The 72,089-nt window shown below is 41.5% G+C and overlaps 1 protein-coding gene across 1 annotated transcript; it reads left to right on the forward strand.

The window, feature by feature from the left end:
• The first annotated feature begins 24,519 nt into the window (after positions 1-24,519).
• Positions 24,520-26,634, forward strand: USP51 (ubiquitin specific peptidase 51). Its single transcript, XM_059911186.1, is given in 3 exon segments — positions 24,520-24,835; positions 24,838-26,005; positions 26,007-26,634. Coding segments are annotated over 3 exon segments (2,112 nt in total).
• Positions 26,635-72,089: the final 45,455 nt, after the last annotated feature.

Here is a 72,089-nt window from a genome sequence, read left to right on the forward strand (position 1 = left end):
CTACTCATTGTTTCAGTTACATGAATTCTTTCAGCTTTGAGCAGTATCCAGATAGGACACAAGCTGAGAGCCTCTTGCTTTGTAAATCAGCAACCTAAGCTGGACCCACCCCAGCAGAGTCTCCACAAAGTGAGTGGAAAAGCTGCACTTTTAGTTGCCAAGATGCCGCTGAAGTGGATTGAGTTCCTGGGTTCTAGAAAACTCCAGCTGTTTAGGGAACTCAGGGGTAGAGAGCCCAAAAAGTCCTCAATGCATATCAAGAGGGGCAGCTGCCATTTCCTGAGTGCCTAAATTGTGCCAGGCACTTTGACTGCTGTTTTCATACATCGTCTCTAACTTTTGCAACAGTCTGGCAAGGTAGGCGCCACTAGGACAAGTTTACAGAGGAAGAAACTCAGGGTCAGATACCAGAAGCAAGTTGCTGGGGTTACCTGGTTGGTCAGTGACTGCCCTGGAAATGACCCAGGGTGGGCCAAGTCTAAAGCCCACACTGTTACATGAAAATGACGGGCAGACTGCATCATCACCAGGACACCTGGGGCTCCACCCAGCCTTGGGGAAGTCTTTTGTCTTCAAACTTCACCACAACCCAGGGTAAAAGTGAGAAGGAGCATGCTGGAGGGGGTGAGGAGGTGTGGGAAAGTAAGATTAAGAAGCCATTAAGCAGCTGTGGGCGTCTGTTTATTCTCATTTGTTGCGGCCCCAATTGCCAGGCATCCTTGAGGCGTTGCTATCTGTAGAATGACTATTTTCTTCCAAAACGAGGGTGTCTTCCCCATCACAACACGTTGCTCATAAACTTCGCCACCCTGAGCACTCCATCAATCCTCAAATCCTAGGTCCTGGCTGTCGCACAGTGGACCAACCAAACAGCAGCCTTTCTGGGCCTGCAACATTGCTCATTGATGATGTTTCCAACCCGGAAGGCAAAATGGCCCAGGAGGACTTCTTAACTTGAGCAGAATAGAGTTCCTGGGGTAGGACACAGGCAGCAAGCAGTGGGTATCTGCCCATGCAAAAAGACAGGCTGAAGGGTGTCCTCCTTGGGCCCAGTGTTGTGGCCCTGGCCTCATCGGCCAGGTGCACAGCAGGCCACGGTCATGGTGAAAGACAGATGTGGATTCCGCCTGGGCTCACATTCACCCCCGTGAGATGGGAAGCAGTCAGGATCCCTCTGTCTCCTTCCTTTGGCAGAAGCATAGAATTCCAGCTTTCTGAAGGAAATGATTTTGAAGTCGTGGTGGCGGTGGAGAAAGGTGATTGGTATGAAGATGTACTGAGACTGGTTTACAGGCTACTCCAGGGCTTGCGGGCCATGAAACAGTTAAACCTCAAAGAGCTAATGGAATTTCTTTGAAAATCTGTGTGAGGACCCTTGCACAAAGGAGAGTCTCAGCTCAGCCAAAGCTATATAAGAAGAACAACTCTGGAGCAATCCAGGGCTTGGAGAACAGGTTTTGGGAGGAAAAGTGGACTCTGGGCTTGTACTGCTCACCACCCAACAGGCATAAAGCTCACACAGGGTGACTTGGAGGGGAAGGGAGAGCCCACCAACAGCTGCTGAAAATCAGGCCCACTTCTTGACTGGTCAACTTCTGCCTCAGTTCCTGTGACAAACGACACCCTTGCAAATGTTATCTCAAAATGGGCAACACATGAGAAGTGCCTGAAATCTCTCCTGTAACTCTGATCAAGGAGCCCCTTGATTCATTTTCGGCCCGTGAAGTCTCAAAAATAGCTGGGCCTACGTTATTTTGGATGCTGTGATTATCTAACAATTCATCCATTCACTCACTCTACACGTATTTACAAAGGTCTACTTGTGCCAGTCACCTGGGAAACATATATGAACAAATCACGAGCTCTCTTGTACAAAAACAGAAGATAGAAGGTAAACCTTTTAAATAACAAATTATACTGGACCTAGAAGGTGATAAGTTCTCTGGTTGGTGGGGGAAGGGGCAGTGGTAAGCTGACCAGAACAGGGTAAGGCAGATGGGAAATGCCAAGAAAGAAAGGGAGTACTAAATTCAATACTAATGGGTGGGCAGGGTGGTCCTCACTGGCGAGGTGACAGTTGACCAAAGAAATGAAGAAGGTGAGGGGGTTTGCCTTGCTGATATATCAAGGAAGCATTGTTCAGGCAGAAGGACCAGTCAGTGCAAAGGCTCAAAGGCCTGGGAGCGTCTAGCACATCTGGAGAAGGATGGAGAGGCCAGTGTGGCTGGCGTGGAGTGAGCAAAAAGGACAAGAACTGGAGATAAGGTCAGAGAGCTGAACAGAATCCCACATTATGTAAGGCCTAGTAGGTCATTGTAAGGAACTAGGCTCTTGTTTGCCGTGAATGTGAGGGGTGTGGGAGGACGGAGGCAGTAAGGGATTGAGCAGAGGAGTGGCACAATCTGAATTACCTTCTGAAAGGATCACTTTGATTACTTACTATGTTGAGAATACAGAGAAAACAGGCAAGGGTGGGAGCAGGAAGACCAGGTAGGAAGCTATTGCTGTAAGTCAGGCTAGAGATGGTGATGGTGGTTTGGATCATCCTGGTAACAGCAGATATGATGAGAACTGCTCAGTTTCTGGATACACTTTGTGGCTGACCTAACAGAATTCCTGATGGTTTAGATATGGAGTGTCAGAGAGGAGTCGAGCCTGACTCCAGATTTTTTTGCCCAAGCGACTAGTAGAGTGGGATAGCTGCCAATGGATACGGGGAATACCCTAGTTGCAACAGGTTTTATAGGTGAGGGAGGGTATCGAGTATTCAGTTCTGGACATATTGAATTAAGATGTCTCTTTGACACTCATATGAGTTGAGTAGGCAGTTGTACAGAATTCAGTTGCACAGAAGTCAGGAATGTGTCTGAAAGGTTGTGCCTAAGATGTAGAGATGGTATTAGAAGGCCATGAGACTATTTGAGATTGGCTAAGGAGTGAGTGTACGTAGAGAAGAGAAGAAGATCATGCACAGAGACCTGTGGCATAAAGGGATAAGGGAGAAGAGGAGGTGAGGAGGCACCAGTTGAGGAGACTGAGTGAGAAGTGGCCAGCAGCGCTATAGACCGAGAGTGTAGTGTCCTGGGAGCCATGTGAAGCAAAGTGTATCAAGGGAGAGCCAGTGGTCAACTATGCTCAAAGTGCTGATGCCAGGTGAAATAAGAGGAGGAGTGAGAACTGACCACTGGAATTAGCAATTCAGAGGTCCCTGGTGACCTTGATGAGGGCAGCTTCATTGGAGAAGTGGATGATAAAGCCTGCTTTGGACAGGCTTAAGAGAATGGAAGGTGGGGGAGTCAGTGAATACAGACAGGTCTTAAAAGGAGTTTTGCTGCAAAGCGGAGCAAAGAAATTGGGCAGCATCTGGTGGAGGAAGAGGGAGTCGTGAGAAGATTTACTTCAGATGGCAGAAATAACATTGTGCTGATGGGGAAGTACACAGCAGAGAGGAGTGAAATCAACAGCACAGGGAAGGCAGAGAGATTTGTTGGAGCAGTAACTGAGGAGGCAGGAGGTTACGTGGCCCTTGCATAAAGAGGAGGGCTAGAGCATGCACAAGGAGTTGCAAATCATATAGCTACTGGATGGGGTAGAGGTCAGCGTGGCTTTCTGGCCCCCCTGAACTCTTCTAGCTGAGCTCAGGCACTTGCCTTATTTGGTGAACCTCCCTGTGTGTTGAGCATCTATTATGTGCCAGGTGCACTTCAGAGCACCTTAGTAACTTTTAATACTCCAAACAACTCAGTGATGGAGGTTATATTGTGATCCCCATTTTACAAGTTAGAGATGTGCTACACAAGTTGGTCAGGTGGACTGGCCAAGGGCACTTAGCACGCAATTGGAGGAGTAAATTTTTGAGCCCAAACAGTCTGATTCTCAAGACAGTCTGATAACCATAGGCTCAGACCTGCTGGCAAGTCTCAGTGTGGAATTACTCTTGCTGCCCCCTACACTGGTAACAAGTCTCCCCACTGAACCACCGCTGCTTCAAATGACCACACAATAGCCACAGTCTGTATGTCAGAGCATCAGCCTCAATTTCCTGTATGACGCTGCTACTTCAGCGGTGGAGCTCTGTTCTGAGTCTGAGGCTGAGTGGCAGAACCCCTGTGATCTTGACTTGCTTAAAACAGACCCCTACTCTGAAGGCTGGTCCAGCTCCAAGTGGAACAGACATCCCAGAACCACAGAACTGCCCTCTCCTTGACTCTTAGAATATCCTTACTACCTGAAGGCTGTTGTCTGACCAAGCCAGGACAGTAACTCCCTGGGGACATTAACAACTCTGATCAAACTATAAAGCCACTGTGCCATTTGGGGCACTATACTTTAGACTCTTAGACAAGCACATGCACACATGCACGCACGCATGTGCGGGCTCACGGTCTCTTTGCTCTCTGTGGGGCTTCCTCCAGTCGGCTTCATTCTGGCGTCTTTCCACTCCCTACAAAACCTGTCTGGCAAAAGATCCCATCCGATATGACCCCAAGGAATGAGCTTCTCCCTGAGGTGGGGCCCCATCTGCAGGGTAAGCCTGAGGCTAGATAAAGCTTTCACAGGATTGGGTCTCAGGTCACAGGGTCCAGGCCTATCCCAGGAAAAGAATGATCTTATGGCTGATCTGACCCAGTGAGAATGAGTTCAGACTCCATGAGAAGAAAGGAACAGAGGAAGAAGAGAGGGCACTGGGGCCATAGGGGACACAGATGTGGAGGGAGGCCTATTTTATAGATGCACTCCTCTAAGGCACACACCCACTTCCTACCCTCTCCAGTAGCCCTGACCCAGAAACGGCAATCAAGGACAAATGGACATTTAGTATCATTTTACTCTGTTTTCCCTTCGAACAGTGCTCTAGTTTACATGCTTGAAACTATGTCCCTCTTTGCAGAGGCTAGCTCCTCCAAGATGCTCCCAGTCCTGCTGCAGCGACTGTACTAAAGGCCGACATCAAGCTGGTCCTGAGGCAGCATTGCCCATAAGATGCTGTGAGGTGAAGAGCAGCCGCCAGGATTGTGTAATCAGTATTTCTGAAGTTCTGATAAGATAAACAAGTGCTGGGCACCAATGGAGCAGCAGCAGTTGAGGTAAACTATGCAAGCCGAGTGGGAACATGCTGGTCCCAACCCCAAGGTGTCTACCACGATGGCTTGGGGACCTAGTCGAAGTCATCTAACTTGTGTCAGCCTCCGCATACACCTCCATAACAGTCATAATGCCTCCTGCTTTATAGACATGTTGTGGAAAATAAATCAGCTGATCTTCACAAAGTCCCCAGACTGCTGCTTCTCAAACTATCTGTGGTGAAGGACGAGTATTTGTCTTTTCCCAAGTCAGTCACTCTCGGATCAATACATTTGTATAACGCAAGGAAAATGAATTAATAGAAAGAAGGAAAGTGGCAAAGACACACAAAACACAAGCCCCGATTGTTTTAAATGTCATAGAGACTCTCGCCATATGCTATAGAACTTTCTAAACATGAACTGTCAAATTATGTACTTACCGCAGATCAGTAACACACTTTGGCGAAGCAGCAAGTGTCCACGGACTGCAGTTTCATGCTTCCTGCTCTGGCACAGTGCCTGGCCCATCAGAGACATTCAATCAGCGGTTTCTATTGCAAGGGAATTATTACAAAATACGGTTCTTATCATGAGAGAAATTAAATAACAAGAAATTGCAAGTAAAAAGAAGAGAAAAATACCAAATGATTCGATTGCTCATGGAAGTGTCCAGAGCGTTGTGTGTGCAAAAAACAGTACAGGAGTTCAAAATGAAGAATCACAGTGGTTAAGACTTCCCCTGGGCCTTGACAGTCAAGGAAAGATCGAACTTACTTTGTAGCTTTTTGTATTTTATGACTGTGGGAAAGCTTCACGCTCGTTGCACACATTTCTGCAAGCCCTGAAAGTATAAAGACCCGGGGAAATATTTAGCCTTAATCCCAACATCCAGAGTTTACCTGTGCTAACATTTGTGTGTATACTTTCAGTGCATAGTCAGGAAGGTGATAATGATGATAGTGAATATGATAAAAAATTATAATAACAACTATATATAGGTATTCATTCTTAATGCTACACACACACACACACACACACAAACACACACGCACAAACATTGACACCAGTTTTCTGTGTATCCATACAAACAAGTACTGTGACTCAGAGCCCCGTCTATTATCACTGGTGACCTCATCAGCCGCCTTGGCAAAGATTCCCACAGTTGCTGTGTCTGGGAGTCTCGAAAGGGTGACACAAAATGCTATCAAGACCTATCTGTTCACTATAGTCTCCAATGAGCAATCTTGAAGTCCACTGAGAGAACTTCAGTGCAGCCTCCAAATAAGATGATGATCCTCGTGATGTTGATATTGTCCTCAGCAGTTCACACAGCTGTCAGGACCCAAGTGCCAGGGCCGAGCTGCATTCTGCGCAGAGGTGCATGGCATGGCCTGATCCCCAACCCTGTACTTGAACGTGGACTCTGAACCAGTTCTGCCAAACCCACTCTGCCCCTCTCAGGATACTAGTCCCCCTCACTTCCTTCCCTCCAATCAAGGTTATCTGCAAACAAGTCCCCAATCTCTGAGACAATGCACCAGGCAGTTGGAAGCTCTAAAACCCTCATCTGGGCAGTTTACAGCACACACACACACACACACACACACACACACACACTCTTGTATTCTCATGCATACACATATTAATGCATTGCTGAAGAGGAACTACCTAGTTGGGGAGAGAACATTTATCACAGCTGCCCCTCACTGTGTGCACCCGGGGCAGTTCAGAGGATCTGGCTGTTCCTGAACTCTGGTCTCCTCACCCATGTTGTGGAGGAATCACCTTGCTCCTCAGGTCATATGGGACAAAATTATTATTTGCCTCAAGGGATGGTACTAAGGGGCAAAAGGAAAGACGAAACAACAAGCAAAATAAGACCCTGCAAACATCTGATAGATAGAACTGCTCTTTGTCTCAAGGCTGATCATCAAAGTCGATGCACGTATCACCATAGGCTGGTGAACCTCTCAGTGGCACAGACCCCAGGGCTTGGCTTGGGCTAGTCCATGAAAGTTTGACCCTCGGGTTGAGGTAAGTGGAAGGTGGCAGCACAGCACAGCCTATCAGGGGGTCTCCTTTTCCTCAGAAACTGTTTCCTTTTCTGCTCTCTGTTAGGGCCCACCCTCCCACCATATTCCTCTGCACCTTGGCTTCAGCATATCTTCCTGTTGCCCACGGCCCATGTCTGGTCTTTCAACTGGGCTGCCCCTCTCACCCCAGTCCCCAAGGCAGCTCTACAGAAGCTGGCGTACCATGGGCTGTTCTAGTACCCTCAAGTCTGCTCCTGACACAGTTGCTCTGTGCTCCCAGTACTGGAAGCCTGTCTGACTACTCCTATTTTTACATGCTCATCTGGCCCTCCTGACCTCTCTGCTATCTCTTCCTGTTTCAGCAGCCCCAGCTCTCATTCTCTGCTCCTTGACCAAGTTCTGACAGGCATGGTCTGGGCCCCAATAGTGATCAAGTAAGTGTCTCTTCTCCCCAGCAGGTGACAACTCCTCCTTGCCTCTCAAGTCATAGATAAGGACATCAACTGCTCCCCAAAAGTGTACATGCATCCCCTCATACCCACAGCCAGCCACCTCACACATGTCCAGACTCTCCCAGATGGGACGTCAGCCCAATCGTCACTTCTGAGAGTGTGCTTACAGGCTTACATTCCCAGGCAGGCAAACACACACCCAGGTGTACACACTGGTACACTTGGCCCACTCACCATATGTACAGCCCAGAAACACACCACATACACTTCGACACCCGCGAGTATATCTAAAAATACGTAGGCACCTTGTAGCCACACGTCCCCCCCACCACCACCACCCTGCATATATATATCCACAAAAAGAGAGAGAAAATCTTTGGGGGGGATGCGGCACCCAGAAATGCACACATGCACAGATACCTAGCAAATAACACACATTACAAAAAAGGTATACTCACTAAGACAAACACACACACACATGTGGGCGCACGCATACACACAAACACACACACACGAGAAGGAGAAGCAAGTTATGTCTACCAAAACTACCCAAATTTTGAGAAAGAAGGAAGGTTAACGATGCATTTCTGAGCCTCTGGTTCTTCAGTCTCCCCAGGCCTAGAGTACATAGATGTGAAGCTAGTGATCTGACAGGCTTTCTCTCTCTCTCTCTTTCTCTTTCACACACACACACACACTCACCCACACATCATCATCATCATCATCATCCACAAAAATGTTAAGGTGGGAAAGTTGTGGGTGGCCAACACGGTTCCAGGTCCTGAGCAGCCGTTACTGTGAGGAGGTGGCACTTACAGCCTCTCTGGAGCCCTGGGTCACAGAAGAACCCGGTTCCTGGTATCCAGCCTGGATAGCTCCAAAGGCCAGAGGCATGGCAGCTTGTTTCTCTGCTCCTTCTGTTCACTGTTTGCTGCTTCCTTCCTCTCCCTGCTGTGAGGCCTCCCTCCCCTCTGGCATGACCCTCTAGGAATGTAGCTGTGAAAAGAAAACAGGTATATCTGCTGTTCTCTCCAAACACTAGTCTCAAGAATCCCGCCCCCTGAACGAAGACAGAGTGCACGTGTGCAGGGAGTGCTGAAGGAGTACAAGCAACTTACATGTCAGGACAGGGAATGGGAGATCATCGTGCAAAGTAGCAGACAGTTATCTGGAAGGAAAAAGAAGTGTGACGAGGGAAGGCCGGGGAATCCTACCCTGTGACCCGGAGCCGCCAACACAGTGAAGATTTCCTCAGAACCCCCAAGGGGTCTCCCGGCAGCCCCTTCCTCCCTCCAGCTCTGTAAAATCAGACTGAGTCCCCAAGAAGACCTCAGTCCATGGCATGCTGACCTTTGATATGAGGCTTGGGACCTATAACTAAGAAACACATCGAGTGAAAACTTCTGAAGATCGTCAGCAGCAGAGGGCCTCAACACAGGGCCCTGGTCATCTAGCTCATACTGCCCGCGGAGGATAAATGGTTCCTCCTTCCCCTCACCGTGTAGCTGATGCCTCCAAAGCCCTCTGCCCTCTCTCAGAAGACTCCCATAGGGTAGGGTTCAGAACTCCAGCAACTGGGAGTGAGGCCATCTAGGCTAGACCCTAAGTCCCAAGCACCAGGAAAACCATCAGCCCAATATTCTTCAGCCACGCTTCTAATCAGGACCCGTGTGGCTCTCTAGTTCTGGCAAGAAGTGTGTGGATCAGTGAAGAGATTGTATGAGAATAAAACCAGGAAGTAGATTTTGAAAAATAAAATGCCTCTGACTTATCAGTTTTAAGAAAATTGTCGGAACTGGACATGCCAGGAGAGTGGAAGAAGCTGTACCTACAGCAGGGACCCAGTTAGACCTCTATGCTAGAGTTCTCCTCAACGTAGCCCAGTCTATCCATATCAGCATCCGTGTTCCCACATGTAGGCTGAACACAGTTCCATAAGTGCAGTTGGCACCAAAGTGGAGATGGGAAAGCCATGGGGGAAGTAGTGGGATGCATCATTTTTACCACCCCAGGTAGCTATCCCCTTTCACTGCACCCCACTGTGTACTGCTTTATTGGAAGGAGGAATCACTAGCCAGAAGTCATGTTTGCGGCTTTTGGACCCCAATGGTGGTAGCAAACCCAGCTTCTGGCCTGTCGTGTCTCTCTCCTAAGGCAGAGAAGTCAAGCCTGGACTGGCTGTGCCAGCTGAGCTCCTTCTCCATATCTACCCCTAGTCTCACCCCAGCTCCGGAAGACTATAGAGGGTGCTCATCTCTTAATAAGTATATGGGTAGGAAATGGCTATCTTTTCCAGTCCCACGTGATCAAGAGTGGGCACCTTGCTGCCACTGAGATCTCTGTACAGTGAGAGTAAGCCTCAGGTGGGTCAGACACTGTGGTGCTTGGGAAGGGAGGACATGCGAGTCAACCAGCAGGCCGTCGGGTTTGGTACTACTTGCTTGGCTGTGGCTAGAAGCCCACAGGGCTGCAGAAACATCACTAATTGCACTAAGGCAATTGTCTTTCATCCCTTGATAAACATTCTCTTTTGGTGAAAACACACACACACACTTTGCCCTGCACACTCCGGTTTATGATCATCCACTTTCTCAATCCGTATGGGTTGGGGCTGTTTGTACTACTTACAAGAATGGGATGTGGAATCAGAAGGACTGGCTTCCTCACTTTCACTGGGCTGTGTGACAGTGGACAAAGCCTTTCACTTCTCTGAGTCTCAACATCATCAACTGCATCAACTGTAAAGTGGATGTAACCAAAGTAATACCTACTCAACAAGATGAGGTACAGTAAATGAGGTTCAGTGCGTGCAACTGCTCTGTAAAGTGCAAGGGGGGCTAAGCAGATATTATGATTCTTATCATTGCTAAATATAAGAATAGATAAGAAAGTGTACTATGAAGCTGGTCACATTCCCACTAAGGTGGGGAAAAAAGCTTGTCTGTCCTGTCTGATTTCTCTGGAAATCACAGCAGAGTCTATGGCTGGAGGGTCCATCCATGGGTCAATCCTCTCATCATTATTTTACTGGGATGCTAGCTCTATAGGATCAAGGTTTTGTTTGTTTGTTTGCTTAGCTCACTGCTGTATCCCTGCTTCCTAGAACGGTACCTCGTGCATATTAAACAGTCAAAAATATTAGATGTGTGGGTGAATGGATCTTTTTGAGCATCTAGTGAAAAGGGTGTCAGTGACAGTGATGATACAGACTTTCAAGTTAGTGAGGTGCTGCCACAAGGAAATCAGCCGATAACAGAATATTGCCTCACTCATCTTTAAATGAAGGATACGGTATTATTTTAAAATATGAAGACCACCAAAGCTTAGGGGGCACGTGTGACAAAACATTACGCTAAGGGTAAATTGTGCAGTAGCACAGCCAGGAAAGTTGCTGGGATGCCCTGAAGGTGGTACAGGATTCACTCCCTGATCCTGGGGCAGATTCCTGAATGAGAAAGGAATGTAATCCATAGCCATAGCTTACATTAAGTGAGAACCTATTATGTTCTGGGCATGTATTTATATTTGTATTATATAATTTCACCCTCACAGCAACCCTATGTGATAGGGTTTATAATCCCCCATTTTCCAGATGAGATAACTGGGATTCAGAGAGGTTAGGTAGCTTGTGCAGGGACATGCAAGGTCCCTATTAAATGGCAGAACAAGGATTTGAAACCAAGTGTCTCCAAGTCCAAGCTATGTACTTTGCTCTTAAATATTAAATAGCACTGCCCTCCATTATCTGCGAGCTGGTTCAAAATGCATACAATATGGGAGATGCCAGTTTTTAGGTGAAGTTTGGAACCACTAGAGGGATATAAACACCATAAATTGAGAGGGAGGCCCATTTTCACAGACTATCTGTTAACAGAATCTCAAAATTTAATACAGTAGGCTCTGTTGTGCAAAGACAAAATGCCTTCTTTGTTTTCCACAGCTAATCCTGCTTTTCCAGTACACACGCCAATGGGTACTAATGGCGGACAGGGGATGACCACTTACATTTCATGATTAAAGATTCTTCAGGTTCTTCCAATTTGGCTGCTTCATTTCAGGCACTTATTGAGTCAAGACTAAGTTCTACTTATTTCTCCTTCTCCTCTATATAATTATGTCTGGGGATTGGTGGAAAGGATTCCACTTAAGCTATATCATGGTGGCAGTACAGAGGTGCCCACAGTCTGAGTGCTGTTTTGGGGTTCTGCTTATGTGCCTATGCAGTGTGAATACTGTTTCCTTATTGGACTGTTCTCTTGCTAGACTTATGGGTCCCCCTGAGATTTGGTTGCAACTCAAAGCTGACTCCAATGAGGGTGCCCAGTGTAATATTTACTACAACAATGGTCTCTGATCATTTTTCATTTCACACTGCACTCGGATGAATAGTGTGCCCCCAAAGATTTATGTCTACCCGGAACCTCAGAATGTGACTCTATTTGGAAATAAGGTCTTTGCAGATGTAATTAGTTAAGGTGAGGCCATACTGGATTAGGGTGGACCCTAAATCCAGTATGACTGTTGTCTTCATAAAAAATAGAGAACACATGGAGACACAGACTCACATGGAGGAACACGCCATGCGAAGAGGAAGGCAGAGATTGGAGTGAAACGTCTACAAGCCAAGGAACACCAAGGATTGCCGCAACCACCAGAGGCTAGAAAGAGGCAAGGAGGGATCCTGCCCTGGAGGCCTCAGAGGGAGCTTGGCTCTGCCAATACCTTGCTTCAGATGTCTAGCCTCCAGAAATGTGAGAAAATACATTCCTGATGTTCTCACCACCCAGTTTGTGGTCATTTGTTATAGTAGCCTGAGAATCTAATACATGCACCAGTAATAAAAGATTTTGAACACATACCTCCAATATATGTACATTAATTTACAAATTACATACTGTTGACACCGTATTAGTATGCAATAATCATCATAAAACATACAATAAAATTAGAAATGGGAAAAGATGTGATTTTTTTAAATTAAAAAAAAATTTTTTTTCATTTTTATATGCTTAGAATTTCTAATGTTTCCTTTTGACACCTCAATAGCTCTTCTTACCCACCTCATGTGTGTGTGCACACCACACTTTGTAGACCAATGTGCTCCAACATCCCTTCATCCCCATTAGAGGGACTCTGGTGTGCTCAGCAACAAACATGCAACTGCCTTCTGCACACTTCCATGATGCTGGTGAGATATTCTTGATCTCTTCTAAAGCAAATGGGAACTGAGGAAGGTTCAGGAGTGCAGACATAGGTCTGTTCTCTCCCTATCCACTCTGAGTGAAATGTCTTCACAAGCTGCAAAAAATCTTTCATCTGCCAACTGTCATAATGGCCCCAGTGTTGTTGCACATGCCGCCTCTATACCCAGCTTTCCCATCCATCTAATACCACTACTTACAGGATTTTTCAGAAGATGATATCAGGACACACACATCTAACTGATTTTCTCCTCTTTCTCTCTCTCTCTCTCTCTCTCTCTCTCTCTCTCTCTCTCTCTCCCCTTCCCACACTTCTGAGAAGGAAACACTTTCTTTTATTTCTTCTATTCAAGAGTCAGTGACCTAACACTCATATCATGCCATCCTTCTTCTCAAGGGGACATACACACTTTTCCCCATCCCAGGGCCATTGTGACTGTCGGAAGGTAAAATATTTATTGCAAAAATAATGACAAATACTTACGTTTATTATTTCAAATAGTATCCCCATATACAACTTTGCTTCTGGAAAGTACCCAATACTGAAAGCAACAGATGGTGAGACCATCACGAAGACTACCCTCGACCTCTGTCACCACTAGTGATCCTAGTTAGATGAGAAATGTCAAGGTAGGACTGCTCCTTTCTTGAATAGAAAACAAGAGGAGATGGCAGGGAGCCCCAGAGGTGAAGGTGGTAGTTGACACATGACTCTCCAATTTCTACTGATCTTCCCTGGAGAACCTAGTAAGATCTGAATGGAGTGGGTCCAAGGGGCCTTTGTTTCCTGGGAATATGAGGGGACGTGTTTCAGAATCTTTCCTCTTGGGTGGAGGAGAGCAACCTTTCCAAGGAATCCTGACAAGATTCACCACAGTTCACACTAAAGCTAAGGAGGGAATGTAACTGTTTGAGACAGTTCCCTGGACTGGAGTGTTGTAGGTGGGTCAAAAAGTGACGTGGAGAGGGCTTCCCTGATGGCGCAGTGGTTGAGAATCTGCCTGCCAGTGCAGGGGACACGGGTTCGAGCCCTGGTCTGGGAAGATCCCACATGCCGCGGAGCAACTAGGCCCGTGAGCCACAATTACTGAGCCTGCGCGTCTGGAGCCTGTGCTCCACAACAAGAGAGGCCACGATGGTGAGAGGCCCAAGCACCGCGATGAAGAGTGGCCCCCACTTGCCGCAACTAGAGAAAGCCCTCGCACAGAAATGAAGACCCAACACAGCCATAAAATAAAAATAAATAAATAAATAAATAAGTAAATAAAAAGTAATATTAAAAAAAAAAAAAAGTGACGTGGAGAGATGAGCCCTAATTCCTATGAATGGAATTTGGAATATGTAGCCATTCCACAATGACAATAAAAACCAAGGCGCATGATCTGATTAAGGGTCTTTGTTTCTATTTACGTTTCTATTTTTCATTTTAAAAGTTGTACACATGAAACACACGAAAGCAAATTTTTTAAATAGAAAAAAGAAGGAAGGAATGACCCAGCATCTTCCCAGACCCAACCCTCTGGCCTGAGGACCAGGAAAACCGTGACTGCCATTGTGTCCTAGCCAGGCTTCTAAACCAGGGCCCCTCTGTTTTTCCAGTCCTGGCAAGAAGTGAGCAGATTATATTTTCTTCAGCAAATAAATGGCATGGAAAGAATGAGGGGAAATGTAGTATATTAAAAGATGCTAAGTGACATATCAACCACATGTAATGTGTGGAACTTTTCGGATCCTAATTGGCTCAAACAAACTGTATAAATACATTTATGAGACAACTGGGGGAATGGAAAAGCTATCGGGTAGTAGATGATGTTAAGTCAATCTTGGTCATTTTCTTGGGTATGATACTGTGCCGTGGTTATGTTAAAACTGGTCCTTACCTATTAAAGTGAATTTCTGGATGAAATGAGTGGATGTCTATGCTTTGTTTCACGGCACTCCAGAAAGAAAAGTTTAAGTATGATGGGGGATAGATGAAACAAGAATTGAAGAAAGTTAATGCTTGTTGAAATTGATGACTCTGAACTTAATGGGTACATGGGGTGCATTGTACTATTCTTTCTGCTTTTATGTGTTTGAACTTTTCCATAATAAAAAGTTAAAAATAAAAAATGAAATGCTTGGATTACCGGGGTTAATAATGTGGGGGCAAGAGATGAGGAACAGAAAAAAAAAAAGTCACATTCATGAGAACAATAGCAAGTGAAATATGAAAAATGTCTGTGAAATATCAGTCACATATTCATGGACGTCATGTCAATTGTAGATTCTGGCAGATATAAGCCAATCTTCAACAAGCAGTGCTGGAAATGGCTCTGCAATTTGAAACAAGGTTTATTTACCTAGAGAAAGAACTTTGAATAAAGAGGATGTCTTCCTGATTTCTTAGACAATATTTTATTTTTTTTAAAAATCACTTTTTTTTTGTTCTTGTTGAAGGACATATGAACAAATTAGGTACACAGTAATATGTGCCTTTGGTAAGGATGTTGAGGGTGGTGTGCTTGAAATTTTCTTACCTGAAAGAAACCAGGCGACAGGACTTATTTACTCTCTTGTATGTAGTATGTAAGCTTGGTAGAGAACATAACAAAGGTGCAGAGAGGTTTCTAGGGGTCATAACCAAGGGTACACTTCCTAACCAAAATCAGCACCATCTGCAGAGCAACGGCAATATAGCAAAGGAATCTTGCACTCTTTAGGAACTTCTGCCTAGGGGATCCCCTGTCCCTGGGGATTCATTACCCTGAGACACGGGGTGGCAATCTTTCCATCGTGAAAATATAGCATAGGCACATGACAACAGTTTGTGGAAACAAAGAAAGAGGAAAGAAAGTTGAATGTTGTCACCATAAATCCCCACTGTTTGTATTGCAATATATTTCCTCCCCTCTTATATTCTGTGCATGTGCATATTTTAGATGACTAAGATCGTACTATAAATAGGATCTTTATAGTATATAGTATGACCTGATTTTTTTTTACTTGACTTGACTTTGTTTTGTGAATGTAGGCATATCAGTCCTCATAGAGATATGAAAATTGAATCACATTTGCCCACACATTAAACAAATTGCAGTTTCCAAAGCGATAAAATTAGATGTAATCATACCTGACCTTAAAAATCCACAGCATTTGATCTCCATAGGTCTGATTGACTCTGGTGGCAGATGGAAGGAAGGAGCCTCAAGTCTCTCAATTGCTGGCAAAGTGTGAGGTGGGGGCTGGCAGGAGGGGAGGAAAAAAAGATGGTCTAGGGTCACTACCTACCACTGGAGTCACTTGCCCTTTTTACCATCCAGCTCATACACAGTGGGTCAACCCCTGTTTCTGGGGGCACTCGAGATGGTTAAAAATAGAGCTGCAATTGGATAAACCCTAATGAAGAATCAGGGAAGAAACTGAGAGCTGAAAGAGAATCCATCCTTATTTTCAGAACCTCTTCCACCTCTAAAGGAGGGCCTGCGAGGGAAAGAAACCTGAGACCACATGCATGCAAAGATGATATTCAAAATAATTTACAAATGGTATGGTCATTTAAATCAATACATACATCATTGTATAAGTGAAAATCATAAGTATATTCCTTTTGTCCCCGAATAAACTATTTATGATAAAACTATTTGACACATGATAGAAGTCATAGCTTAACAACCAATTTCTATTAAAGTGTATAGAAGACATTGCTTGATATGATTTCTAAACTCTTTTGCAGCTCTGTCACCACAGGGAGCCTGTAGAGGTCCAAGTATTCTTCCTATTTTCAGCATTTCAATGTTTAGTTTTTCAGAATGTTAATTTACTCTGCTGGCTATTTGAAGTAAGGTGGTAAACATAAAGTTTATTGGGAAATACTGGGACTATTTACCTTACACCTTTTTGTGCACCAGCCAGAGATAATTGAACCTGATGACTTATCACCAAAGTAAAACATTTGGGAAATTATCTGACAGGTGGGCTAAAATTCCAGGCTTTCTCCCTGGCATTACACTGGTAACACCTTTTCAAATTGTAATACATGTTCATCAGAGCATTTTCTCATTAACTCCATTCTCTCAAGCACAGACAGTAAAGTTTGGTAAATTAATTCAGATGGTGTTCCTTCCAAATTTCACATTTTAAGTAAAATTTTACAAAGTTCTTTGGTTGAGACAGTTGAAGAGTGACCATTGTCTAGCCCAGGACTATCCCGATTTCAGCGCCAAAATCCCTCTGTCCCAGAAAACCTCTCCCTGGGACATGAAAAGTCCTGGGTTTCACAGATGGATGCAGAAGGTTGGGGGGAAAGTGTAAAGCTCTTATGGCGGCCTCCCCAAATAGTGGCTGAAAGCAACAGTGCTTTTAGTGGCAAATGAATTACATCCTTCCCTAGTTGCTGTGGCTGTTTTATCCCCTGACTGTTGAGGTTGACAACCATGATTTGGGGTTCACCATAATGGGTCATGCATTGTTGCGTCAACTGTGTGATGCGACTTGAGTGTGAAACTTAAGCATGTTGTAATCCTGAGCATGAGGCCCCAGCCTGGCACTCAGTAGACACCCAGGGAACAGCTTTTGAATAAACTTCCAGGTATTTGTTCCAGTGGTAGACACATAGATGTGGAAATGATGTTGTACAAGTATATTCTTTGCATCATTGATTGATACAACAAACAGTAGAAAATAACCAAAATATCTTCCAAAAAGCAACTCTTTAAAGTTATCAATATCAGTAATCTTATGCATCCTTTTAAATATCAGGTAACCATTTATGTTCGTTTCTTTAACACTATAATCACCAAAGTGCAATTTTTAAAGAATGATTTGTTAAATAAATATTGTATATATTTGAGGTATAGAACATGATGGTTTGAGATTTTATATATATATGCACATATTGAATGTGTACATACATATTGAAATGATTACTACACTCAAACTAATTAACGTATCATCTCGTCACACATTTACCATTTTTGTGTGTATGAAGACAGCACCTGAAATCTACTCTCTTAGAAATGTCCAGTATTCCCTACAGTACATTATTAACTATAGTTATCATGTACATTAGATCTCCATACTTATTCATCCTTCACAACTGCAGTTTTGTAGTTCTTTATGTTCCGTTGTGGAATGCTTTCTAAGATATATTCTTAGTTTTAAAAACGCTAGGAGGCGCAATGTTTATATTATTACTGTCATTTGTGTTAAAAATGAACTAGATAGTACACATTTAAATTTGTATTTCCATAGAATAATTCTCGAAGGATACACATGAAACTAGGAATAGTGGCTGTCTCTTGCAGGGAGATGCTAGAGGTTGTGTTTAGGAGAGGCAGGGAAACTTTTCACTATATACAGTTTTGTACATTTTGAATTTTTGCCCTGTGCATACTATCTATTCAAAATATAAATTAAAAATCATATTATATAAAATAAACCACTCTTCCTAAATTTACATAATCAAATGGATTTTCATGTCATATATATCCATTGTCTTTTTTTTTTTTAACAGATTCTTACACTGTTCAAAAGGTGATATAGACTACTCTTTTTTTTCACAATGCTATGAGATGGGCCTGGCAATTCACTTTTATTTTTATATCCCTTCTATTCTCCCAGAGATACAGAAGTTCATGGCTCTTATATTTAACATAAAAATTGAGATAAATTATCCAAAATTGGTGGTCTCATAATTCTGCATGTTTTTGCTTTTTTAATTTAAAAATCTTAAAATTTTAGATATCAAAATATTGTCCCCATTGACAACTTTAATAAAAACGGTAACCAATAAGAAAAAGTCAACATAAAGACCTTTGTAGTCAGTAGCAGTACCAATTATGTAATTTAAGGTTAATGTTGAAGTAGTGACTTGTTCTAAAGTACTAAGTACTTCATAAAGAATGGAAAATGCAACTGTACTGGCTACCATGAGACAGGTCAAACCTGCAGTCAATAAGCACCATTGATGTTTCTCAGATGTCACTGCAATAGGATGCCCATTTAGCAGGGGTCAGCATGACATCTAATGATTTAGGTGATAATTTATATCACTACTTTACCACTTCTCACAAGTACTATCATATATACTTACTGGTTTGGAATATTTCAGTATTTAAAAAAGTTACAGGTACCAGTGTGTACTGTCTCAATATCAACTGCACATTCATGCCCTTCTGCTGAGGCCCCAGGCAAGCCTCTCTTTCAGAGTCTCTACATAGTCAGACCTGAGGGGACCCACCAGTTATAGCTCCAGCATCCTCATCCCTTCCCCACTGGAACATGCATCTGTTGGCTTCTTTAGTGAATGAGTTTCCTGACTCCCTTAGAGAAATACTCAGTAATTTACCCAGAATTGTGTGGAAACATAGTGAACTCAGCCACATGTTCCAATTACATTCTACCATCCAAAGAGCTGAAGCAAATACAATAAGTGATTAGGAGACAAAATGTAGCACTATGTCAAAAGTCCCAGAGGCTCCAGGGCCAGCACTCCCCATTCTCATCTGTGTGATCTTGGGTCAATGCAAAATAGTCCCTTCATTTTCCCAGCTACAAGGTGTGGATAACAATACCTACTTTGCACCACAAGTGATAGAATACATTTAAATGGGTGTAGAGAAAATAGCACATAATATGCATCTAATAGATGGTTTGTAATACATTTGCCCACTAAGCAGACAAAGTGGTCAGGACATTATGAAGCAAGAGTAGTCAGAATATAGAATTCAAAGAAGTCTGTTCATATGGATGTGAAAAAGACCTATGTCTTTATTTTCATCTATCTCTAACATAAATTCAACTATGAACCTAAGCTAGAAACCACTGTAATATTAGTAGTACATGTGACAATGTCACCAATAAAGATGTTCATATCACAGCACATTTGTTTCACATTTCTCGAAGTATCATTTATGCTCATAATTACTTTGAAATTATAGTTGTTATCATGCCCATCACTAGATACTGTTATTTAATGCATTAATAAAGAAGCTTATGTTACCAAATCACAATATTTTAAAAATTCAAAACTGTATTTCATTATAATAAATTTCTGTTATAATTTTGTGAATTTAACTTTATGCATTTATTAAAAACAAATATTATTATCTTAAGCGAGCAATAGGCTACATCCAGCTGCCAAAGGGACCCAAGGTGCCAAAAGTTTGAAAATGCCTGTGCTAGGAGACATTATGAAATGAGAGTCTATGGGGAATGGAACGGGTTGGGCTGAACATGCTGGGTGATTTCATATATGCTATCTCATAGACAGGGACAGTACAGAGGTTTCTGTCGTTGAAGCACTGGAGTCATGACGGACAGAAAGTGAAGATGAGGTTGGGCATATCTGGGATTTGGGGATGTTGTGTAGTTTCCATTTAAAAGAACCAAGAAGTCACAGGAATCACTGTAGGTCTGTGAGCAGGAGAGTGCTCACAGCAGTGGTTTCTAAGGCTGTTGCTTCTGAAGGCTGGAGGCAGACCAGCTAGGAAGTGGTGCACAGGGAAGAAATGGAACAGAAGAAGGCATCCAGTGGAGTAGGGGGCAGGAGGCTGGCAGACAATGTGGGTCCCAAAAGACCCTAACCCAGTCCACAGCACTCTCCTTGCAGACCTAGCCAGGGGTAGGCAATGGCTGCAAGTCTGCCTTTTGGAATGCTAGCCTCAGAGAAGTGAGGTGATTGAGGAGAAGAGGCCCAGGTTGGGAGAAAGATGCTGCGTGAGGTTGCAGGGGGCCCATTTTAAAGGTCCTGAGGCACTAGGATTGCAGGAACAGGCTTTTTCCAGATCCCTCTCTTTCTTATTCCACTCTACTCACAAAATACCTCCAGCACCTGTTGCAGTTAGAAAACCAAAAGGCAAGCCAAGATAAGATACTCCTGGGAAACCAGTCACATCAGAAAGGGTTCCTGCTAAGACCTAATGGCCTTGACCTGTGGTTCATTAACACTAACCCACAGCAGTGGTTCTCAGAGTCTGGTCCCAATACCAGCAGCATCAGTATTCAGCACCATCATCAGCTGGTAAATTGTCACAAACATACATTATTGGGCCTCATGCTAGTTACACAGCTAGCAAATGACTGAGTCAGCATTTCCATCTAGGTCTGCTAACCTGAAATGAGCAACTCTTTTGTTAGCTGTGGCTGAGAAAATATCTTTACCTAGGGAAAAAAGTATTTTCTTTCATAAATTAGTCTACAATACCAAAGAGCTTCCCCTCCAGGTATTTCTACATGATTGAGATTTGGACATGTTTTCCAGTTATACTTACACAGATATCTTCTTTCTCTGTGGGCAGTATCCTCATGCAGGCCTCCTTCTGATGACAAAAGGACAAGGTTAGGAGAGGGTGAGGGGCTGGGGCAGGGTCCAAATTGATGGGCCCAATAGGATCCTCCTTAGAAAAGCAGAGCCCCGCCTATGTAGTGCTGCTGTACTCTGAAGGACCCCTCCAGATCTGGGGGATCAAAGAAGGCCTCCTGGAGGAGAGAACACTTGAGCTGGTGTAAAACTGGAGGAAACCAGAAGGGAGGACAGATTCTTGGAGATCAGTCCAGACCAAAGCCAACTGTGGAAGTGCAGCTGGGGCAGGACCTCTGAGGTGACTTAGGAGTCATCATGGAATCCTGAGGACCTACTCCCTCTCCCTGTTGTAGCCCTCAGGGTTCTACCATCAAGAGGTGGATCAGAATCACAAGGTTTGATCTGGGTGGAGCAGGCCAGTATGTGGGGGCAATGACTGGCTGTTTTTCAGGTAGGGGAGGCACCGCCGGACTCCCAGGGCCACAGAGCTCTTCTTACCCTACTCCAAATTTCTACCCAAGGGAGGACACACAAGACAAAGAGTGATTCATATGAAGGGGATGAGGAGGGGGAGGTAGCAGGGACTGCCCCTCAGGCCACGAGAGGATCTTCACTTTCCCCTGTGCCATTAGGCACTCACCAGAAGGAGGGCAGAACATTTCCTCTCTCTAACCCTGCCTCCTCTCAGAGTCCTCCTGGGAACCCACTGGTGACTCCATTTCTGCTTCTCTCACCTCACTGCCACCTTGTCTGTGTGCTCCGCCATCCTCTGGCGCAATCTGTCTAAATACCACATCTACATCTCTAATATTTATGCAGGTCCAAGTTCCACGGTGTTGGAAAACCCTGCTGTCTTTGCTGTTATTATTTTTTTTTACTAAAAGTCCTTTGAAAACTCCAGAGGAAGACAAACTAAAGTTTGCCTAAACTAATGCATTTCAGTTTGAGTGGGTTGTTCATCTCTTAAGGCTCCTTCTCAAGGCTCCTGTACCAAGAGCATAGCTGCATCCAAAGAAACTGAAAATTCTAGCCTGAAAACAGTAAGCCTTCCCTCTCTGATGCAACGTTGTGGCAGTTAGAACCATGAGAGTGGCAATGGCCTTTCCAGTCAGATACATGGTCATTAGCTGACTTGGGGACCAAGTATTTGTGAATTGAAAACCTCATTAGGATTCCTGCTGAGTTGTCATGAGTTTATGGTAAGAACTGCTAGCAGGTCAAACCAGCTCTTTTCTTACTGGAGGGAACTGAGTTGCAAAGATGATGTGTAGCTTGCTTTAGGTTACAAACACAGCTAATAATGATAGAAAAGTTTAAGAGCATTACGCTCTTGTCTCCCAGGCAAACATATTCTTCTGAAGGAGACTAACTCTTATTTGAACCTCTCAACCTATAGTCACTCTGGGCTATAGGACAGTTATGGCGGTTCTTCTCTCCAAGATCATACTGATATGTGCTCACTCTGAAAATTCATATACATTAATGCATCACTTTGATGTTCTAAAATCACTGACATCCATTTGGGAAGGCACCTTCAAGATACCACTCCGAAGCCTGAGAGAACTGAATCCTAATCCTGAGAAAAGGAGATACATGACTGTCCCAGAGAGATTAAACGTAGCATTAAACATCCTCACTGATGAGCAGGAATAATCTTGGGGTTGGACAGGAAGGGCAACAAGCTCTGGACATAGCATCTATCTTAGGGGTTGTGGCCTTGGATGCTGAACCTGTTAAAGGGAGGGGAAAATCTCCTGGGCTCTGAACCCCTGGAGGACACAAATCGTTTTACTCTGAGTTTCTCAAAGCACAACCTAGTGCGGTTAGTACAGTTAAGGGATCTGCATACATTTGTTGAGTGCTTGCTCATGTACATGAACTGCTTAGGAGGGATAAGCTGATGAACTAAGCAGTAACTTTGAGAGAGCTTCCAAAGAGATGTCTTCTCTTTTCCTGTACTGTGTATCAGGCATTGTGCTATAGGCTCATTTTAGGGTCGGGACTGAGAAAGAGAGGTGTGAAAGATAAAGCTTACCATAAAGATCCTTTATATAGACTATGATTTGGTGTTCATAAGAGGTTGGGATTATTGTTTCCATTTTTGTTTAAAAGACACCACAATTAAGACTCAGAGAGGTTAGGTATTATATCTGAGCTCACACAGCTAGCAAGTGCCGGGGCTCTCCTATAGGAGTGTGAAGCCCTTGCTTATGCTTCCCCTCCCCACACTACAGAATCCCTCTCTCCACTTAACTCCTAGAGATCAGATTCTGATGGGTCCCTAAGGGATTCCTGTTAGGGAGTTGACATCCCTACAACCCCCATCCCCTTCCCAATGAAAGTTTTTTTCTGCGGAGCGCGGGCCTGGAGCCAGGTGAGGTCAGAACGTCCACTCCAGGGGCTTTCTCTAGAATCCGTCGCTGTGGTTACTTCCAGTAGAATCTGTTTTAGGAAGAGGTTTGTCTGACTGCGCGGGACAGCGGTGGCATTCATCACTGCAGGAGTGCAGAATCCGGGGCTGGGGGCCACACGTCGAGAGGGGAGGGGCCAGGGGCGGCCCCCTTGTGACCACCCTGAGGAGAGGTCAGGAGAGAAGGCTGGCTGAGGAGCGCCTGGACAGCAGCAGCTGCTGCTGAGGTTCTGTATCACGCGCTTGGGGCCCAAGGTAACTCAGACCTTTAAATTAACAGCGGGGCTGGGGTCGTTGCGGAGGCGGGAAGAGGCAGGGACTTAGGGGGCCACACACTGAACGCGTGGAGGGCGAGAGGAGTCCGAATTTTGGGAGGAATCATAAGGAATGAGGGTGATGAAGCAAGTAACAAGGTGAGTGGGGACACAAGCGACAAGGGCTTGAGAGGGCGCAAAAACTCGGCTGACCAAAAGACCGTGCGCTTGGAGGTAGGGGCAAAGTGTGGAACACACCCAGCCCAGGAACACTGGTAAGGTGGGAGCAGGGGGACACTTTCTTCCCTGAGCCCGTTTTCCATAGGTGGCCCCCTTTCAGCCATTTTTAAAATAAAATGTTGACCCAAGTGTTTTTAGGATATAAGGAAATAACGTCAGAGGAAGCTGTACCAAAGCGAGGCTGCGCAAGGCGCAGGAAAGGCAGTCAGAGGGTGGCGCCTTTTTTAAAGATTTCATCTCTTTCCACCCTAAAGCTCAGGCCGTACTCCGCCCCCCTACCTTTTCTTCCCTCCGTCATCCTCCCTTCAACCCGCCTCCACTCCCCAGCCCGGAGCACGATCCGATCGCCTTTAAACCAGGTAACCGCCTAGGTCTCCACACCAGTTCCCGCAGCTTCTGAGTAGAGTAGGTGTAATCCACAGCAGCCGCTGCCTGAGCTCAAGGGCTGGTGGGAGGGGTCTCGGGGATGCACCGCGGCCATGACGCTGGCCAGATCATTCGCAGAAATCCCTGTCTCATTCCATCTACAGTCGCAACTCGATTCCAGATGCCTCTCTCCAATGGCCGGGCAGCGAGTTGATGGCCCAAGTTCTAGAAGCTTCCTTTCCCTCCCGTTCTTTGGTCCGCTGGAGCTCAGGATGTGAGGGAGGAGCCTCACTCGAGGAGGTGTCTGAGAAGGCGGAGGAAATGGAGGAGGAGGTACTGGGGGCTGCAAAGGCGTATTCAGGCCAGGGAGCTGAGGAGATGAAGCTGGAGACATCACAAAAGCATAAGCCTGCACCTGAGGAAAACTTGACGTGGAGCTGCAGCTGCAGCGACGAGAAGGTGCTCCCTTCAACCGCCCCTCACTGTCACAGCAGCTCCTCGCCTCTTTGCCCTCGCCGCAAGCCCCGCCCCCGCCCCAGCCCCAGGCCCGCTTCCGAGGCCAGTCAGGGCCCTGGGCCCCACCCCTGCCTCCAGCCCATCCTCCCCCTCCACCGCCGCCCAGGTCCCTGCCCTGGCGCAGATCTCGGCGCAGACCCTGGCCCGGGTCCAGGCCCCAGACTCAGCGAAGCTGTTCTGCTGACCTACGCCGCTCTGGGGGTCGAGGTGGCTTAGGAGACTGGTAGCTGGAGGTGGAGTTTGATCAGGGTCCCACAGGGTGCTCTCATGTGGAGGGCTTTAAAGTAGCTAAGAACTGGCAGAAAAACCTGCAGTTGATCTACCAGCGTTTTATTTGGAGTGGGACCCCGGAGACGGAGACTAGGAAACGTAAGGCAAAGTCATGCATCTGTCATATATGTAGTATGAACAGACTCCACTCTTGTCTTTCCTGTGTCTTTTTTGGCTGCTTTACTGAGAAGCATATTCACAAACATGCAGAAACCAAACAGCACAATTTAGCTGTAGACATCTATCATGGGGTTATATATTGCTTTATGTGTAAGGATTATGTATATGACAAAGACATAGAACAGATTGCCAAAGAAACAAAAGTGAAAATTTTGAACTTCTTAGCTTCCACTTCATCAGATGTCTTTCAACAACAGTGTATGACATCAGGTATTGAAGAGAAGCAATCAACCTGTGAGTCAAAGGAACAGGAGCCAAAATTGGTGAAGCCCAAGAAAAAGAGGAGAAAAAAGTCAGTCTGTACTGTAGGCCTGAGAGGGCTAATCAATCTTGGGAACACCTGTTTTACGAATTGTATTGTCCAGACACTTACCCATATTCCTCTACTGAAAGATTTCTTCCTCTCTGACAAGCACAGATGTGAAATGACAAACCCCAGCTTGTGTCTTGTCTGTGAAATGTCTTCACTTTTTCATGCTATGTACTCTGGGAGCTGAACTCCTCACATTCTCTATAAGTTACTGCACCTGATATGGATTCATGCAGAACACTTAGCAGGGTACAGGCAGCAGGATGCCCATGAGTTCCTCACTGCAATATTAGATGTGCTTCATAGACACAGCAAAGATGATAGTTTTGGGCAGGAGAACAATAACCCCACCTGCTGTAACTGCATCATAGACGAAATCTTTACAGGTGGCTTGCAGTCAGATGTCACATGTCAAGTTTTCCATACTGTCCACCACAATAGATCCATGCTGGGACATCAGTTTAGACTTTCCTGGCTCTTGTGCCACATTCAGTTCCCAGAGTCCAGAGAGGGTTAATGGCACAGTGAGGAGGGATGACTACATACCAGGAATTCCCTCACTCACAGACTGCTTACAGTGGTTTACAAGGCCAGAGCATCTAGGAAGCAGTGCCAAAATCAAATGCAGTAGTTGCCAAAGCTATCAGGAATCTACCAAACAACTCACAATGAAGAAACTACCCGTTGTGGCCTGTTTTCATCTCAAGCGGTCTGAATATGTAGGCAAACAGAGGTGAAAGATTAATACTTTTATCTCCTTTCCCTTGGAGCTGGACATGACTCCATTTTTGGCCTCTACTAAAGAGAGCAGAATGAAAGAAGGCCAGCCACCAATAGATTGCGCACCCATTGAGAATAAGTATTCCTTGTTTGTAGTGATTAATCACCATGGAACTTTGGAAAGTGGACACTATACCAGTTTTATCCAGCAACAAAAAGACCAGTGGTTCAGCTGTGATGATGCTGTAATCACCAAGGCTACCATTGAGGACTTACCCTACAGTGAAGGGTATTTACTGTTCTATCACAAACAGGGTCTAGAGAAAGACTAGTCTTACCAGACCACTTACCAGAAAAAAAGTAAAAGAAATTAATAGGCAAGGATCCTGAAGTGACACACAAACCTACCAGGAATGGACAATGACAACAGCCCCTACATCACAATTAGCATCTTGATATAAAGAACCAAATTTAACATGGCCTATGGGTCTGTAAGAGGAAAGAAAAAAAGAATATTAACTAATGGCCATTCAGCCTTAAATGGGAGGGAGGGAGCAGAGGTTGAAAATGGTCCCATAAAGCATAATTAAATGAAAAGAATGTTTTAGGTGAGAAGAGTAGGAATAGAGATGTTCTGGCACTACTATATGTCATTTGTTTCTATGAAAATACTGTGGGAAGTCAGGAAGTATTCCTTCATCAGCAAAAAACCTCACAGTTGGTGTTCCAGCTGTGGTCAACCAGTAAAATAGCTAAATAAAATAATATTTTAAAAGAAAATTTCAAAAGCTTTAAAAGAAAAACATTTAAAAAGAAAAAAATTAATCTTAAAAAGAAAATGTTTTTAAATGTTGAAAATTTTTTAAGTTAAATATTTTTAAAATAAATGTTTTAAAAGTTTAAAAGTTTTAAAATTTAAAACTAAAATTATTAAAGCTTAAATGCAAATTTTAGAAATTCTTAGTTTAAAAAAGATAAAATGAATAAAACAAGGAAAACGATTAAAAATGAAAGTTTACCAAAAATTTAAAGTGAAAGAAACCATTTGAAAATTAAAAAGAAAAAAGAAGGAAACTGTTAAAATTAAAAGTTTAAATGAAATAAAATTTAAATAGAAATAAGTATAAATATAAAAATCTTTAAAAATTAGATCATAAAATATGTGTTGAGAATTTATGCATAATTTAAGATATAAGTTTTGAAAAATACAGAAAGGGATGAAAATTCAAATTTAAGCTTATAGAAAAGTTTTAAAAGAGGAAAGTTTAGAACAATTCAAGACAAAAGGACAAAATTTGCTAAAAATTAAATTTAAAAGATCTTAAAAGGAAAAATTAGAGAAAAAGAATTTTAAAATTTATAATGAACTTTAGACAAGTTCAGTTTGAGAGATTTAAATAAGAACTTTACATATTTAAACAAAAAGATGTATTAAAATTAAAATTCTTAAAAAGTTTTATTTTTAAAATTTAAGCATATTAAAATACATACGGGTATGAAATAATAGAGGAGACAGGAATAACAAGAAAAAGGGGTTTGTGAATATATATTTTTTCAAGTTTTATGCTGATATATAAAGATAATTCAAAGGAAAAAAAATAGACTTTAACCATCATTTTACCATCCAATTATGAGATCAATACAAGGCTTGCACTCTAGCCCACCTTCCCTGCTCAGGTTCTACACCCCATCTGATTTCCTGAAGGAAATAGAGCTATTTCTTAGGCAGAATGAACTGCATCTGAGAAAGGTGAAAGGAGCTCTCTGCCATTTAGAACTGCATTATTCATACAAATTCTTTGCTTCTGAAAAGGTGCTCTTGGCAATTTAGTAGCTTAGGAATATTAGATCACAACTGTGAAGCTCTGGCTTTGGCGTTTGAGCCCCACGGACTGATTGAGGAAGTGTCAGGGACCTATATCTGAGGACCCCCCACCCTCCTCTTTCCCCCTTCCCTCTTCATGGAGAAACAAGACCTTTAAATTTCCACAGTAGAGCTATGGGCTTGTGCTCAACACTCCTTCTACTCAGTCCTTACTCCCTCTTCTTTTCCTTATTCCATCATTCATGCCTGGTTCCCTGAATCCCTCACTTACCTGATTTTACCTATATCTCTGAGCCCCAGACTGTAGGGCTCCTTCCTTGACTGTTCACTTGGTGACTTCTACTCCTCCTTCAAGATTCAACTCACAGATGACTTCTTTGGAGACTTCCCTGAATGCTCTAGGCAGGTATAAATTTTCCAAAATATTACTCCCTCATCCCTCTATCCCTCTCACTGTGCCTTCAAAATACTTTGTCTGTACCTCATTGATGGTACTTATTATACTGTGATTCTACTGTAGCTTTGTGATTGTCTGCCCCTCTGCACCAAGCAACTGATAACAGGGGTCAAGCCTTATTCATTTCTGTGTTAATAAATGTTCGTTGAATGTAAGGATGAGTTCAGTTATTTCATCTATTCACCCTCTCAGTACTGTGTTCTTACCCACTCCATCCATCAAGCCCTCATTAAGTTCCCAGTGCTGTAATACAGTGTGATCAATGTTGTATCTTCCGCAAAGTGTATGAAATGCTATTCAGCTGTCGGGGACAGCTTATAAAAGGAGGTGCTCAGCAAGGAAATAGCCAGGTTGCGTGGAGGGAGTCCCAGGTACAATGCGAGGAAAAGAGCACAGGCCTGAGAGTTGGTAGTCATGAGAGACTGAGTGGTGAGGGGGAGCAGCAGCTGCAGGTGAGGCTGGGCTCTCTGGTGTGTGTGTGGCAACACTGCCTCTCACCAGTGTCCCTGATCTCCTCACAGCATCTCTCACCTTACAACTATGTGCCACATCTCTCCGTGATGTACCATATTAGTTTATCTTCCCAGGAGACAGTGCACCTCACCATTCCACAGTATTCTATATCACACAGCACATCATGACTCTGTGCAACAGAAAAGTGATGCCTGGTGGCTGTGTTTAGTGGAGAGCTGTAGTTTATTTGTCTGCATAGCACTCTTGCCCTTCCCCCATTCTTTGTGTTTCCAGTGGGGCTATAGATCACTTTGCTATGTTCCTGTTACCCCTCCCCAGAATGTGGCAAGTCACTCAAGCTAAGCCAGATTAGAGTTCTCAATTCCCCCACTCCTCTACCCACAACCCTCCCACAAGAGCAATTCTTCTGAGGATGGCCATAGGACCCAAGCAGGGCCAATCAGAGCCAATTCCTAAATTGAATATATATAGATACTGGGAGAAATAAATGTCTTCTTCCCTACCTCTGGTCCCCATTCCACCCCCAGTGCTGGAGTCTAGGCTAATATGACATGAATCAGGGACTCTAAGAGGTCAATATCCATACCATGAGTAGAAAATAGGAAGAATCAGAGATAGGGAGAAAGAGTGTAGAGAGCATCATTTGAACCTTGTGAATCCAGCTGTGCCTGAGGCCCCAAAGTTCTCTGCTATCTGAACCAGTAAAAATTTTTGCTTTGCTTAAGCTGGCTTGACTGGGGATCCTGTCACAGCCAAGGGCAGTGAACATATTAGCCAAGTTATATGGTTAGTTGGGGCCATCCTGTTCCTAAGGCCACAAAGGGAGAGAAGGGAGGGAAGAGTGGCCTTAGAAGGACTCCATCATATATGATTGAGAGACCAGAGTGGATACCTGAATGTCTTTAAGAAGCACGTATTAGCTCAACCACTGACCTGCACTAAGCTTCAAATCTTATGGAAATGATATGGCTATTTTCAATTAAAGAAAGGAAAAGGCAATAATGTTTCATGAGTACCAAGATAGACCAGACACTATGGTAATTTTACTTCTATTATCTCACTGAGTCCACACAACAATCATGGGAGACAGTCATTACTGAATATACTTCACAGAATGGAAAACTGAGACTCAGAATGGAAAATGATTTGCTTAAGTTCACTTCACTATTTTAAGTGGTGGAGCAAGTATTCAAACTCAGGTACTCAAAGCCTTTGCTTATTCCAGTTACGATCCAGATAATTCAAAGATTTTGTTTGTTCTGCTTTTCCTGATGTTGCTATGGAAGACAACACAGACCAGAATGGTGCAGAAGGCAGACAACCTTTGACAAATATGGATATAGATAACCTGGAACAAGAGTAATCTACCAACTGATAACACCAAATTGCCCATGCTACAGGTGAATGTGTCTCTATGGCAATGGCTGATTGGGATAAATGACTTTCCTAAGGCTACCCAGGATAGATGAGGCCAAAATCCTACTCCATTACTACACATGTAGATTCACGCAATGCCATATGTTTGGCTGAGCACCAAGACCTGGCTCTAAGATCTCACCATTTCACTATCTGTGAAACCATCCGCTCCCTCTAGGTACACCAGGTTTCCCTTTAGCTTTAATACTGTGGCCAGCTTCAATACCGTGTGTCACTTACACCACACAACTTCCTCCTGGTCTTCCCAGAGTGCCCACATACCAGTCCTTCAACCATATATACCTTCTACCTGCCTGTTGGGGAGGGGCTTGCCTATTAGGATCTGGTTCCTAGGTGGTCTAATATTGATTTGCAATGTCCAATTTCTGTTGTTTCTGCACTACTTTCAGTTCCTTTATTTTGATTCCCTTCCAAACACACAGTAGTAACTATGCTAGGCCAGGGCTGGAACTATGTGTCTTTAAATCCCTCAGCCTACTATAGAATGTGTTAACTGCTTGAATGTGTGAATGAATAAATCAAAATAAATTCCATCCTACACTCAGCTTCAGTAGTTGACTTCATGTTCTATTTTTCTGAGGACAAAAAACTCTTAAGAATACCTGACTTACCCATACCACCCACATCAACATGTATCTGTCTCCATCCACCCTCTGCACCTTCACTCTAGTTTTAGAGGAAAAGGAATCATGCTTCCTTTCTGACGCTGCACCACTGGCCTCCTTCTGACTCATTCCTGAGAGCCAAGAACACTTGCTCCCACACTCTCCTATCTATTCCTGCATCAGTCATGTTTTCTCTAGACAGACAATATTAAGTAACTAGACATCTTAGATTTTCTATGATTTCTAGGTTTGTTCCATCATCCCTATAAGGCATAAGAAATGTCCCTCAAATCCCAATACTTCCTCCCAGAGTGTATATTATCCCCAGAAGAGACCAAAAGTCCTGTCATAAGATATTGATTTGAGGTTCATATTTAAAACAAAAATTCATAACTTTTGCATGATGCTGCTATCTCCAGTATTATTTAGCTCCTTCCTTTCAATGCCAAATTCTTCTATATATGTTTTTCTTACGTAATTTCTACACTATTCTACACCATTTTTAGTTCCCCACATGGTTTCTGCCTGTACCACTCTATTGAGACTACTCTTGCTTAAGTCCAAAGTGACTTATTTTTTCGAAGTTGTTTATTTTGCTATTTTATCCCATTTTTAAAAGAGATACATGATAATTGAAGACAGTGGGACAACAGATACAAAATATTTGATGTTAAAGCTTTCCTCATAAATCCAGGTTGTGATTTTGCCATGCTGGCTACTGTTCTGGGTACATTCCCAAGTCTGAAGAAAGGACGGGAGTGGAACAAGTGGAGGTGAGGAAGGGATTGCATGGAAAATCAAACTTTAGAAAACTGAGTTGTATTTTATTTTATCTTTTTTCAAGCAGGATCCTTTATTATTTTAATCTTGCAAATGTATAGTTTTTTATTCTCTTTTTTAAAAAAAAATTATTGGAATATAGTTGATTTACAGTGCCGTGCTAGTTTCTGCTATACAGCAAAGTGAATCAGCCATACATATACATATATCCACTCTTTTTTAGATTCTTATCCCATATAGGTCATTACAGAGTATTGAGTAGAGTTCCCTGCACTCTACAGCAGGTCCCTATTAGTTATCCATTTCACATATAGTAGCGTGCATATGTCAATCCCAATCTCCCAATCTGTCCCTCCCCCTCGTTCCCCCCTTGGCAACCACAAGATGTTCCCCTACATCTGTGATTCCATTTCTGCCCTGCAAACAAGTTCGTTTGTACCATCCTTTCAGATTCCACATATAAGTGATATCATTATGACATTTGTCTTTCTCTGTCTGACTTACTTCACTCAGCATGACAATCTCTAGGTCCACCCATGTTGCTGCAAATGGCATTATTTCATCCTTTTTTTATGGCTTAGTAATATTCCATTGTATATATGTACCACATCTTCTTTATCCATTCCTCTGTGGATGGACATTTAGGTTGCTTCCATGTCCTGCTATTGTAAATAGTGCTGCAGTGAACATTGGGGCGCATGTATCTTTTCAAATTATGGTTTTCTCTGGGTATATGCTCAGGATTGGGATTGCTGGATCATATGCTAGCTCTATTTTTAGTTCTTTAAGGAACATCCATACTGTTCTGCACAGTGGCTGTACCGATTTACAGTCCCACCAACAGTGCAAGAGAGTTCCTTTTTCTCCACACCCTCTCCAGAATTTATTGTTTGTAATTTTTGGATGATGGCCATTCTGACTGGTGTGAGGTGATACTTCACTGCAGTTTTGATTTGAATTTCTCTAAGAATTAGTGATGTTGATCATCTTTTCATGTGCTTTTTGGCCATCTGTACGTCTTCTTTGGAGGAATGTCTATTTAAATTTTCCACTCATTTTTTATTGGGTTTTGTTTGTTTGTTTGTTTGTTATTGAGCTGCATGACCTGTTTGTATATTTTGGAAATTAGTCTCTTGTCGATTGCTTCATTTGCAAATATTTCCTCCCATTCTGTGGACTGTCTTTTTTATTTGTTTATGGTTTCCTTTGCTGTGCAAAAGCTTTAAGTTTAATTAGGTCCCATTTGTTTATTTTTGTTTTTATTTACATTACTCTGGGAGACGGATCAAAAAAGATATTGCTGTGATTTATGTCAGAGAGTGTTCTGCCTGTTTTCCTCTAAGCGTTTTATAGTATTTGGCCTTACATTCAGGTCTTCAATCCATTTTGAGTTTGTTTTTGTGTATGGTGTTAGGGACTGTTCTAATTTCATTTTTTTACAGATAGCTGTCCAGTTTTCCCAGCACCACCTTATTGAAGAGACTGTCTTTTCTCCATTGTATATTCTTGCCTCCTTTGTCATAGGAGGCAAGAATATACATAGATTAGTTGACCATAGGTGTGGATTGTATTATAAATGCACCAGAGGAGTTGGCATTTCTAAGGACGGGTGTAGAAAATCCTTTTTGTGTAGAAACGAGGCCTTATTGAGTCTAATCATGCCATAATTGATCTGTTTTCAGAATGGTCTGCTTAAAAAGAGACATACTTGTATTCTATTTGCAAGCATCATTTAAAGGTCCTATCTCACCCTACCTCTGATAGAGAATTAAGCTGATTGGCCTGCAATTTCTACTTTTTTGTGATGGGTGAGATGTGGTGAGGCAGGTCTAGGCAGGAGACTTAAACTGAAATCACATCCCAAATCTACCTCTTACTAACAGGTAACACTGGGCCAGTAACAGAACCTTGTGCACAACTCTCCTAAGGCTGTTGGGAGGGCTAAATGCAATGATGTTTGCAAGGAATTTATTTAGTGCAGAGCAGGCACATGGTTGGAACTAAAAAAAAAAAGTCATTTCTCTTGCCCCATTTTTCAGTGTCCAAGCATTCTCCTTGTCCCTCAGGTATCCTTAGGAAATGATAACTGCTAGCTCTCTGGAAGCCCATTTCCCTGCATATCACAAGAGTATCACCTAAGTAGACTTCTTTCTATAAATTATCCTCTGCCAGGCCTCTCCTTACCTCAAGAAACACTGAGTGTTTCTTGCCCTGTGCTCCAGGTACCCCAATAGGGTATGTCTTATTGTTGATTATACCTGACAAGCAAGGAATATGAGGCTCAAAGTGTTGAAATGTCTTTCCCCAAATCACACAGTAATTAAGAAGGAGGACTGGGACACAAAGTACTGAGCCCAGACCCTCAACCACCAGGTTTTGCTGCAACCCAGGAGCTCATTTGATTCCTCTACTTATACTGGAATAATAGCCAGGTAATACTCACCTCTGAATCCACTAAATTTATGGGCTTCTAGAACCTGAGAGTTGGGAGGATCATACAGAGCCTTTACCCTACAGGTTTCTCACTACTTTAAAGGATACACTGACCTAGAGAGAGATAGAGAGACTTGCTCAAGGTCACAGAGGGGATCAGTGGCAGAACCAAGAGCAGAATTGAGGTCCTGGGACTCTCTTATTCTATGCCAGGCCTTCTGACTGCCAACTTTCTCTGTTAATAGTCTATCTTCATTGCCTATCATATCTCAGAATATGCATCCTTCTAGACTGGGTCTGGATCCATAAAGACAACAAAGCCCAGAGAGATGAGTAGGTGGCTCTTTCTAATAGAACCTAAAGACAAAAGTGTAACAAGGGCATTGGAAGCTTGCTCATAATTCTTGTCCCAGGGAAGTAGCAGGGAGCAGGAAAATTATGACTGGACCTGGAAATGAATGAGGCTATGGTTGGTATTGGGTGAATGACCTGACATAGAGGGCAACATCCAGTCCTGTGTGGGGTGACGAAAGCAGGAGAGTTTAATTCTCGATGATTGCCTTCTTTTGGACATGGGAAATCGGTTCATCTAATAGCTTTTTGTTAACACTGGGTTTTGATTCTTTCTCCGTAATGAGATGCAGCTCTTTGAGCAGATGCTTGTCTTACAGGGCTCTTCTTGTGATAGTAGTGTGGAGACCCTTCGGCCCATCTGCACATTGTGGGTCCAGGTCTTGAAAGAATGTTATTTAGCCCCGAAACCTGGATGGCACTTTGCTGAAAAAACAAAAACAAAACTGAGGGTAAAAGTCTCTAAAATGGAGCTAAGGGCCCCACCTGTATGTTCACCTGCACCCCCATTGCCAGGGCTTCCTGGTTACAACTAGCTGAGAATCCAGGGAGAAGTGTTTTTAGGCAAGTTACACATAATCTTTGACTCTGTTTGCCCAAGTAAGAAAAAAAAGACGATTTGTTTAGATTGTCCCCAAAGTTCTTTGCAAGATTTTAAACTCTATGAACTATTGCCAGCCCCACCCTCCCCAGTTTCATGTTTCCAACTATAAGCAGCACTCAGTTGCACTCACTCCTCCAGATCTCTTTTATTTATTTATTTATTTATTTATTTATTTATTTATTTATTGTTGGCTCTGTTGGGTCTTCGTTTCTGTGCGAGGGGTTTCTCTAGTTGCGGCGAGGGGGGCCACTCTTCATCGTGGTGCACGGGCCTCTCACCATCGTGGCCTCTCTTGTTGCGGAGCACAGGCTCCAGACGCGCAGGCTCAGTAGTTGTGGCTCACGGGCCCAGTTGCTCCACGGCATGTGGGATCCTCCCAGACCAGGGCTCGAACCCGTGTCCCCTGAGTTGGCAGGCGGATTCTCAACCACTGCGCCACCAGGGAAGCCCCAGCTCTCTTTTATGTTATGTCCAAAAACAATCACTCATCTTAGCCAAGGAATATGTTAATTCTGGTTTAGAGTGGGAAAATTGATCAAGATGGTGGAGTAAGAAGATGTGTAACTTACCTCTCCCCACTAACACATCAAAAATACATATACATTTGGAACAATTCTCACTGAAAACTAAATGGAAACTGACAGAAGGATTCCTGTACAACCACGGCTGTAAGAAAGCTATACATGTAATCTGGTAGAAAGGGAAGAAAAGCAATCAGGTAATGACTTCCCTGGGAGGGGACTCAGAGGAAAAGGGAGATTACAGGTGGAGACCCACCCTGGGGAGTAAGCAGTGAGAACCACAGATTTGGTGCCACAGTCCTGGGGTCATACAAAGGGAAGACAAGCCACCTTGGCTGGTTGGAGGACCACTGGGACTAACAGATGGCTCTGGAAAGCCTGGACCCTGCTCCTGTGGTACACATGAGCGCTGGCTTGCCCCTGAGACAGAGGGGAGAGAGGACTACTCCACTACCACCTTGGAGCATGCCACAGCCAGAGATGAGTGAACACTCCAGCCCCACTCAATCCATATCACAGTGTGGCACTGGATCTGGGGCAGCCATGACCAGGGAGAAGACTCAGCCATGGGATGCAGAGTTGACCTGGTCCAGGGGTGGAGCCTGGGTGGGGCAGTGGCAGTTATAGTTGACACTTAATCAGCACATCAGAAAAAGCCCAGATCTCTGATGGCTGCTGCTCCACCACAGATCACAACTTCATATATGCCAAGAGTCCACACGGGCCCCATCTGCCATATGGTGTGGCTCCACAATAGGGTGGGGATGGTGGAGGCTGGGAGCAGCTATTGGTTGTGAGGGACAAAGGGCACTTGCACTGGAGGCTGCATCTGAGCAGAGTGAGGGAAGCACTCACAGGTGCCTGCACAGGCAGTGTATTAGAGACAACTCAGAACTCTATCTGTGGCTGACACAGCTGAGAGCCCAAACAGGCCTCCCCTTGCTTCAGCACTCCTGCCTGTCCACCCTCCCCCAGGAAAGAGTCCCAGTGTGGTGAGAGGGGAAACTACATACTAAAAGGGATCAGACCATTTCTGACACAACCCTCAGTGCTTCTGCTACAGCAACTTGAGATCAGACCTCACACTTGATAGGACAGTGATGGCCACTGAGCAGAGAGGAAATCCCACCTTACACCCAAATCCAGCTCTAGGCCCTCCATCTCCAGCCCCACCTCCTACCAGGGTGATAGCTGCCAGCATACCATTAGGAAAGATGTGAATTGCATCCATGTCAATTTCAGCTCTCTCATCAAAGGTGTTGGGCTCATGCAGTCTTTATAGGGACTCTTCCACATAAGAACAGCCCTTCAAGATCACAATAGGTAACTGTTTCACCTAAATTCATAAAGGCAAAGAAAGATAAGCAAAATAAAAAGGCAGAGGAACTGCTCTCAATGGAAAGAGCAAGAGAAAACTCCTAAAAAATAATGAAACAGATATAAACAATTTACCAGATAAATAATTCAAAGCATTGGTAATAAAAATGTTAACTGAATTAGGAAAGAGAATAGATGAACACAGTGAAAATTTTAATAAGGAGCTAGACAATACAAAAAAACCCAATCAGAAATGAAGTTTTCAGTGACTGAAATAAAATAAAACATAAGAAAGAAGGAATGGCAGGCTAAGTGATACAGAAGAACACGTAAGTGATCTAGAAGATTGAATAATAGAAATCAACAATCAAAAAAAAAACAAAAAGTTTAAAAAATAAAAACAGTTTAAGAGATCTCTGAGATAACATTGTGTACTAACATTCACATTATAGGGGCCTCAGAAGGAGAAGAGAAAGGAAGGCATCAATATGTATTTGAAGGAATTATGGCAGAAAACGTCCCAAACCTAAAACAGGAAACATGTTTCCAGGTACAGGAAGCACAGAGAGTGCCAAACAAGATGAAGCCAAGACATAGCATAATTAAAATGGCAAAAGTAAGAGAGAATTCTGAAGGCAGCAAGAAATAAGTAAAATCTCAAATAAACAACTTAACAAAGAAGACCTAAAAAGCCCAAGTCAGCAGAAAGAAGGAAACAATAAAGATCAGAGAGGAAATAAATAAAATAGAGATTTAAAAAAAAACAGTAGAAAAGAACAGTAAAACCAAGAGCTGGTTTTTTGAAAAGATAGAATTGATACTAAGCAGGCTCACCGAGAAGAAAAAAGAGAGGAATAAATAAACAAAATAAGAAATGAAAGAGGAGAAATAACAACGGATACCACAGAAACACAAAAACACATGAGAGAATACTATGAACAGTTAAATGACAACATATTGGACAACCGACAAGAAGTGGACACATTTCTAGAAACATTCAACCTGCCAAGAAGAAACAGACAATTTAACCAGATTAGTCACTAGTAGTGAGATTGAGATTGCAACTTAAAAAAAATAAATAAAAAATCCCAGCAAACAAAGGTTCAGGACTACATGGTTTCACAGGGGAATTCTATCAAACATATAAAAAGGTCTAATCAGGGTCTGGGCAAGACGGAGGAAGAGTAAGATGTGGAGATCACCTTCCTCCCCACAGATACATCAGAAATACATCTACACGTGGAACTGCTCCTATAGAACACCCACTGAACGCTGGCAGAAGATGTCAGACCTCCCAAAAGGCAAGAAACTCCCCACGTACCTGGGTAAGGCAAAAGAAAAAAGAAACAACAGAGACAAAAGAATAGGGACGGGACTTGCACCAGTGGTAGGGAGCTGGGAAGGAGGAAAGGTTTCCACACACTAGGAAGCCCCTTCGTGGGCAGAGACTGTGGGTGGCAAAGGGGGGAAGCTTCGGAGCCACGGAGGAGAGCGCAGCCACAGGGGTGCGGAGTGCAAAGCGGAGAGATTCCCGCACAGAGGCTTGGTGCCAAGCAGCACTCAACAGCCTGAGAGGCATGTCTGCTAACCCGCTGGGGCGGGGGGGGGGGCTGGGAGCTGAGGCTCGGGCTTCCGTCAAATCGCAGGGAGAGGACTGTGGTTGGCTGCGTGAACACAGTCTGAAGGGGTTAGTGCACCACAGCTAGCCAGGAGGGAGTCTGGGAAAAGGTCTGGAGCTGCCGAACAGACAAGAGACATTTTCTTGCCTCTTTGTTTCCTGGTGCACGAGGAGAGGAGATTCAGAGCACCGCCTAAACGAGCTCCAGAGATGGGCGTGAGCCATGGCTATCAGTGCAGACCTCAGAGACGGGCATGAGACGCTAAGGCTGTTGCTGCCACCACCAAGAAGCCTGTGTGTGAGCACAGGTCACTATCCACACCACCCCTCCCAGGATCCTGTGCAGCCCGCCACTGCCAGGGTCCCGTGATCCAGGGACAACTTCCCTGGGAGAACGCGCAGTGTGCCTCAGGCTGGTGCAATATCACGCCGGCTTCTGACGCCGCAGGCTTGCCCCACATCCGTACCCCTCCTTCCCCTTGGCCTGGGTGAGCCAGAGACCCTGAAGCAGCTGCTCCTTTAACCCCGTCTTATGAGAATGAAGAACAGACGCCCTCAGGCGACCTCATGCAGAGGCAGGTCGAAATCCAAAGCTGAAACCTGGGAGCTGTTGGAACAAAGAAGAGAAAGGGAAATTTCTCCCAGCAGCCTCAGAAGCAGCGGATTAAAGCTCCAAAAACAACTTGATGTACCTGCATCTGTGGAATACCTGAATAGACAACGAATCTTCCCAAATTGAGGAGGTGGACTTCGGCAGTAGGATATACTATTTTTTCCCCTTTTCCTCTTTTTGTGAGTGTATATGTGTATGCTTCTGTGTGAGATTTTGTCTGTATAGCTTTGCTTTCACCATTTGTCCTAGGGTCCTGTCCACATGTTTTTTTTTTTTAACTTTAAATTTTTGTTTTCTTTTTTCTTAATAATTTCTTATTTTTTATTTTAATAACTTTATTTTATTTTATCTTACTTTATTTTATTTTATCCTCTTTCCTTTTTTTTTCTTTCTATTTTTTCTCCCTTTTATTCTGAGCTGTGTGGATGAAAGGCTCTTGATGATCCAGCCAGGCTTCAGGGCTGTGCTTCTGAGGTGGGAGAGCCAACTTCAGGACACTGGTCCACAAGAGACTTCCCAGCTACATGTAACACCAAATGGCGAAAATCTCTCAGAGATGTCCAACTCAACACCAAGACCCAGCTTCACACAATAACCAGCAAGCTACAGTGCTGGACACCCTATGCCAAACAACTAGCAAGACAGGAACACAGCCCCATCCATTAGCAGAGAGGCTGTCTAAAATCATAATAAGGCCACAGACATCCCAAAACACACCACCAGACGTGGACGTGCCTACCAGAAAGACAAGATGCAGCCTCATCCACCAGAAAACAGGCACTAGTCCCCTCCACCAGGAAGCCTACACAACCCACTGAACCAACCTTACCCACTGGGGACAGATACCAAAAACAACAGGAACTACGAACCTGCAGCATGTGAAAAGGAGAACCCAAACACAGTAAGATAAGCAAAATGAGATAACAGAAAATCACACAACAGATGAAGGAGCAAGGTAAAAACACACGAGAGCTAACAAATGAAGAGGAAATAAGCAGTCTACCTGAAAAAGAATTCAGAATAATGATAGTAAAGATGATGCAAAATCTTGAAAACAGAATAGACAAAATGCAAGAAACATTTAACAAGGACCTAGAAGAACTAAAGAGGAACCAAGCAATGATGAAAAACACAATAAATGAAAGTAAAAATACTCTAGAAGGGATCAATAGCAGAATAACTGAGGCAGAAGAACGGGTAAGTGACCTGGAAGGTAAAGGAGTGGAAATAACTACTGAAGAGCAGAATAGAGAAAAAAGAATGAAAAGAACTGAGGACAGACTCAGAGACCACTGGGACAACATTAAATGCACCAACATTCGAATTATAGGGGTCCCAGAAGAAGAAGAGAAAAAGAAAGGGACTGAGAAAATATTTGAAGAGATTACAGATGAAAACTTCCCTAATATGGGAAAGGAAATAGTTAATCAAGTCCTGGAAGCACAGAGAGTCCCATACAGGATAAATCCAAGGAGAAACACGCCAAGACACGTACTAATCAAACTATCAAAAATTAAATATAAAGAAAACATATTAAAGGCAGCAAGGGAAAAACAACAAATAACACACAAGGGAATCCCCATAAGGTTAGCAGCTGATCTTTCAGCAGAAACTCTGCAAGCCAGAAGGAAGTGGCAGGATATACTTAAAGGGATGAAGGAGAAAAACCTACAACCAAGGTTACTCTACCCAGCAAGGATCTCATTCAGATTTGATGGAGAAGTTAATACCTTTACAGACAAGCAAAAACTGAGAGAGATCAGCACCACCAAACCAGCTTTACAACAAATGCTAAAGGAACTTCTCTAGGCAAGAAACACAAGAGAAGGAAAACACCTACAATAACAAACCCAAAACATTTAAGAAAATGGTAATAGGAACATAAATGTCGATAATTACCTTAAATGTAAATGGATTAAATGCTCACACCAAAAGACACAGACTGGCTGAATGGATACAAAAGCAAGACCCGTATATATGCTGCCTACAAGAGACCCACTTCAGACCTAGGGACACATACAGACTGAAAGAGAGGGGATGGAAAAAGATATTCCATGCACATGGAAATCAAAAGAAAGCTGGAGTAGCAATTCTCATATCAGACAAAATAGAATTTAAAATAAAGACTATTACAAGAGACAAAGAAGGACACTGCATAATGATCAAGGGATCGCTCCAAGAGGAAGGTATAACAAGTGTAAATATTTATGCACCCAACATAGGAGCACCTCAATACATAAGGCAAATACTATCACCCATAAAAGGGGAAATCGACAGTAACACAATCATAGTAGGGGACTTTAACACCCCACTTTCACCAATGGACAGATCTTCCAAAATGAAAATAAATAAAGAAACACAAGCTTTAAATGATACATTAAACAAAATGGACTTAATTGATATTTATAGGGCATTCCACCCAAAAACAACAGAATACATATTTTTCTCAAGTGCTCAAGGAACATTCTCCAGGATACATCATCTCTTGGGTCACAAATCAAGCATTGGTAAATTTAAGAAAATTGAAATCTTATCAAGTATCTTTTCTGACCACAATGCTATGAGACTAGATATCAATTACAGGAAGAGATCTGTAAAAAATAAAAACACATGGAGGCTACACAATACACTACTTAATAAGGAAGTGATCACTGAAGAAATCAAAGGGGAAATCAAAAAATACCTAGAAACAAATGACAATGGAGACACGATGACCCAAAACCTATGGGATGCAGAAAAAGCAGTGTTAAGAGGGATGTTTATAGCAATACAAGCCTAACTCAAGAAACAGGAAACATCCTAACCTTGCACCTAAAGCAATTAGAGAAAGATGAACAAAATAACCCCAAAGATAGCAGAAGGAAAGAAATCATAAAGATTAGATCAGAAATAAGTGAAAAAGAAATGAAGGAAACAATAGCAAAGATCAATGAAACTAAAAGCTGGTTATTGGAGAAGATAAACAAAATTAATAAACCATTAGCCAGACTCATCAAAAAAAAAAAAAAACGGAGAATACTCAAATCAATAGAATTACAAATGAAAAACGGAGAAGTAACCACAGACACTTCAGAAATACAAACGATCATGAGAGATTACTACAAGCAATTCTATGCTAAAAAAATGGACAACCTGGAAGTAATGGACAAATTCTTACAAAAGCACAGCCTTCCGAGACTGAACCAGGAAGAAATAGAAAATATGAACAGACCAATCACAAGCACTGAAATTGAAACTGTGATTAAAAATCTTCCAACAAACAAAAGCCCAGGACCAGATGGCTTCACAGGCGAATTCTATGAAACATTTAGAAAAGAGCTAACACTTATCCTTCTGAAACTCTTCCAAAATATTGCAGAGGGAGGAACACTCCCAAACTCATTCTACGAGGCCACCATCACCCTGATACCAAAACCAGACAAAGATGTCACAAAGAAAGAAAACTACAGGCCAATATCACTGATGAACATAGATGCAAAAATCCTCAACAAAATACTAGCAAACAGAATCCAACAGCACATTAAAAGGATCATACACCATGATCAAGTGGGGTTTATCCCAGGAATGCAAGGATTCTTCAATATACGCAAATCAATCAAAGTGATATACATATTAACAAATTGAAGGAGAAAAACCATATGATCATCTCAATAGATGCAGAGAAAGCTTTCGACAAAATTCAACACCCATTTATGATAAAAGCCCTGCAGAAAGTAGGCATAGAGGGAACTTTCCTCAACATAATAAAGGCCATATATGACAAACCCACAGCCAGCATTGTCCTCAATGGTGAAAAACTGAATCCATTTCCACTAAGATCAGGAACAAGACAACGTTGCCCACTCTCACCACTATTATTCAACATAGTTTTGGAAGTGTTAGCCACAGCAATCAAAGAAAAAAAAGAAATAAAAGGAATCCAAATTGCAAAAGAAGAAGTAAAGCTGTCACTGTTTGCAGATGACATGATACTATACATAGAGAATCCTAAAGATACTACCAGAAAACTACTAGAGCTAATCAATGAATTTGGTAAAGTAGCAGGATACAAAATTAATGCACAAAAGTGTCTTGCATTCCTATACACTAATGATGAAAAATCTGAAAGTGAAATTAAGAAAACATTCCCGTTTACCATTGCAACAAAAAGAATAAAATATCTAGGAATAAACCTACCTAAGGAGACAAAAGACCTGTATGCAGAAAGTTATAAGACACTGATGAAATAAATTAAATATGATACAAATAGATGGAGAGATATACCATGTTCTTGGATTGGAAGAATCAACATTGTGAAAATGTCTCTACTACCCAAAGCAATCTACAGATTCAATGCAATCACTATCAAATTACCCCTGGCATTTTTCACAGAACTAGAACAAAATATTTCACAATTTGTATGGAAAAACAAAAGACCCCGAATAGCCAAAGCAATCTTGAGAAAGAAAAACGGAACTGGAGGAATCAGGCTCCCTGACTTCAGACTACACTACAAAGCTACAGTAATCAAGACAGTTTGGTACCGGCACAAAACCAGAAACATAGATCAAGGGAACAGGATAGAAACCCAGATATAAACCCACGCACATATGGTCACCTTATCTTTGATAAAGGAGGCAAGCATATACAGTGGAGAAAAGACAGCCTCTTCAATAAGTGCTGCTGGGAAAACTGGACAGGTACATGTAAAAGTATGAAATTAGAACACTCCCTAACACCGTACACAAAAATAAACTCAAAATGGATTAAAGACCTAAATGTAAGGCCAGACACTATCAAACTCTCAGAGGAAAACTTAGGCAGAACACTCTATGACATAAATCACAGCAAGATCCTTTTTGACCCAGCTCCTAGAGAAATGGAAATAAGAACACAAATAAACAAATGGGACCTAATGAAACTTAAAAGCTTTTGCACAGCAAAGGAAACTATAAACAAGTCCAAAAGACAACCCTCAGAATGGGAGATAATATTTGCAAATGAAGCAACTGACAAAGGATTAATCTCCAAGATTTACAAGCAGCTCATGCAGCTCAATAACAAAAAAACGAACAACCCAATCCCAAAATGGACAGAAGACCTAAATAGACATTTCTCCAAAGAAGATATACAGATTGCCAACAAACACATGAAAGAATGCTCAACATCATTAATCATTAGAGAAATGCAAATCAAAACTACAATGAGATATCATCTCACACTGGCCAGAATGGCCATCACCAAGAAATCTGCAAACAGTAAATGCTGGGGAGGTTGTGGAGAAGAGGGAACACTCTTGCACTGTTGGTGGGAATGTAAATTGATATAGCCACTATGGAGAACAGTATGGAGCTTCCTTAAAAAAACTGAAAAGAGAACAACCATACGACCTAGCAACCCCACTACTGGGCATATACCCTGAGAAAACCATAATTCAAAAAGAGTCATGTACCAAAATGTTCATTGCAGCTCTATTTACAATAGCCAGGACATGGAAGCGACCTAAGTGTCCATCTTCAGATGAATGGATAAAGAAGATGTGGCACATATATACAGTGGAATATTACTCAGCCATAAAAAGAAACGAAATGGAGGTATTTGTAGTGAGATGGATGGAGTTAGAGTCTGTTATACATAGTGAAGTATGTCAGAAAGAGAAAAACAAATACTGTATGCTAACACATATATATGGAATCTAAGGAACAACAACAACAAAAAAGGTCCTGAAGAACCTAGTGGCAAGATGGGAATAAAGATGCAGACCTACTAGAGAATGGACTTGAGGATACGGGGAGGGTGAAGGGTAAGCTGGGACAAAGTGAGAGAGTGGCATGGACATATATACACTACCAAATGTAAAATAGATAGCTAGTGGGAAGCAACTGCATAGCACAGGGAGATCAGCTCTGTGCTTTGTGACCACCTAGAGGTGTGGGATAGGGAGGGCGGGAGGGAGGGATATGCAAGAGGGAAGAGATATGGGAACATATGTATATGTATAACTGATTCACTTTGTTATAAACAGAAACTAACACACCATTGTAAAGCAATTATACTCCAATAAAGATGTTAAAAAAAAGGTCTAATCTTTATCCTTCTCAAGCTACTCCAAAAAATTGAAAAGGACAGAATACTTTCAAATTCATTCTACAAGGCCACCATTACCCTGATAGCAAATCCAAAGACATTACCATAAAATAAAATTAAATGCCATATCTTTGATGAATATAGATGCAAAATCCTCAACAAAATATTAGCAATCTGAACCCAACAACATACAAAAAGTGTCATACAACATGATAAAGTTGGACTTATTCCAGAGATACAAGGCTGGTTCAATATTCTCAAATCAATCAATGTGATATACCACATTAATAAAAGGAAGGATTAAGAAAAAACAAAACAACCACGGGATCATATCATAAATGCAGAAAAAGCATTTGAGAAAATTCAGCATCCATTCATGATGAAAACTTTCATCAAAGTGGACGTAGAGGGAACATATCTCAACATAATAAAGGCCATTTATAAGAAACCCAAAGCTAACATCATACTCAATGGTGAAAAGATGAAAGTCTTTCCTATAAATTCAGGAACAAGACAAGGATTTCCACTCTCTCCACTACTATTTTCCTAGCCATAGCAATCAAAGAAAAGAAATAAAAGACATCCAAATTGGAAGGGAAAAAGTAAAACTGTCATTATTTGCAGATGACTTGGTACTTTATATAGAAAATCCTAAAGTCTCTACCCAAAACTATTAGAACTGATAAGTGAATTCAGTAACATTGAGGATATAAGATTAATAATATACAGTAATCTGTTGCATTTCTATACACTAATAATAAAATAGCAGAGAGAGAAAGTAAAATATCCCATTTAAAACCACATCAAAAAGAATAAGAGTAGGGGCAAGATGGCGGAAGAGTAAGACGCGGAGATCACCTTCCTTCCCACAGATACAGTAGAAATACATCTACACGTGGAACTGCTCCTACAGAACACCCACTGAACGCTGGCAGAAGACGTCAAACCTCCCAAAAGGCAAGAAAATCCCCACGTACTTGGGTAGGGTAAAAGAAAAAAGAAATAACAGAGACAAAAGAATAGGGATGGGACCTGCGCCAGTGGGAGGGAGCCGTGAAGGAGGAAAGGTTTCCAGGCACTAGGAAGCCCCTTTGCAGGCAGAGACTGCGGGTGGCAGAGGGGGGAAGCTTCGGAGCCGCAGAGGAGAGCGCAGCCACAGGGGTGCAGAGGGCAAAGTGGAGAGACTCCCGCACAGAGGCTCGGCGCCAACCAGCACTCACCAGCCCGAGCAGCTTGTCTGCTCACTCGCCGGGGTGGGCGGGGGCTGGGAGCTGAGGCTCGGGCTTTGGTGCTAGCCGGGAGGGAGTCCGGGAAAAAGTCTGCAGCTGCCAAAGAGGCAAGAGACTTTTTCTTGCCTCTTTGTTTCGCGGCGCGCAAGGAGAGGGGATTCAGAGCGCTGCCTAAACGAAATCCAGAGACGGGTGCAAGCCGCGCGGCTATCAGCGCGGATCCCACAGCAACAGGGGCACAGAGGGAAAAACGGAGAGATTCCCACACAGAGGCTCAGCGCCTAGCAGTGCTCACCAGCCCGAGAGGCTTGTCTGCTCACCCGCTGGGGCAGGCGGGGCTGGGAGCTGAGGCATGGGCTTCGGTCGGATTGCAGGGAGAGGACTGGGGTTGGCAGCGTGAACACAGCCTGAAGGGGTTGGCGTGCCGTGGCGAGCCGGGAGGGAGCCGGAGAGGAGGTCTGCAGCCGCCGAAGAGGCAAGAGACATTTTCTTGCCTCTTTGTTTCGCGGCACGCAAGGAGAGGGGATTCAGAGCGCCGCCTAGACGAACTCCAGAGGCGGGTGCGAGCCGCGGCTAACAGCGCGGACCCCAGAGACGGGCGCGAGCCGCGGCCATCAGCGCGGACCCCAGAGACTGGTAGGAAACGCTAAGGCTGCTGCTGCCGCCACCAAGAAGCCTGTGTGCGAGCACAGGTCACTCTCCACACTGCCCCTCCCGGGAGCCGGTGCAGCTCGCCACTGCCAGGCTCCCGTGATCCGGGGACAACTTCCCCGGGAGAACACACGGCACGCCTCAGGCTGCTGCAACGTCACGACGCCTCTGACGCCGCAGGCTCGCCCCACCTCCTCCGTACTGCTCCCTCCCCCGGCCTGAGTGAGCCAGAGCCCCCGAAGCAGCTGCTCCTTTAACCCCGTTCTGTCTGGGCAGGGAACGGACGCCCTCAGGCGACGTACATGCAGAGGCGGGTCCAAATCCAAAGCTGAACGCTGGGAGCTGTACAAACAAAGAAGAGAAAGGGAAATCTCCCCCAGCAGCCTCAGAAGCAGCAGATTAAAGCTCCACAAACAACTTGATGTGCCTGCATCTGTTGAATACCTGAATAGACAACGAATCATCCCAAATTCAAAAGGTGGACTTTTGGAACAGGATATATTAATTTCCCCTTTTCCTTTTTTTGTGAGTGTATATGTGTATGCTTCTGGGTGAGATTTTGTCTGTATAGCTTTGCTTTCACCATCAGTCCTAGGGTTAGGTCCGTCCATTTTTTTTTTTTTTTTTACTTAAAAATTTTTTTTTCCTAATATATGCTTTCGTAATAATTTTTTCCGTATTTTCTATTTTTAGAAATTAAAAAAAATTTTAATAAGTTTTTTCATATTTTTTATTTTAAAAAATTAAAATTTTTTTTCTTAATAAATTTTTTTTCTTTAAATTTTTTTCTTATTTTTTGCTATAAAAAATTAATAAATCTATTTTTAAAAATTAAAAAAAAATTTTTTCTGAATACATTTACTCTTAATAATATTTTTTCTTATTTTTTATTATAATAGCTTTATTTTATTTTATTTTATCCTCTTTTTATCTTTCTATTTTTTTCTCCCTTATATTCTGAGCTGTGTGGATGAAAGGCTCTTGGTGCTCCAGCCAGGCATCAGGGCTGTGCCTCTGAGGTGGGAGAGCCAACTTCAGGACACTGGTACACAAGAGACATCCCAGCTCCACATAATATCAAAGAGCAAAAATCTCCAGAGATCTCCATCTCAACGCCAAGACCCAGCTCCACTCAACGACCAGCAAGCTACAGGGCTGGACACCCTATGCCAAACAACTAGCAAGACAGGAACACAGCCCCATCCATTAGCAGGGAGGCTGCCTAAAATCATAAGGCCACAGACACCCCAAAACACACCACCAGACGTGGACGTGCCCACCAGAAAGACAAGATTCAACCTCATCCACCAGAACACAGGCACTAGTCCCCTCCACCAGGAAGCCTACACAACCCACTGAACCAACCTTACCCACTGGGGACAGATACCAAAAACAACGGGAACTACGAACCTGCAGCCTGTGAAAAGGAGACCCCAAACACAGTAAGATAAGCAAAATGAGACGACAGAAAAACACACAGCAGATGAAGGAGCAGGGTCAACACACACGAGACCTAACAAATGAAGAGGAAATAGGTAGTCTACCTGAAAAAGAATTCAGAATAATGATAGTAAGGATGATCCAAAATCTTGGAAATAGAATAGACAAAATGAAAGAAACATTTAACAAGGACGTAGAAGAACTAAAGAGGAACAAAGCAATGATGAAAAACACAATAAATGAAATTAAAAATACTCTAGATGGGATCAATAGCAGAATAACTGAGGCAGAAGAAAGGATAAGTGACCTGGAAGATAAAATGGTGGAAATAACTACTGCAGAGCAGGATAAAGAAAAAAGAATGAAAAGAACTGAGGACAGACTCAGAGACCACTGGGACAACATTAAATGCACCAACATTCGAATTATAGGGGTCCCAGAAGAAGAAGAGAAAAAGAAAGGGACTGAGAAAATATTTGAATAGATTACAGATGAAAACTTCCCTAATATGGGAAAGGAAATAGTTAATCAAGTCCTGGAAGCACAGAGAGTCCCATACAGGATAAATCCAAGGAGAAACACGCCAAGACACGTACTAATCAAACTATCAAAAATTAAATATAAAGAAAACATATTAAAAGCAGCAAGGGAAAAACAACAAATAACACACAAGGGAATCCCCATAAGGTTAGCAGCTGATCTTTCAGCAGAAACTCTGGAAGCCAGAAGGGAGTGGCAGGATATACCTAAAGTGATGAAGGAGAAAAACCTACAACCAAGGTTACTCTACCCAGCAAGGATCTCATTCAGATGTGATGGAGAAATTAAAACCTTTACAGACAAGCAAAAGCTGAGAGAGTTCAGCACCATCAAACCAGCTTTACAACAAATGCTAAAGGAACTTCTCTAGGCAAGAAACACAAGAGAAGGAAAACACCTACAATAACAAACCCAAAACATTTAAGAAAATAGGAATGGGAACATACATATCGATAATTACCTTGAATGTAAATGGATTGAATGCTCCCACCAAAAGACACAGACTGGCTGAATGGATACAAAAACAAGACCCATATATATGCTGTCTACAAGAGACCCACTTCAGACCTAGAGACACATACAGACTGAAAGTGAGGGGATGGAAAAAGATATTCCATGCAAATGGAAATCAAAAGAAAGCTGGAGTAGCAATTCTCATATCAGACAAAATAGACTTTAAAATAAAGAATATTATAAGAGACAAAGAAGGACACTATATAATGATCAAGGGATCGATCCAAGAGGAATGTATAACAATTGTAAATATTTATGCACCCAACATAGGAGCACCTCAATACATAAGGCAAATACTAACAGCCATAAAAGGGGAAATTGACAGAAACACAATCATAGTAGGGGACTTTAACACCCCACTTTCACCAATGGACAGATCATCCAAAATGAAAATAAATAAGGAAACACAAGCTTTAAATGATACATTAAACAAGATGGACTTAATTGATATTTATAGGACATTCCACCCAAAAACAACAGAATACAAATTTTTCTCAAGTGTGCATGGAACATTTTCCAGGATAGATCATATCTTGGGTCACAAAGCAAGCCTTGGTAAATTTAAGAAAATTGAAATCGTATCAAGTATCTTTTCCGACCACAACCCTATGAGACTAGATATCAATTACAGGAAAAGATCTGTAAAAAATACAAACACATGGAGGCTACACAATACACTACTTAATAACGAAGTGATCACTGAAGAAATCAAAGGGGAAATCAAAAAATACCTAGAAACAAATGACAATGGAGACACGACGACCCAAAACCTATGGGACGCAGCAAAAGCAGTGCTAAGAGGGAAGTTTATAGCAATACAAGCCTACCTCAAGAAACAGGAAACATCTCGAATAAACAACCTAACCTTGCACCTAAAGCAATTAGAGAAAGAAGAACAAAAAAACCCCAAAGCTAGCAGAAAGAAAGAAATCATAAAGATCAGGTCAGAAATAAATGAAAAAGATATGAAGGAAACAATAGCAAAAATCAATAAAACTAAAAGCTGGTTCTTTGAGAAGATAAACAAAATTGATAAACCATTAGCCAGACTCATCAAGAGAAAAAGGGAGAAGACTCAAATCAATAGTATTAGAAATGAAAAAGGAGAAGTAACCACTAACACTGCAGAAATACAAAAGATCATGAGAGATTACTACAAGCAACTCTACGCCAATAAAATGGACAACCTGGAAGAAATGGACAGATTCTTAGAAATGCACAAACTGCCGAGACTGAACCAGGAAGAAATAGAAAATATGAAAAGACCAATCACAAGCACTGAAATTGAAACTGTGATTAAAAACCTTCCAACAAACAAAAGCCCAGGACCAGATGGCTTCACAGGTGAATTCTATCAAACATTTAGAGAAGAGCTAACACCTATCCTTCTCAAACTATTCCAAAATATTGCAGAGGGAGGAACACTCCCAAACTCATTCTACGAGGCCACCATCACCCTGATACCAAAACCAGACAAAGATGTCACAAAGAAAGAAAACTACAGGCCAATATCACTGATGAACATAGATGCAAAAATCCTCAACAAAATATTCGCAAACAGAATCCAACAGCACATTAAAAGGATCATACACCAAGATCAAGTGGGGTTTATCCCAGGAATGCAAGGATTCTTCAATATACGCAAATCAATCAATGTGATACACCATATTAACAAATTGAAGGAGAAAAACCATATGATCATCTCAATAGATGCAGAGAAAGCTTTCGACAAAATTCAACACCCATTTATGATAAAAGCCCTGCAGAAACTAGGCATAGAGGGAACTTTCCTCAACATAATAAAGGCAAAATATGAAAAACCCACAGCCAACATCATCCTCAGTGGTGAAAAACTGAAACCATTTCCACTAAGATCAGGAACAAGACAAGGTTGCCCACTCTCACCACTATTATTCAACATAGTTTTGGAAGTGTTAGCCACAGCAATCAGAGAAGAAAAAGAAATAAAAGGAATCCAAATCGGAAAAGAAGAAGTAAAACTGTCACTGTTTGCAGATGACATGATACTATACATAGAGAATCCTAAAGATGCTACCAGAAAACTCCTAGAGCTAATCAATGAATTTGGTAAAGTAGCAGGATACAAAATTAATGCACAGAAATCTCTTGCATTCCTATATACTAATGATGAAAAATCTGAAAGGGAAATTATGAAAACACTCCCTTTTACAATTGCAACAAAAAGAATAAAATATCTAGGAATAAACCTACCTAAGGAGACAAAAGACCTGTATGCAGAAAATTATAAGACACTGATGAAAGAAATTAAAGATGATACAAATAGATGGAAAGATATACCATGTTCCTGGATTGGAAGAATCAACATTGTGAAATTGACTATAGTACCCAAAGCAATCTACAGATTCAATGCAATCCCTATCAAACTACCACTGGCATTTTTCAGAGAACTAGAACAAAAAATTTCACAATTTGTATGGAAACACAAAAGACCCCGAATAGCCAAAGCAATCTTGAGAACGAAAAATGGAGCTGGGGGAATCAGGCTCCCTGACTTCAGACTATATTACAAAGCTACAGTAATCAAGACAGTTTGGTACTGGCACAAAAACAGAAATAGTGATCAATGGAACAGGATAGAAAGCCCAGAGATAAACCCACGCACATATGGTCACCTTATCTTTGATAAAGGAGGCAAGCATATACAGTGGAGAAAAGACAGCCTCTTCAATAAGTGGTGCTGGGAAAATTGGACAGATACATGTAAAAGTATGAAATTAGAACACTCCCTGACACCATGCACAAAAATAAACTCAAAATGGATTAAAGACCTAAGTGTAAGACCAGACACTATCAAACTCTTAGAGGAAAACATAGGCAGAACACTCAGTCACATAAATCACAGCAAGATTCTTTTTGACCCAGCTCCCAGAGAAATGGAAATATAACACAAATAAACAAATGGGACCTAATGAAACTTAAAAGCTTTTGCACAGCAAAGGAAACCATAAACAAGACCAAAAGACAACCATCAGAATGGGAGAAAATATTTGCAAATGAAGCAACTGACAAAGGATTAGTCTCCAAGATTTACAAGCAGCTCATGCAGCTCAATAACAAAAAAACGAACAACCCAATCCAAAAATGGGCAGAAGACCTAAATAGACATTTCTCCAAATAAGATATACAGATGGCCTACAGACACATGAAAGAATGCTCAAAATCATTAATCATTAGAGAAATGCAAATCAAAACTACAATGAGATATCATCTCACACCGGTCAGAATGGCCATCATCAAAAAATCTAGAAACAATAAATGCTGGAGAGGGTGTGGAGGAAAAGGAACTCTCTTGCAGTGTTGGTGGGAATGTAAATTGATACAGCCACTATGGAGAACAGTATGGAGGTTCCTTAAAAAACTACAAATAGAACTACCATATGATCCAGCAATGCCACTACTGGGCATATACCCTGAGAAAACCATAGGTCAAAAAGAGTCATGTACCAAAATGTTCATTGCAGCTCTATTTACAATAGCCAGGACATGGAAGCAACCTAAATGTCCATCGACAGATGAATGGATAAAGAAGATGTGGCACATATATACAATGGAATATTACTCAGCCATAAAAAGAAATGAAATGGAGGTATTTGTAATGAGGTGGATGGAGTTAGATTCTGTCATACAGAGTGAAGTAAGTCAGAAAGAGAAAAACAAATACAGTATGCTAACACATATATACGGAATCTAAGGGAAAAAAAAGCCATGAAGAACCTAGTGGCCAGACGGGAATAAAGACAGAGACCTACTAGAGAATGGACTTGAGGATATGGGGAGGGGGTGGGGTGAGATGTGACAGGGTAAGAGAGTGTCATGGACATATATACACTACCAAATGTAAAATAGATAGCTAGTGGGAAGCAGCCGCATAGCACAGGGAGATCAGCTCGATGCTTTGTGACCACCTGGAGGGGTGGGATGGGGAGGGTGGGAGGGAGGGAGATGCAAGAGGGAAGAGATATGGGAACATATTGTATATGTATAACTGATTAACTTTGTTATAAAGCAGAAGCTAACACACCATTGTAAGGCAATTATACTTCAATAAAGATGTTTTTTTTAAAAAAAAAAAAAGAATAAAATAAATAGGAATCAATTTATCCAAGGAAGTAAAAAACCTATACTCTGAAAGCTATTAAACTATGATGAAGGAAACTGAAGATGATACAATGAAATGGAACAATATCCTGTGCTCTTGGATTGGAAGAATTTCTATTATTAAAATGGCCATACTGGAGGACTTTCCAAGATGTCGGAGTGATAGGAGGACATGGAGTTCATCTCTCCCCACAAACACATCAGGAATACATCTACAAATGGAACAATTCTCACAGAACCTCTGTTGAACACAGGCAGAGGACCTCAGACACCTAAAAGGAGAAGGGGGATCCCCACGTAGCCAGATAGCACTAAAGAAAGAAGGGAAAAGTAAGAGGTGAGGAAGAAGGATGGTACCTGCATCCTTGGCTGAGCTGAGAATGAGGAGAAGTTTCCACATCTGTGGAGGCCCCCTCACCAGCGGGGAGATCAGCTGGGACAGAGGGGGAGCTTCAGGGGCTCAGAGGAGAGCCCAGCAACCAGTCTGTGTCAGGCAGGACAGAGTGAGACTTACACAGATGGTCTGTTCCATGGCACTGTGCACCCCAGCCTGAGATGGGTGTCCGCCAGGGCGCATTGGGGCTGGGTGCTAGAACTTGGGGTTCAGGCAGTGAACCCAGGGAGGGGACTACTGTTGGCTGTGAGGAGACAGCCTGAGGGCACAGGAGGGAGGATCTCCATATCCAGAAGTGCTCATGGAGGAAGCCCAGACCACACAGAGGTGAAGAACAATTGTTGGATGATGTGCAGGGGGGCAGGGCCACCATTGCAGCCTCTCTCCTCATGCACCAGCCCCTGCCTCCATGGGCACTGGGGGGGGCTCCCACCGGAGCCAGTTCTTGGTCCCCTGCCATCACCTCCTCTACCACACCCCACCTTCCTCCTGGGTGACCTGCTTGTCCCAATCACAACCTTGGCTCCTTCTTGCCTGGCAGGCTCATGTACTCTGGCAACCTCTGGAGCAGACTCTGGTGAATCTGCAAATGGAAATCAAAAGAAAGCTGGAGTAGCTAAACTCATATCAGAGAAAAGAGACTTTAAAACAAAGACTGTAGGGCTTCCCTGGTGGCGCAGTGGTTGAGAATCTGCCTGCCAATGCAGGGGACACGGGTTCAAGCCCTGGTCTGGGAAGATCCCACATGCTGTGGAGCGACTGGGCCCGTGAGCCACAACTGCTGAGCCTGCGCGTCTGGAGCTCGTGCTCCGCAACAAGAGAAGCCGCGACAGTGAGAGGCCCGCGCACTGCGATGAAGAGTGGCCCCCACTCGCCACAACTGCAGAAAGCCCTCGCACAGAAACAAAGACCCAACACAGCCAAAAATAAATATAAATAAATAAATTTTAAAAAACAAAGACTGTAACAAGAGACAAGGAAGGACACTACATAATGTTCAAGGGATCAATCCAAGAATAAGATATAACAATTGTAAATATATATGCACCCAACATAAGAGCACCTCAATACATAAGACAAATGTTAACAGCAGTAAAAGGGGAAGTCGACACTAACGCATTAATAGTGGGGGTTGTTAATACCCCACTTGCACCAATTAACAGATCACCCAGACAGGAAATTAATAAGGAAACACAGCCTTACATGACACATTAGACTAGATAGAATTAATATTGATAGGACATTCCATCTGAAAGCAGCAGAATACACTTTCTTCTGAAATGTACATGGGACATTCTCGATGACAGATCACATCTTGGGTCACAAATCAAGTCTCAGTAAATTTAAAAAAATTGAAATCATATCAAGCATCTATTCTGACCACAATGCTGTGATATTAGAAATCAATTACAGGAGAAAAAAAAACACTGTAAAAAACACAAACACATGGAGGCTAAAGAATATGTTACTAAATAAGTAATGGATCAGTGAAGAAATCAAAGAGGAAATCAAAAAATACCTAGAAAAAACAACCATGAAAACACGATGATCCAAAACCTGTAGGATACAGCAAAAGCAGTTCTAAGAAGGAAGTTTATAGCAGTACAATCTTATCTCAGAAAGTAAGAAAAATCTCTAATAAAAAACCTAACCTTACATCTAAAGCAATTAGAGAAAGAAGAATAAATAAAACCCAAAGTTAGTATAAGGAAAGAAATCATAAAGGTCACAGCAGAAATAAATGAAACAGAGATGAAGAGAACAATATCAAACATCAATGAAACTACAAGCTGGTTCTTTGAGAAGATAAAACTGATAAACCTTTAGTGAGACTCATCAACAAAAAAAGGGAGAGGATTCAAATCAATAAAATTAGTAATGAAAAAAAAGTTACAACAGAGACCACAGAAATACAAAGGATCATAAGAGACTGCTGCAAGCAACTATACGCCAATAAAATGGACAACCTAGAAGAAATGGACAAATTCTTAAAAAGGTACAGCCTTCCAAGACTGAACCAAGAAGAAATAGAAAATATGAACAGACCAATCACAAGTAATGAAACTGAAACTGTGATTAAAAATCTTCCAACAAACAAAAGCCCAAGACCAGAAGGGTTCACGGGTGAATTCTATCAAACATTTAGAGAAGAGTTAACAAATATCCTATGAAACTATTCCAAAAAATTGCAGAGGAATGAATACTCCCAAGCTCATTCTATCAGGCCACCATCACCCTGAAAACAAAACCAGACAAAGATATCACACACAGAAAATTACAGGCCAATATCACTGATGAACAGAGACACAAAAATCCTCAACAAAATACTAGGAAACTGAATCCAACAGCACATTAAAAAGATCACACACCATGGTCAAGTGGGATTTATCCCAGGGATGCAAGGAATCTTCAATATACACAAATCAATCAATGTGATACACCATATTAACACACTGAAGAATAAAGACCATATGATCATCTCAGTAGATGCAGAAAAAGCTTTTAACAAAATTCAACACCTATTTATGATTTAAAAAAAAGCTCTTCAGAAAGTGGGAATATAGGGAACATACTTGAACATAATAAAGGCCATATATGACAAAGGCTCAGCAAACATCATTCTCAATGGTGAAAAACTGAAAGCATTTCCTCTAAGGTCAGGAAGAAGACAAGGATGTCGACTCTCACCACTATAATTCAACATAGTTTTTGAAGTCCTATCTACGGTGATCAAAGAAGAAAAAGAAATAAAAGGAATCCAAATGGGAAAAGAAGTAAAATTGTCACTGTTTGCAGGTGACATTATACTATACATAGAAAATCCTAAAGATGCTACCAGAGAGCTACTAAAGCTTATCAACGTATTTGGTAAAGTTGCAGAATACAAAATTAATACACAGAAATCTCTTGCATTCCTATACAATAACAACGAAAGATCAGAAAGAGAAATTAAAGAAACAATTCCATTTACCACCAGAGCAAAAAGAATAAAATACATAGGGACAAACCTAACTAAGGAGTCAGAAGAACTATATTATGAAAACGAAAAGATATTCATGAAAGAAATCAAAGATGAGACAAACAAATGGTGAGTTATACCATGTTCTTGGATTGGAAGAATCAATATTATGAAAATGACTATACTCCCTAAACCAATCTACAGATTCAGTGCAAACCCTATCAATTTACCAATGGCATTTTTTCACACAATTAGAACAAAAAGGTTTACAATTTGTAGGGAAACACAAAGACCCCAAATGCCCAAAGCAATCTTGAGAAAGAAAAGTGGAGCTGGAGGAATCAGGCTGCCTGACTTCAGACTATACTACAAAGCTACAGTAATCAAAACACTATTGTACTGGCACAGAAACAGAAATATAGATCAATGGAACAGGATAGAAAGCCAAGAGATAAACCTACACACCTATGGTCACCTAATCTATGACAAAGGAGACAAGAATATACAATAGAGAAAAGACAGTCTTTTTAAAAAGTGGTGCTGTGGAAACTGGACAGCTACATGTAAACGAATGAAATGAGAACACTCTCTAACACCATACAAAAAATAAACTCAAAATGGATTAAAGACCTAAATGTAAGGTCCAATACTATAAAACTCTTAGAGGAAAACATAGGCAGGACACTCTTTGACATAAATCACAGCAAGATCTTTTTTGATCCACCTCCCAGAGAAATGAAAATAAAAACAAAAATTAACATATGGGACCTAACTAAACTTAAAAGCTTTGGCACAACAAAGGAAACCATAAACAAAACAAAAAAAGAACCCTCAGAATGGGAAAAAATGTTTTCAAATGAAGCAACTGACAAGTGATTAACCTCCAAAATATACAAACAGCTCATGCAGCTCAATATCAAAAAAGCAAACAACACAATCACAAAATGGGTGGAAGATCTATATAGACATTTCTCCAAAGAAAACGTACAGATGGCCTAAAAGCATGTGAAAAGATTCTCAGAACCACTAATTATTAGAGAAATGTAAATCCAAACTACAATAAGTTATCACCTTACACCAGTCAGAATGGCTATCCTTAAAAAGCCTACAAACAATAAAGGCTGGAGAGGGTGTGGAGAAAAGGGTACCCTCCTACAGTGTTGGTACAGCCACTATGGAGAACAGTATGGAGGTTCCTTAAAAAATTAAAAATAGAGCTACCATATGATCCAGCTATCCCACTCCTGGGCTATATCTGGATAAAACCATAATTCAAAAAGATATATGCACCCCAATGTTAATTGCAGCACTATTTACAATAGCCAGGCCATGGAAGCAACCTAAATGTCCATCCACAGAGGAATGGATAAAGAAGATGTGGAACATATATTTAATGGAATATTACTCAACCATAAAAAAGAATGAAATAATGCCATTTGCAGCAACATGGATGGACCTAGAGATTTTCCTGCTGAGTGAAGTAAGTCAGACAGAGAAAGACAAATATCATATGATATAATTTATGTGTGGAATCTAAAAAAATGTTAGAAATGAACTTATGTACAAAACAGATATAAAAAACAAATATATAGAATATATAGTTTGTTTCACAGATATAGAAAACAAACTTACAGTTACCAAGGGGGAAAGGGGAGGGAAGGGATAAAGTGGGAGATTGGGATTGACTCATACACAATACTATATATAAAATATTGATAGATAACTAATACGAACCTACTGCATAGCACTGGGAGCTCTACTCAATACTCTGTCATGACCTATATGGGAAAAGAATCTAAACAAAGAGTGGATATATGTATATGCATAAGTGATTCACTTTGCTGTACAGCAGAAACTAACACAACATTGTAAATTAATTATACTCCAATGAAAATTAATTTTAAAAAAGGGCCGTAATACCCAAAGCAGTCTACAGATTTAGTGCAATCCCAATCAAAATACCCATGACATTTTTCACAGAACTAGAACAAATAATCCTAAAATTTATGTGGAATGACAGAAGACTTTGAATTGCCAACGGAATCTTGAGTAGAAAGACAATGTTGGAGGTATCACCCTCCTAGAGTTCAGAATATACTACAAAGCTACAGGTTTCAAAACAGCATGGTACTGGCACAAAAACGGACACACTGATCAATGAAACAGAATAGATAGTGCATATTTAAACCCGCACACCTATGGTGAATTAGTCTACTGCAAAGGAGGCAAGAATATACAATGGAGAAAAAGCAGTCTCTTCAATAAGTGGTGTTGGGAATACTGGATAGCTACAGGTAAAAAAATGAGTTTACAAGACTTCTTCATATCATATACAAAAATAAACTTCAAAATGGGTTAAAAACCTAAATGTAAACCCTGAAAACATGAAAATCCTAAAAGAGAACATAGGTAAAACCCTCCTGACATAAATTGTAGCAATATTTTTTGGATCTGTACCCTAAAACAATGGAAATAAAAGCAAAAACAAATAAATGGGACTAATTAAAATTAAAAGCTTTGCCTAGCAAAGGAAACCTTCGATGAAATGGAAAGACAACCACTGAGAGAAAATATTTACAAATTATATGATGAACAGGAAGTTAATGTCCAAAATATATAACCAGCTGGTACAACTCAACATAAAAAAAAAAAAAAAATTAAAATATGGGCAGAGGACCTGAATAGACATTTTCTAAAGAAGACATATATAAGGCTAACTGGCACATGAGAAGATGCTCAACATCACTAACTATTAGAGAAATGCAAATCAAAACAACAAGGTATCACCTCAAAACTATCAGAATTGTTATCATCAAAAAGTCTACAAATAACAAATGTTGGAGACCTTCAAGATGGTGGAGGAGTAAGACGTGGAGATCACCTTTCTCCCCACAAATACATCAGAAATACATCTACATGTGGAAAAACTCCTACAAAACACCTACTGAACGCCAGCAGAAGACCTCAGACTTCACAAAAGGCAAGAAACTCCCCACCTACCAGAGTAGGGCAAAAGAAAAAACAGACAAAAGAATAGGGAAGGGACCTGCACCACTGGGAGGGAGCTGTGAAGGAGGAAAAGTTTCCACACACCAGGAAACCCTTTCACTGGCGGAGACAGGGAGTGGTGGGGGGGAAGCTTTGGAGTCACGGAGGAGAGTGCAGCAACAGGGGTGCAGAGGGCAAAGAGGAGAGATTCCTACACAGAGGATTGGTGCTGACGAGCACTTAACAGCCCGAGAGGCTTGTCTGCTCACCTGCCAGCCAGGACTGGTGGGAGCTGCGTCCAGAGGCTCCAGCTTATTCGGAGGACACATCCCAGGGAGAGGACTGGGGTTGGCTGCGTGAAAACAGCCTGAAGGGGGTTAGTGTGCCACAGCTACCTGGGAGGGAATCCAGAAAAAAGTCTGAAACTGCCTAAGAGTCAAGAGACCATTGTTTTGGGGTGAGCAAGGAGAGGGGATTCAGAGCACCGCCTAAATGAGCTCCAGAGACAGGCACGAGCCATGGCTATCAGTGTGAACACCAGATACGCCATGAAACGTTAAGGCAGCTGCTGCAGCCACCAAGAAGGCTGTGTGCAAGCACAGGTCACTTTCCACACCTCCCTTCCCAGGAGCCTGTGCAGCCTGCCACTGCCAGGGTCCCGTGATACAGGGACAAACTCCCCTGGAAAATACACGGCCCTCCTCAGGCTGTTGCCACATCACGCTGACCTCAGCCACCGCAGGCTTGCCCTGCATTCCGTACCCCTCCCTCTGCACAGCTTGAGGGAGCCAGAGCCCCCTAATCAGTTGCTATTTTAACCCCATCTTTTCTGAGCAAAGAACAGGCACCCTCAGGCGACCTACATGCAGAGGTGGGTCCAAATCCAAAGCTGAACCACAGGAGCTGTGTGAACAAATAAAAGAAAGGGAAATCTCCCCCAGTGGCCTCAGGAACAGTGGACTAAATCTCCACAATCAACTGATGTACCCTGTATATACCTGAATAGACAACGAATCATCCCAAAATTGAGGTGGTGCACTTTGGGAGCAACGATATATATATTTTTTTCCTTTCTTTCTTTTTATGAGTGTGTATGTGTATGCTTCTTTGTGTGATTTTGTCAGTATAGCTTCGCTTTTACCATTTATCATAGGCTCCACTCTGTCCGTTTTTTTTTTTTTTAGTATAATTTTTCGCACTTGTTATCATTGGTGGATTTGTTTTTTAGTTTGGTTGCTCTCTTCTTGCTTTCTTTTTTTAATTACTTTTTAAATTTTTTAATTTTTAATAAATATTTTTTATTTTTATCTTAATAACATTATTTTATTTTATTTTACTCCTTTACTTCTTTTTTTTCCTCCCTTTACTTCTGAGCCGTGTAGCCTACTGGGTCTTGGTGCTCCGACTGGGTGTCAGGCCTGTGCCTCTGAGGTGGGAGAGCCGAGTTCAAGACATTGGTCCACCAGAGACATCCCGGCTCCAGTAATATCAAATGGGGAAAGCTCTCCCAGAGATCTCCATCTCAGAGCTAAGACCCAGCTCCACTCAACGACAAGCAACCTACAGTGCTGGACACCCTATGCCAAACAAATAGCAAGACAGGAACACAACCCTACCCATTGGCAGAGAAGCTGCCTAAAATCATAATAAGGTCACAGACACCCCAAAACACACCACCGAATGCAGTCCTGCCCACCAGAAAGACAAGATCCAGCCTCATCCACCGGAACACAGACACTAGTCCCCTCCAACAGGAAGCCTACTCAACCCACCGAACCAACCTTAGCCACTGGGGGCAGACACCAAAAACAAAGGTAACTACAAACCTGCAGCCTGTGAAAAGGAGACCAAAACACAGCAAGTTAAGGAAAATGAGAAGACAGAGAAACACACAGAAGATGAAGGAGCAAGGTAAAAACCCACCAGACCAAACAAATGAAGAGGAAATAGGCAGTCTATCTGAAAAATAATTCAGAGTAATGATAGTAAAGATGATCCAAAATCTTGGAACTAGAATGGAGAAAATACAAAAAACGTTTAACAAGGACCTAGAAGAACGAAAGAGAAAACAAACAATGATGAACACACAAAAATGAAATTAAATATTCTCTGGAAGGAATCAATAGCAGAATAACTGAGGCAGAAGAATGGATAAGTGACCTGGAAGATAAAATAGTAGAAATAATTACTGCAGAGCAGAATAAAGAAAAAAGAATGAAAAGAATTGAGTACAGTCTCAAAGAACTCTGGGAAAATATTAAATGCACCAACATTTGAATTATAGGGGTCCCAGAAGAAGAAGAGGAAAAGAAAGGGACTGAGAAAATATTTGAAGAGATTATAGTTGAAAACTTCCCTAATATGGGAAAGGAAATAGTTAATCAAGTACAGGAGGCACAGAGAGTCCCATACAGGATGAATCCAAGGAGAAACACAACAAGACACATATTAATCACAATAGCAAAAAGTAAATACAAAGAAAACATATTAAAAGTAGCAAGGGAAAAACAACAAATAACATACAAGGGAATCCACACATAAGCTTAAGAGCTGATCTTTCAGCAGAAACACTGAAAGCCAGAAGGGAGTGGCAGGACATATTTATAGTGATGAAAGGGAAAAATCTACAACCAGGATTACTCTACCCAGCAAATATCTCATTCAGATTTGATGGAGAAATTAAAAGCTTTACAGACAAGCCAAAGCAAAGAGAATTCAGCACCAACAATCCAGCTTTACCACAAATGCTAAAGGAACTTCTCTAGGCAGGAAACACAAGAGAAGGAAAAGACCTACAATAACAAACCCAAAACAATTAACAAAATGGTAATAAGAACAAACATATCGATAATTACCTTAAATGTAAATGCTCCAACCAAAAGATATAGACTGGCTGAATGGATACAGAAACAAGACCCATATATATGCTGTCTACAAGAGACTCATTTCAGACCTAGGGACACATACAGATGGAAAGTGAGGGGACTGAAAAAGATACTCCATGCAAATGGAAATCAACAGAAAACTGGAATAGCAATTCTTATATCAGACAAAATAGACATTAAAATAAAGACTATTACAATAGACAAAGAAGGACACTACATAATGATCAAGGGATCAATCCAAGAAGAAGATGAACAATTGTAAATATTTATGCACCCAACATAGGAACACCTCAATACATAAGGCAAATGCTAACAGCCATAAAAGGGGAAATTGAAAGTAACACAATCATAGTAGGGGACTTTAACACCCCACTTTCACCAAGGACAGATCATCCAAAATGAAAATAAATAAGGAAACACAAGCTTTAAATGATACATTAAACAAGTTGGACATAATTGATATTTATAGGACATTCTATCCAAAAACAACAGAATACACTTTCTTCTCAAGTCCTCATAGAACATTCTCCAGGATAGATCATATCTTGGGTCACAAATCAAGCCGTGGTAAATTTAAGAAAATTGAAATTGTATCAAGTATCTTTTCCGACAACAAAGCTATGAGACTAGATATCAACTACAGGAAAAAATCTGTAAAAATTACAAACATATGGACACTAAACAGTACACTACTTCATAACCAAGAGATCACTGAAGAAATCAAAGATGAAATTTAAAAATACCTAGAAACAAATGACAATGAAAACACGATGACCCAAAACCTATGGGAGGCAGAAAAAGCAGTGCTAAGAAGGAAGTTTATAGCAATACAATCCTACTTCAAGAAGCAAGAAACATCTCAAATAAAAAGCCTAACCTTACACCTAAAGCAATTAGAGAGAGAAGAATAAAAAAAAAACCCCAAAGTTAGCAGAAGAAAAAGAATTATAAAGATTAGATTAGAAATAAATGGAAAAAAATGAAGGAAACAATAGCAAAGATCAATAAAACTAAAAGCTGGTTCTATGAGAAGATAGACAAAATTGATAAACCATTAGCCAGACTCACGAAGAAAAAAAGGGAGAATTCTTAAATCAATAGGATTAGAAATTAAAAAGGAGAAGTAACAATGGACACTGCAGAAGTACAAAGGATCATGAGAGATTACTACAAGCAACTCAATGCCAATAAAATGGACAACCTGGAAGGAAGGGATAAATTGTTAGAAAAGCACAACCTTCCGAGACTGACCCAGGAAGAAATAGAAAACATAAATGGACCAATCACAAACACTGAAATTGAGACTGTGATTAACAATCTTCCAGCAAATAAAATCCCAGGAACACTTGGCTTCACAGGCAAATTCTATCAAACATTTAGAGAAGAGCTAACACCTATCCTTCTCAAACTCTTCCAAAATATAACAGAGGGAGGAACACTCCTAAACTCATTCTATGAGTCAACCACCACCTTGATACCAAAACCAGACAAAGATGTCACAGAAAAGGAAAACTACAGGCCAATATCACTGATGAACATAGATGCAAAAATCCTCAACAAAATACTAGGAAACAGAATCCAAGAGCATATTGGATCATACACAATGATCAAGTGGGTTTTATCCCAGGAATGCAAGGATTCTTCAATATATTCAAATCAATGAATGTGATAAGCCATATTAGCAAACTGAAGGAGAAAAACCATATGATCATCTCAATAGATGGAGAAAAAGATTTTGACAAATTTTAACACATGTTTATGATACAAAACCTCCAGAAAGTAGGCATAGAGGAAACTTACCTCAACATAAAAAAGGCCATATATGACAAACCCACAGCCAACATTGTTCTCAATGGTGAAAAACTGAAAAGATTTCCTCTAAGATAAGGAACAAGACAAGGTTGTTCAGGAAACACAAAAGATCCCAAATAGTCAAAGCAATCATGAGAAAGAAAAATGGAGCTAGAGGAATCAGGCTTCCTGACTTCAGAATATACTACGAATCAACAATAATCAACACTGTATGATACTGGCACAAAAATGGAAATATAGATCAATGGAACAGGATAGAAAGCCCAGAGATAAACCCATGCACATATGGTCACCTTATTTTGACAAGGGAGGCAAGAATATACAATGGAGAAAAGAGCCTCTTTAATAAGTGGTGCTGAGAACACTGGACAGCTACATGGAAAAGAATGAAATTAGAACACTCCCTAACACCATGCACAAAAATAAACTCAAAATGGATTAAAGACCTAATGTAAGGCCAGGCACTATAAAACTCCTAGAGGAAAACATTGGCAGAACACTGTATGACATAAATTAGAGCAAGATCCTTTTTGACCCTCCTCCTAGAGAAATGGAAATAAAAACAAAAATCAACAAGTGGGACCTAAGGACACTTAAAAGCTTTTGCACAGCAAAGGAAACCATAAACAGGATGAAAAGACAACCTTCAGAATGGGAGAAAATATTTGCAAATGAAGCAACTGACAAAGGATTAATCTCCAAAATTTACAAGCAGCCCAATATCATAAAAAACAAATAACCTAATCCAAAAATGGGCAGAAGACCTCAATAGACATTTCTCCAAAGAAGATATACAGATTGCCAACAAACACATGAAAGGATGCTCAACATCACTAATCATTAGAGAAATGCAAATCAAAACCACAATGAGGTATCACCTCACACCAGTCAGAATGGCCATCATCAAAAATCTACAAAAAATAAATGCTGGAGGAGGTGTGGAGAAAAGGGGACCGTCTTGCACTGTTGGTGGGAATGTAAATTGATACAGCCACTATGGAGAACAGCATGGAGGTTCTTTAAAAAACTGAAAATAGAACTACCCTACGACACAGCAATCCCACTACTGGGCATATACCCTGAGAAAACCATAATTCAAACAGAGTCATGTACCACAATGTTCATTGCAGCTCTATTTACAATAGTCAGGACATGGAAGCAATCTAAGTGTCCTTCGACAGATGAATGGATAAAGAAGATGTGGCACATATATACAATGGAATATTACTCAGCCATAAAAAAACCAAAAATGAGTTTTTTGTAGTGAGGTGGATGGAGCTAGAGTCTGTCACACAGAGTTTAGTGAGAAAGAGAAAAACAAATGCTGTATCCTAACACATATATATGGAATCTAAAAAAAAGAAAAAGTTTATGAAGAACCCAAGGGCAGGACAGGAATAAAGGCGTAGTCATAGAGAATGGAGTTGAGGACATGAGGATGGGGAAGGATAAGCTGGGATGAAGTGAGAGAGTGGCATGGACTTATATATACTACCCAATGTAATGTAGATAGCTAGTGGGATGCAGCCTCATAGCACAGGGAGATCAGATCAGTGCTTTGTGACCACCTAGAGGGGTGGAATAAGGCAGGTGGGAGGGAGACACAAGAGGGAGGAGATATGGGGATACATGTATATGTATAGCTGATTCACTTTTCTATAAAGCAGAAACTAACACACCATTTTAAAACAATTATCCTCCAATAAAGATGTGAAAACAAACAAACAAACAAACAAACAAAAAAATGTTGGCAAGGATAAGGAGAAAAGGGAACCCTTGTGAACTGTTAGTGGGAAGTTAAATTGGTGCAATCACTGTGTATAAAAATAAGGAGGTTCCTCAAAAAAGTAAAAATGGAACTGTCATGAGATCCAGCATTCCCACTCCTGTGTATATATCCAGAAACATTAAAACACTAATTTGGAAAGTGACATGAACCCCAATGTTCAAAGCAGCAGTATTTCCAATAGCCACTATATGGAAGCAAATTAAGTTTCCATCAACAGATGAATGGATAAAGAAAATGTGGTATATATATATATATATATATATATATATATATATATAATGGAATATTACTCTGCCATAAAAAGAAAGAATTTATGTCATTTGTAGCAACGTGGATGGACCTAGAGAACATTATGCTTAGTGAAATGTCACACAGAGAAAGACAAATACTGTATGATATCACTTATATGTGAAATTGAAACGTTAAAACAAATGAATATGTATAATAAAACAGAAACAGACTTGCCAATATAGAAAACAAACTAGTGGTTTTCAGTGGGGAGAGGGGTGGAGGGGGAGGCAAGATAGGGGTATGAGATTAAGTGATACAAACTACTATATATAAAATAGATAAGCAACAAGGATATATTGTACATCACAAGGAAGTATAGCCGTTATCTTGTAATAACTTTTAATGGAGTATAATCTTTAAAAGTACTGAATCACTATGCTGTACACCTGAAACTAATACAATATTTTAAATCAACAGTACTTCAATAAAAAACAACAACTGGAAAAAAGTTCTATGACCTATTAGTTCTTTCCTATAAACTCATGTCAACCTAGTGAGAATCGTAAGAAAAAAATGAAATTGAATACAGCATGGTGATTACAGTTTTAAAAGAAAGAACATAAAATGTTATATTTTAATGGCTGCATTAGATTTTTGACCTATATAAATTTAACCAGTTCCCTTATGATATATTCTTCAGTTATTTCCTACTTTTTGTCGTTGTAACTAATGCTGCTATGAATATATTTGTACAACATCATTTCACACATATATATGTTTATTCAAAAGCTCTTCCCTGTGTGTCTACTGAGTGCCAGGCAGGGGACTGAGACAAACCTGCTCCTTGCCATCAAGTAGCTCACAGTTCATCAGGGGAGACAGACATGTCACCAGACAGTGATAACCAGGAATCGAAAGGGATAGCATGAGGGAAGGTGGAATGTAGCAGGGGAGCGAAATTAACCACAGAATGAGAATAATGCTGAATATATGACTTCTTTTTTAACGTGAGGTCAGAGACAATCTCTCTGGGTCGCCCTTACTCCCCTGTCCCTGGTGCCTGGCACAGGGTTTTGCATAATAGGGGGCTCAGTGAGCATTTGGGAAAGGAGTAACTAGGCCTTCAGTTCCAGCACCAAGATTAGATGCTGGTCCCAACATCTCTCCTGACGTTGTGTGAATGTGGGCAAATCATGTCCATATCTGGACCTTTCTTCCCTCATCAGTTATATGAGAGTTTTGGTGGCTAAGATCATAGTTTGTGGATTCAAACATGGGTTTTCATCATGACTAACCACCACTGGCTGTGTGACCTTAAACAGGTTACTTAAACACACGCTTGTCTTGAATTCCTCATCTGTAAAATGATGCTGATAATAATAGTAGCACTTAACTTTTAGATTTATGGAGAGGATTTGATAGATAATAAATACTAAGTGCTTAGAACAGAGCCTGCTACATAGTAAAGGCTAAATTCATGTAAACTCTGTGCTCTTTTCAAAACATAAGCTTATTTTCATCTCAGGGTTATTGTACACATTACTCTACCTGGAATAGTCTTCCCCCATATTTTCCCTTTTCTTCATTTGGGTTTCTGCTCAAATATCACCCAGAGCGGCCTTCCTTAACCAGCCAAAATTCTGTCAATCTATTTTCCTTTTCCTGACATTATTTCTCTTAATTTTCTTTATTACGTACTTTATAACATGTTTATACCATTCTTCAATAGAATCAAAGTGTCCCAAGGGAAGGGAGGTTTTCTTTTTACTTACTGCTATATCTTTGGTGTCTAGAAGAAAGCCTAGCACATATCAAACCTTCAAAATCAACTATGACTGATGAAAAAATAGCTAAGTGAGGCGGTTGCTACTGTATCCCCCATTTTACAGATGAGGTGAAGTCATTTTCCTAAAGACAAGCAACTAATGAACAGTGCAGTCAAAAATGAACCCCAGTCATTTGACACAAGAGCCCATTCTCTTTTTTTAATTTTTTAAATTTTTTAACATCTTTATTGGAGTATAATTGCTTTACAATGGTGTGTTACTTTCTGCTGTATAACAAAGTGAATCAGCTATACATATACATATATCCCAATATCTCCATCCTCTTGTGTCTCCCTCCCACACTCCCTATCAGACCCCTCTAGGTGGGCACAAAGCACCGAGCTGTTCTCCTTGTGCTATGTGTCTGCTTCCCACTAGCTATCTACTTTACATTTGGTAGTGTATATATGTCCATGACACTCTCTCACTTTGTCGCAGCTTGCCCTTTCCCCTCCCCGTGACCTCAAGTCCATACTCTACATCTGCATCTCTATTCCAGTCCTGCCTCTAGGTTCTTCAGAACCATTTTTTTCTTTAGATTCCATATATATGTGTTAGCATATGATATTTGTATTTCTCTTTCTGACTTATTTCACTCTGTATGACAGTCTCTAGGTCCATCCACCTCACTACAAACAACTCATTTTCATTTTTTTTTAATGGCTGAGAAATATTCCATTGTATACATGTGCCACATCTTCTTTATCCATTCATCTGTCGATGGACAATGAGGTTGCTTCCATGTCCTGGCTATTGTAAATAGAGATGCAATGAACGTTGTGGCACATGACACTTTTTGAATTATGGTTTTCTCAGGGTATATGCTCAGTAGTGGAATTGCTGGGTTGTCTGGAAGTTCTATTTTCAGATTTTTAAGGAACCTCCATACTGTACTCCATAGTGGCTGTATCAAATTACGTTCCCACCAACAGTACAAGAGGGTTCCCTTTCCTCCACACCCTCTCCAGCATTTATTGTTTGTAGATTTTTTGATGATGGCCATTCTGACTGGTGTGAGGTGACACCTCATTGAGGTTTTGATTTGCATTTCTCTAATGATTAGTGATGTTGAGCATCCTTTCATGTGTTTGTTGGCAATCTGTATATCTTCCTTGGAGAAAGGTCTATTTAGCCCTTCTGCCTATTTTAGATTGGGTTGTGTGGTTTTTTGGTATTTAGTTGCATGAGCTGCTTGTAAATTTTGGAGATCAATCCTTTGTTAGTTGCTGCATTTGCAACTATGTTCACGCATTCTGAGGGTTCTTTTCGTCTTGTTTATGGTTTCCTATGCTGTGCAAAAGCTTCTAAGTTTCATTAGGTCCCAGTTGTTTATGTTGTTTTTATTTCCATTTCTCTAGGAGGAGAGTCAAAAAGGATCTTGCTGTGATTTATGTCATAGATCGTTCTGCCTATGTTTTCCTCTAGGAGTTTTATAGTGCCTTGCCTTACGTTTAGGTGCTTAATCTATTTTGAGTTTATTTTTGTGTACGGAGTTAGGGAGTGTTCTAATTTCATTCTTTTACATGTAGCTGTCCTGTTTTCCCAGCACCACTTATTGAAGAGGCTGTATTTTCTCCATTGTATATTCTTGCTTCCTTTATCAAAAATAAGGTGACCATATGTGCATGGGTTTATTTCTGGGTTTTCTATCTGGTTCTATTGATCTATATTTCTGTTTTTGTGCCACTACCATACTGTCTTGATTACTGTAACTTTGCAGTTTAGTCTGAAGTGAGGGAGCCTGATTCCTCCAGCTTCACTTTTCTTTCTCAAGATTGCTTTAGCTATTCGGGGTCTTTTGTGTTTCCACACAAATTGTGAAATTTTTTGTTCTAGTTCTGTGAAAGCTGCCATTGGTAGTTTGATAGTGATTGCATTGAATCTGTAGATTGCTTTGGGTAGTATTGTCATTTTCACAAAGTTGATTCTTCCAATCCAAGAACATGGTATATCTCTCTATCTGTTTGTATCCTCTTTAATTTTTTTCATCAGTGTCTTATAGTTTTCTGCATACAGGTCTTTTGTCTCCTTAGGTAGGTTTGCTCCTAGGTATTTTATTCTTTTTGTTGCAATGGTTAATGGGAGTGTTTCCTTAATTTCTCTTTCAGAATTTTCATCATTAGTTTACAGGAATGCAAGAGATTACTGTGCATTAATTTTGCATCCTGCTACTTTACCAAATTCATTGATTAGCTCTAGTAGTTTTCTGGTAGCATCTTTAGGATTCTCTGTATAGTATCATGTCATATGCAAACAGTGACAGTTTTACTTCTTCTTTTCCGATTTGGATTTTTTTAACTTCTTTTTCTTCTCTGATGGCTGTGGTAAAACTTCCAAAACTATGTTGAATAAAAGTGGTGAGAGCAGGCAAACTTGTCCTATTCCCGATCTTAGTGGAAATGGTTTCAGTTTTTCACCGTTGAGAACAATATTGGCTGTGGGTTTGTCATATATGGCTTTTATTATGCTGAGTTAAGTTCCCTCTATGCCTACTTTCTAGAGGGTTTTTTATCATAAATGGGTGTTGAATTTTGTCAAAAGCTTTTTCTGCATCTATTGAGATGACAATATGATTTTTCTCCTTCAATTAGTTAATACGTTTTTTCACCTTGATTGATTTGCATATATTGAAGAATCCTTGCATTCCTGGGATAAACCTTACTTGATTATGCGGTATGATATTTTTAATTCTGTTTGCTAGTATTTTGTTGAGAATTTTTACACCTCTGTTCATAGGTGATATTGGCCTGTAGTTTTCTTTTTTTTGTGACATCTTTGTCTGGTTTTGGTATCAGGGTGATGGTGGCCTTGTGGAATGAATTTGGGAGTGTTCCTTCCTCTGCTATATATTGGAAGAGTTTCAGAAGGATAGGTGTTAGTTTTTTATAAATGCTTGATAGAATTCACCTTTGAAGCCTTCTGGTCCTGCTCTTTTATTTTTGTTGGAAAATTTTTAGTCACAGTTTCAATTTCTGTGCTTGTGATTTGTCTGTTTATATTTTCTATTTATTTCTGGTTAAGTCTCAGAAGGGTGTGCTGTTCTAAGAATTTGTCCATTTCTTCCAGGTCGCCCATTTTATTGGCATATAGTTGCTTGTAGTAATTTCTCATGATCCTTTGTATTTCTGCAGTGTCAGTTTTTCCTTCTCCTTTTTTTTTTCTAATTGTATTGATTTGAGTCTTCTCCATTTATTTCTTGATGAGTCTGGCTAATGGTTTATCAACTTTGTTTATTTTCTCAAAGAACCAGCTTTAAATTTTATTAATGTTTGCTATCATTTCCTTAATT

Source organism: Balaenoptera ricei, chromosome X, assembly GCF_028023285.1.
Source record: "Balaenoptera ricei isolate mBalRic1 chromosome X, mBalRic1.hap2, whole genome shotgun sequence".
NCBI lineage: Eukaryota > Metazoa > Chordata > Mammalia > Artiodactyla > Balaenopteridae > Balaenoptera > Balaenoptera ricei.